The following is a 72,089-nucleotide window of genomic DNA, read 5'->3' as shown; positions in this document are numbered from 1 at the left end:
CACACACACTTTTGAAAAGTCACAGGTCATGTTTCAGAAAAGGTGTATGTATTTCCTTTTCTGAATATTAACCCTCTTGGATTTCTGTTCAGACATAGTGCGACCATAAGATTTTAAAAATAAAGTCTTGATTTTGTTTCAGAAACGTCTCTGGCTGCATAATAAGTAGCTATGGAAAAGAAAACTGTATTCTGTATCAGAAAAGTCCTGGTCTGGAATAATAAGCAGGTTTTGAAAATAAATCTCATCAGGGAGCACTGCACTGGAGCCATATAAACAATGTTATAAAATAAACTTTTTGTTCTGCATCACAAAAGCCCTGACTGCAGCACCTAAGTCGTTTTTGGAGAATAACCTCTTATATAGAGAAGTGTGCCATGCCTATACAACCCCTCTTCTCCTGATGACTTCCAGGGAAGAAAGTTCTTTCTCCATCTCTCACCGGAATGGCCAATCTAGAAAGGCAGGAGAGAAGTAGGAAATGTTGGCAAGATGTGGTACAATGGCTGTTGGTTGGACAAGGTCAAGAGTTAAGAGATGGAGATCAGACTGGTCTGTTACATTAACCCTCTCCAGGGGTCACTTGTTCCTCTGCCCCAAAGGAAGAGATTCTTAGCTAGTTATGGGACACAGGCGGGACACAGAGACGTAAGATAGAAACCTGGCTTCTGCTATAGAGATATATGCCTTAAATGTCAGAGTTCTTCATTAACAGCTTTTTTAATGTGTCATAGATTTGGGAAGATGTAAAAATCCAAGCAATACACAGCCAGTGCCCAATGAAGCTTTCTTCTTTTATCATTACAAAGATATGAATGAGGCTTTTAATTTTCAGTTTTCACTTTGAGCTAACTGGCTGGGAACTGTTCCAATGCTGCACCTGTCTATCTCTAGCTGGGTACCTTTAATTCTGGCTGCTTTCCCAGACTTTATTTCTTACTGAGAACCTGAACTTGATTCCTCTCCTGACTTCCACCAGGTCTTTGGGGTGGAAATAAGCTAACGGGCCATTTCAGGATATTCTTGCCCCTGGACCTTGGGATGAGAATTTTCTTGCTTCCCCTCTCATCTTGCTTCTGGCCTGGCAAGTTGCTTCTGCATCATTGCCACCAATGAACTGGACCTCAGCACTTGATGTGGAAGGAAATTAGCATTGTCTACCCTGTGCAGCTACAGAATTGCAGAGTCCTTGGTACTCTCTGAGCTTGATTGTTTGCTTGCAGACATTTCATTACCCGACTAATTAACATCATCAGTGCAAGTAATGAAATAAATTTACTTTCAATCTTTTTATGAGGCCTTGTCTCCTTTTAGCATTCAAAAACTGCTACAGACATCAGTTCAATGATAGCTGTGACTCCAAGTCTTTATACAGTATATTATAGTACTGTAGCTTGAATCAATTATTTTTAAAAAAGCATTTTTTAAAAAAAGCTTCATTCATTCAATCATCTTCTTCAGAATGAGAAACAAAAGCAGTAGAATAAACATGAGCCTTCTTCAGCCTCCCCAGAGGTAAGCCAATGTAGCTTCTTTACTGGCCAGAAACTGACCAGGAGAGTTTCTGCACTGGAGAAGACCTTGACCCAGGTTTTTTGTGCACTAGGACTTTGGGGTTGAAGAAAAAGGTAACCTGGAAAGCAGAGTGAAATGTCTGGCCTAATTGACCAAGAATGCATGTTTCAAGAGTCCATTTTTCTGAATAAGTTTGCAAATGTCAAGTATGCAGTCACTGATGATGATAAAATGTCTCAGAGAAAAGCAGATACTTTGGCATTCAGCAAGATTTGCCTTCCACAGAAACAGGCTGTAGAATTCAACTTCATTAATATTACTGCATAAAGAAACTAACAACATTAGCTACCTTATCTAAGTATTTAATATAAAGCAAATTATTTTGCCTAATATTTGCTTGTTTATTATCCCTTTGTTTTCCTGAAATAGCTGCTTAGCTGATAATTATCCCAGTTTAGCAGGGCCAGTTATGGTAAGGGTGGGATCATCCCATTCATAATACCATCCTAGAAAAATTCTTGAAAAATTCCAGAAAAATGAAACCATGACCACTATCTTCACACTATCTCACCCTGTTTGGCCATTGTTCAAGATATTTCATGTTGCGTGTCCCAGCTGATACTGGAACTAGAAATCTTGCAGACTTATCAAGGTCCCACTTTTATTATGGATGCTATGTGAGAAAGAGCTGGGTGACTGAAATCACCTGGGCTGCTCCTCTCATACATTCTGCTCAATCTCCACATCATTCATGGACACATTGTTTTCAAGAAGTGCGTGCAGATGGGTAGAGGGGTTTTACAAGGCAGGCAGGCTGGCTGTTTGGAAATAGCTGGTGGGGCTGGTGGCAGAGAGAAAGAAGACTGCTAAAGACAGCTGTGTTGGAAGACAGAGAAAAGGCTATTGAAGATTCTGGCATGCTCCTGATCTAGGTTACAGTTCCAGAGTTCCAGGAGAAGCAACTGAGGAAGCCAGAGGGCTGGAACTTGGCACAGGACAGTTCTAGGGCGAGGGTCTACTGGTAGGCTAGCCAGTGGTGATTGGTGAGGGATCTAAGCAGGAGGAATCCAGGCAGCTGTACTGTCAACATTGTGAGGTTTTACTTCTGGAAGCAGCTTCAGCCAACAGGACTAATTTGGGTGGAGAAATAAAGTTAAGCTAAATTCACTGAATATTTTATTGCCTTTAGTTATGTAACTGTTGCATTTTAACACATGCAATTACATTGTTGCCCATCTCTTCATTTCTGTTAATGGTTTCAAATAAATTAAGAAACATGTGAGCAAATCCCATTATCTCATAGGAGTAATAGCTAGAGGAGGTGACAGAACAAGGCCAAGAGAGGTGGCTGGGATATGAGAGCTTGTTGCTGACAGGCAACAGAAACTGGGGAATATAGACAACCACATGTGACCCCCTGATTGTGCACCTATAATTGAAATCCCTATCAATAATAAGTTCAGCCATGGCAATGGCCCTTCTGTTTAAGTAAAAGAACTTCTGTTTTCCATTTTTGCGGAATTTTTATTTCAGTTATAATTTTTGTTGCACTTGATTTCAAGTTCTACTTGGCATGTAAATAGTGTTTAATTTTTTTATGTTAGAGATTACAAAATACAGGTAGTCCTCATTTAGCAACCAAAATTGGGACTGGAAACTTGGTCATTAAGTGAAATGGTCACTAAGTGAAACTGCAAGTGTGCTTATGATCTTACTTCAGCTTTCCTTTGCTTTACAGACCTCCAAAGGTCGTAAATGTGAGGACTGGTTGCATGGTTACTTTTTCATCACTGTTGAAACTGCAAACAGTCACTAAATGAGTCAATCACAAAAGGAGGACTACCTGTATGTCAATAAATGCAGTATGTACACTGGACAATGATAACCTGATGGAATGCAATGACTGCATTCAAGGGTGGAGCTAATTGTGGCGCTGTGACCTCTCCAGAAAAGAGTATCCTCCTTTGTATCTGGAGGGAAGCAAATAGATGCTTCTTGTAGCTACCTATTGCTCCACCCGAACAGGTCTTGTAAACCCACCAGCACCTGAGGGAGTCCAATATGTCAGGAAGTGACAGGTTAGAAAAAAAATCCAGCAGTTTCTTCTCTATATGCATCAAAGTGACCAGAAGAAGCTATGGGAACTTTTTAGGTTAGCCCAGAATGCTTTATTGCTGGTTGCTAGTTTCGGACCAGTTGGCAACACAGAGAAGTTCCTTTTTTTTTTAACCATTTCATAAAATCCTAGCATATCTTTGTTTCCTGACTAGGTTGCCTATTCCAAGAGTCAAGTAAAATTCCCCCTCTCCCTGCCCCAACTTCTGCAATAGTTTAAACCTGATTGTTTCTCTCTGCAGTAGATGGCTAATTTCTCTAAAACAGGAATGTGGAGGAAAGTCTATAAAATAAAAAGAAAGTAGAAGATCTGTTGGGTTTTGTTTCTTTCAATTTTTCACTTTTTTCATCTGAAATTTGTCCTGCTTCTATGTAAGTTTGAGGGTGGTTTTAAGCTTACTTGAAAATATGTAAGAATTTTTGTGCACATTTTTCCAGCATGATAAGCCATTCCCCCTCATATGTATTTTACGTATTATTTTCACTACTATACATGGTTTGTGCTCCCCTTTCTTGCTAAACTTATATACTGATTGGAAAGCTGCTTTGCAAAACTCAGAGAAATGTGAATTCTGAAGGATAATGTCAATTCAGTTTATACTGCTGGAAAATGTGAAAACAGATTAAGTTCTAATTGAAATGCACTCCATCAAAATCTGAGATCATAAAACATGATCTATTTATTTATTAAATTTATCTGGCTAACAAGCAACTCTGGATGGCTAACAATAATAAAACAACTATATATACAGTAAAAATTTAACAAAACTGTAGATGCATATTGGATGAGCTGTTGGATGACTACCCAGATTCTTTTGGGTTATTGACTGTCAGTTCAGGAAATAATTTGGTTAAGAATTTAAACTGTCATTGGAGAATTAATGTGTGTTGTATTTGGGCTAGCCAAATTGTGATGGATCCATCTATCCCTGTGCATTAAGTTTAATCTTGTTTTAGATCTTGAGGATCTGTCCATTGTCTGGACATCTAGGAGACCTTCAGGATGAATGCTAAAAATGAGAGAAGCTTATGAAGTGCCTTATGGGTAGCTTTCTTCTGTTTTCCAAGCCAGTATAAGGCTTAGATAAGAAAAATGTCTTCACCAATGAAGGCATTTTCAGTCCACATTGCTGTGCTTCTGTAACTGAGCATTTCTCTATACTAAATCAAGCTTTTATGGCATGAAGACAAAGGATGCAATTCCTTGTTTAAAGTAATGCCTCTGTGTCAGTGAGATGGATTAGACTTTAGATATTTCTCTGAGTTGGAGTGTAATTTTTCTCTTTCTCCATTTCCTCCAGAGCTCTCACCAGCAGCCATCAAAATAATTCCCCTTCATCCTCAGCATTTATGTTTCTTAAGTATTTGTAGACTAGGTCCCATTCCCCTTAGTTGCTTTCCCAAGTGATACATTATTAACTCTTAAATCAATCCTTCTAGCCCACTAATTATGTGCCTGCTCTTTGCTGATCTCCCCTTCCGTTTGTCAATATGTGTCTGCTGGGACTGAACCCAGAATTCCAAATGCAAATTTACTATCGTAGCTTGCTATATTCCATGGTGTAAAGCTGGTCTCAGTTTCCCATGCAAAGAAAAAAAATGTGTTATTATATCACACTGTCAGCTCTTATATCGCATTTGGTGTCAGATTACAATTCTTCCTTCTAGCTGTCTCAAAATAGGAGTTGTATTTCCTTAGCTGCAATTATTTATGTGCTCTCCCTGTGTTTTACAAGCTGAATTCTTCTTCTGGGGAAAAGAGCCTGCTTATCTGAATCTTGAGAATATAGATTACCTTGATTATTTTTCCTATACCAGCTATGAGAGCTCCAAGATAATTGCCCAATGGATTGATGACTGTGGTGTTCCCCATCGAGAACTTAACTAATAGTATCTCCTGGTAGTTACTCGTAGATATATAAACTTCATAGCTTGCAGCCATACATTCTCTTGAATCTCAGCAGCTATTCCCACAATCTGATCCATAAATTAGGCAGTCACATACCTAGTCACCTAAGAAATGAAATTTAAACTTGATGGAGAGACAGAATTCAAAGCAAATTCAAAACATTTCTTAGGTAGAAGAATCATAATACACACCCACACATATGAAAAGCAGAAAAAGATATGTATTTTAAAATAATTTGTTGTGATTTAATTATTATAGGATAATCTAGAGAACTAAGGATAGCTTTTGGCACAGATGGCATTTGAGAAGTCTTGCTTGATGTACATAGTTCAGGGAGTTTGGTTATTTAGACTTATTGCCTTCAGAACAAAAATAAAATAAAATTGCACTGAGTGCAGCAGATATTTAGAAATACATAAAACCTAAGTTAAGAAGCAATAACTACAAAATTATGAATAGAGATCCAGTTGAACTTGAGCATGGAGAAGGGAAAGAGAAGGAAAAAAATTACTGTAGATTCAGTGTTTCCATTTGTGTTCCTGTTTATAGGCTGCTGGCTATAAAGACGCTGGGATTTTAGCAAAGCTATTGGATACTACCTATTAAAAGCTAAATTTCCATTGTGAAAACTGCACTAACCAAAATAAGTCATATTATTGTAATCAGCGGTTTTAAACCTCTCTGATTTAACAAAAAGCTATTACTGTACTTCCTGAGGAGCTTCTGAATGGATTATGCTACTTCTACATCTTTTCTCTTTTCATATCAAAGCTGAAGAGAAGTGGTAAGCTGCAGATTCATTGTTCACTACTCTCAGTAAGTTTGTGAAACAGAAATGCAACCGTTTCTCCCAAATTTATCTCTGTGAACTAAGTAGATTTCCATTACAAGGAATGATGTTTGATCCTTTTGGGAGATGACATTTTTAAAAGGGTGGCAGTATCCATATAACTCTTTAGTAATAGGTCTATGTGTGCACATCTGTAAGATCTAGATCACAAAAACATTAACTGCGGCATTCATCAGTGAAATAGAATGTCCTGCTTCAGTAACACCACATCTGAACTCTTTAATAATGGAAGTTCACTATGCAGAAAGCTGCCTTGCCATATCCTCACTACCAGCATCAGTGAGATTCCCCAAGAAGAAGCAGGAAAGGCAAACTCTGATCAATAAATGACGTTGCTCTGAATTAGTGAATGCAACTTCAGCATGCTGCGACCTCAGGCTGGGTTGGAGGCCACTCTTTGGGTACAGTTCACAACTGACACCCCTGTCACCTTGCAACATATTCCTCCAGTGACCCAGACAGTACCATACTTAATGGGATGGCATTTTAATTTTCCAGAATGTCCCAAATGTAGAGTCATTATATGAAAGTGGGATCATGCCTATTTATTAGAGCACCCATTGACCAAGACCTAGCAATGAGTTTTTTCATACTGGTAATCATATCATAAAAGAGCTGCACATATGTCTTCATGAATCAGAAATTTGGCTCATTCAGTGTTTGCAAATGCAGTGCATAACTATACACATACCAGCCATAGATCTATGGGCCCCTTCTCTTTAAAATCAGATTGCACAGTTGCTGAATCAGGAACAGCCCAAGCATAGATCCCCTCCTTCCCCATACATTGGCTAGAATTATTGAACAACACCTCAGTACTTGGCAGAGTGAATCTTTCTTCCTTTGCCTGTTTGGCAATTAAATAAGATCCTCTCCCCTGTATGCTACTTACCCTAAATTCAAAAATATACAGGTATCAAATAGTATAAAATATTTTGTTATATGAGGTGAATAGCTTTCTGAATGGGGTAAATATTTTAATTGGAAGGTTGCTATCATAATCCAAATGGTTTTTCTATAGAATCACTATACTATTGAAGTTAGTGGTGTTCCTGCTCATAGACTTTCCATTTATCTCTTGTTCTTTGTTTTTCAATCAGATGGAAATCAGAAAATAGCAAAACAGTTTGTAGCAACCAGGAATATTTATTATAATTACTGTGCTTTCTTCTGGTCCACCCCCAGTTTTCAGCATTTTTCTAAGAGGGGCTTGTTCTTTTCCCCAAGCAGTCTATACTTCTCCATTAGGGTGGATTTGCCTTCACCACTCATGATCTGATCATCAGAAACAGGGGGAATGTCTAGCCATATGCTTAGCCTATTAGAAGATATACAGAAAGCCATTTCCAGCGAGTGGTATAAAGTTAGAAATAGATTCCCTTGACTTCACCAAAGTTTGAGATGAAACACGTTTCTGAAACAGGCCTAAATTTCAGCTTGAACTCTATATGTGATATAAATTCTTCCTAAGTGTTTAAGCTATAGAGTGTGCAGCTACATCCAGATTGTGATTGATTCCATGTGTCAGGAAGGCTGCTCAGACAGTTGCATTCTCCTCCTCTTCTCAGTAGAGGTTGCTAAGACTACAGGACGATCTTTTATTTTATTTTACCATTCCGATTGATGCAAAGATCCATGCAAAAATAAAATTTTCCACATTTGTCTCATATTTTATTTTAGCTGGCAAATCTTAAGAAAGCATAATAACCGAAAGAAAAATGGAAAGCAATGTCTCTCCTTGTAAACACATTTCTGTATTAAAAGAGAAGCTGACTGTTTTTTCCAAGATACCATGATCATGTCCAATCTATTCTGTAACACTACTATTATTTCTGTATGCTGTGGGTTAGAAACATGCTGGTACATCTACCTCCTTAGCCTAATTTCAGAAGCACTCTGCAAATTGGGCAAAATTCCTAGAATTAGACTTCCTCAAACATCATGGCCACTGCAGAGAGTTCTGGGAGTTGGAATCTATATATCTGGCAATTGTCCAGCTTGAGAACAATGGTTTAGATCTATGGTCTATGTGTGCTACTTTGCCTCACTTTCCTGATATCTGATTTTCAGCATTATGTAGGCAGGAATGGTCATTCTAGCTGAAGAATTCATTTGTGCACCTGGTTTTTCTGTATGCATGGCCATTGGTGGAGAATATGCCTGTGTGTCCAATGTTAAGGTAGACATCTGGTTGGCACAGTTCTGCTTTTAATTCATGTGTTGACCCTACATGCCAGTGGATAGGCTATTTAGCTTGCACACCTATGCATCAACCTGTTCTGTGTTGCTGATTACACATATACAGCTAGCTACCTTCTGATAATGGACTTAAAGTATTTACTGAAGTCATAATTCTCTCAACAAAGTAACACAAAGCATGCTGCAAACTCAACCTTTTTATGTAGAAGACAGGCACAAAAGCTTAGTTCTACAAGAGTCCAGAGAAATGAATCTCACATTCAGGAAGATCTACGAATGGTCCATTCCTAACCCAACATTCAGGTAATCCAACAATAGCACACCGAGTCACAGCTAGGGAATTAGAATGTGATTTGTCATAAAGAACCAGTCACAATGAGCATCTGTTTTATGAAGTCCTGGCAATCAGCCTGACTAATTGGTTAAATCACGCTCCTTTCTTTCAGGTAGAGGGCTTGACTTCTCTTGGTCTTCACTTCATAATTTGCCCAGTGTTGCTGGGTTTGGGAGCTAGCTTGGCTCAGGCTCTGGGTCTGCTGACTCAGCTCGCACCTCTTCAGCTAATTCCTGTGATGCAGGCTGAGGCTCAATAAGGTCAAGCTCTTCAGCTTCTGACTTTGAAGTCTCAGACTGATTCCTAACACAATCTTACAGTGTATCATATAACTTCATTATCCCACTGGAAACCCAGAGATTTGAATGTGCTTTCCTTCCTGTAGGCTTACTTACATCTGTTTCAAAAGCTTCACAAAAATCTCTTTTTAATTTAGGTGGACAATCCAAGCGAACATTTTTAAAGCTTGGAACTTTCAAAAGTATGTGTTCTTATTCTGTGTTATTTGTATGCATGGTCATTTTAATTTATGGCTGGTCCTGTTGAAGTATGAATATTTAGATGTGTGTGTGTGTATGTATATAATTAATACTTCAAAATCCTTACTTTAAGAATCATCTGAATATTTAAGCATATTGATTTGCCCTAGCAATGCCTCCAATGAGGTGCTGTTGGTTGTAGAAAGATTAGCCAATTGATTAATTAGCAAAGATTGGCCACTGACAAGCCAATCATATATGGGTCTATTTAAAAATAAGTCCCACTGAGCTCAATACAATTTCTGCAGGACTTAGGATGAGCCTAAAGCTGTCAAGATCACCCTGATCAGCTCAACTAGATCTTAGCTCATTTACATGCACTACCAATAGCTGTACTTGAAGGAAATCCTCTGTTCTTCAAGACTGGTAATGAAGGGGTGGTAGAAGATACAACACACATATTTCTTTACTGTTCATTCTATAAAGATGCATGTTTATGATTTTAAAACCCCTTATTAACTAAATTTCCAAGTTGTATAGATTCATGTACAATTACTGTTAGTTGAGCAGTATGATTCACTTTCTTTGCATGTGGCCAAATTTTGCTTTATTGCCTGTAAACTGTGTTGCCACCAATTACACTGATCCTTTAGACATGGCTATCTTATCTTATCTTATCTTATCTTATCTTATCTTATCTTATCTTATCTTATCTTATCTTATCTTACCTTACCTTACCTTACCTTACCTTACCTTACCTTACCTTACCTTACCTTACCTTACCTTACCTTACCATCTTATTTTTTATTATTATTGCCAATGTTTTTTTTAAACTTTTTTTTAATTTTATCTGGTATGTTTTAAACTTTATGCTTTTTACATGGAATACTAGTCATTAACTGTAATAAATGACTAACTGGGCTCAACAAGATCTTATGGATCATTGTTCTCAAGCTCATAATAGTAACTAAAATTTTCAATTTGGAAGATAGATGTAGCCAGAAAAGTTGCATTTGAACAAAAGCCCACTTTGGCATCTACATTTCCTCTACAGAATGTAAAACTCGTTTATCAGAATAATGCAATTATTATCACTGATTTATGCCAAAGACAATATGCAAATGTTATAGATTAATCCTTTATCCAAACCTCAGCTATCTTCTGGTTAATTTCCTATGCTATTCCTCCACTTTCCCTCACGTTCCTCTCATATTATGCAAATATGACCTAACTTCAGTGAAACAACTAATTAACTGAGTAGTTTGGATGCTTTCCAGACATTTCAGATAAGATGGTTTCTCATATGGATCATTGTTCTCTCTTTGGTCCTATTATTTTCTATTTGGCAGTCTCCCTTTTGGGGTGCTTTTGTACTAACTGAACTCCATCACAGAAGACTTCTTGATGATCAAAAATATGGTGACCCCACAATTTCAATCAATATATGAGATATTGAAATAAAAGAGAACATGAATGTAACACTTAAAAAAAAGAAGTGATTTATGGCAAGAATAGAACTACAAATACAGATTCAACGGCAATCTTTCCATGTACAATATTTATTTAAATGGCATCTTTAGAACCAGCTTCATCTTTCTCCTTGAATTTGCATGTTTCATCAGTCTGTAAATTACTGGAATGGAAATTAGTTGAAAAATCTAAACTGCTTAGAATAGTGAATAATTTTAGAACCCATTGGGGGTGGGGGTAGGGGGATGGAAGATTTTGAAATAATCAATCTGAAAATAGCATGGGAATTGTTACTGATGAGGACAAGGAGCTTTTAATTAAAATTTAAGTTACCCACACTCATCCCACAGAGAGCTACTTATACTGGTATTATAACAACCTGGTTCTCATTTAGATGTAACAGTTGTGAAGAAAAGCTTTGGTTTAGTGCAATTTTCTCTACAACTCCAAACACTTTCTCATCTGTTCACATATTTTGTGGACAGCCTGTAATGGCAGTGCATAAGTGAATGCTAGCATTAATTAACACTAAGGCCAAACTTATGAAATATCACTGGCAGTGAAGTTGGGTTTTTTAAAAAATGTATTGATATAGATTTCTTTGTCCTAAAGGAGCACAGATTAGTTGTGGATGGAAAGTTCAGGAGTGCAAAGAAAAAGGAGCTTATGCTAATTTCGTCTAATTCTGTATCAAGTAAATGCAAAAAAAGTTTTTTTTCTCTCTCTGATGGGAAACACAAAAGATTACATTTTGAATCTCGATTTCCTGATTCAGCTGGCCACATCTGATCCATAAGGACAAGGGGTGACAACAGACTTAGAAGGATGGCTTCATATCCCTTTACTGTGACAGACTGGTAGGAGGACTCAGTTTTGCTTGAGGGCATTTTTGCCTTTAAAGAGAAAAAGCAGAAAAAAGCCGGTAGCGTAGAAGAAACCAGTGCCCAGAACAGGTAGAAAAGGGAAAGCTCAGGCAGGCAGGGCAATGAAGGGTAAGGAAGTGGGAAACAGGAACATGGAGGATCCAAAAGCTAAGAAGGAGATAAAGAAGGTGACAACAGAAGGAAGAAAAAGGAAATAGGAAGTCAGCCCAAAATGCAGTGACAGATGGTACATATAATGCTGGAATAAAAAAAATAAGCAGTTATATGGAGTTATATTGGAGATACAGTTTGTATCTTGATTTTACTTGCTTTACAGCCATATCCAACATAAACAGAAAGCAGTCAGTCTCCAATCCTCTGTACACAATGCTTGAACTCCCGTGCTTAGTAAGGAACCATGTGGATTGTCCAGTACATCTTACATAGTATATTCAAGCAACTTGGACTACTTGTTTCCTCAGTTCTCTTTTGCCTTTTATGATCTTCTTCATAAAGAATATTTGGAGAATCAAAATACTCATTTACTCTCTTCTTCCTTTTCCTCTTTCTCCTCCTCCTCTGCTTCTGCCTCTGCCTCTGCCTCTGCTTCTTCCCCTGGCCCTTCCTTAATACCTCAGTCCATTAGTGTCCTAGAGCAGAACTAGATTAGAGCTACTTGACAGCCAAGGGAAATTCTTCTGTTTTTCTCTGCTCCTCAGAGTTCCTGTGTCAGCACATAAACCTTCTAATAGCCTTAAGGATGAAAAGGCTAGCTTATTCTTTAAATGGGAATGCTGTTATTTGAGATGAGTATCCAAAATGATCTTCTGTTAACCATAAGTTTGTTAGCATTAGGTCTGGCCTTATTTCAAGTTCTTCCCAGTCATTTCTGAATTAGGCCTGCAGTGATGCTTTTGCATGAATTGAACTGGTTACCTTATTTTCTCTCTATTTTTCAGTCTGTTTCTTTGCTTTATCTCTGCTTAGTGCTGGAATGTAATATTCATTAATTGTCATTGTTGATACGTGCCAGGCTTGAACACTAATGTTTCCTTTGTACTTATATTTGAATAGCTGTTATTAAGTTGTTTAGTGAAAAAGAAGTAAGTTGTGTTAAAAACTGAATATTCTGTACTGTATATGTTCCTATGGCCTTCCTACATTACCTGTTACAGTAATAGGCTGGAACAGTACATCACAGGAGTGATAAGAAGCAAGAAGCTTGAGTAAAGTAGAAAAAGAGGGCTAATGGATTGGAGAGGGCACACCCTTGTACAGATTTATTGCTTTGAATTGTATGCCAAGTATTGAGAAGCAGGAAGACACAAAGTTGGAGCATTTCCTAAAGGAGCTCCTTACCATCTAAGCTGGGTGATAGATTTCCAACCCAAAACACCAGAATGGCAAAGGCAAGAACAATCTGGAGCCAATGAAAACCAATGGGGTTTGAATCAAGGATTCAGAGGGCTTAAAACTGCTGTTTTTCCACCTACCTGGTAGAGGGACTTTACCATCTGGCTCTTGGTACATGCCTTGCCTTCTCAATTGGAGGTTCAGCTGTTCTTCTTTTTTTTTTTCTGGCTGTAGCTTCTGCTGTCTTTCCAGCCAAGGCTGCAAAATTACAGTAAGTGGATACAGAGCAAGTTAGCCATCTGACTCCTGAATCTTCCTCTAGGCACATCTATGCTCTTCTACGCTCATAATACTTGTACCCTTTTTATTGCTTGTAACATTTATGTCAGTTTTATGCCTACTTTGTAATCTTGCAAAAATAATTTAAGTAAACTTAACTAAAAGGTATTTGAAAGACTTCTTTGTATCTTACTATATAAAACTGTATCAAAGTATTTATGAGAAAAAGCTCTGTTTGTGCTGTCTGCATGATGTGAGCAGTCCACAGAGAAGTGCTAAACCAGAGGTCCTTGGATATGAGCTCTGCAGCCTAGGAATACAAGATTTAGAAGACAGTTAAACATAATAAGCTGTTTTAGGTCCTACCTACAATTTCTCCTGTAAACAGGGGCTCATTGCTGTACTGAAATTTCAGGAGGATAATGTCCACCCTTGGCTCTATGAGTGATGATCCAAGATATTTACAGTGGAAAATTATGTTTTGCATAAGCATTGTTGGCAGTAGTATGGAATAAGGTTATCATTAATGCTTGCAAGCCTAACAAGGGACAAGGTTGAAATAATTGTTGATAGCAAACTCAGTAGGCCTCTCCTAATTTAATACTGGTAATACTAAGGGGTGGTAGGCAGAATTATTCTTAGTCACTTATCCTCCCCCTCAAAACCTAGACGATTGATGCTATCAAGAATGTCTGATCAGGTTGTTTATGCATCTAACACCCATATACAGGTTTTTTTTAAGTATACATTAGATTAGGTTTTAGTCTGAAAACTATATGAACTCAACATCTTGAAATTATAATTTTAGCAATTTAAAAAAATCAAGGTGAATGAAGCAACTTTTCTGGAGCATCTTTCTGTTTTTGACAAAGATGAGACTGAAGTCATCAATACTGCTGTGATTTAGCAATTCATTTACACCATTTTAGTGCTCTAGACATAACAGAATAGTTCTGAGCTTGATGAAATATTGTTATCGACATAATTCATTTTATGCCACTTCAACAAGACATTTGAATCTGTGACTGCTCCCATTAGAGGCTGAAAATTGAATTGAAAATTCATGTGCAAGCTGTATGGATGCAGCTAACATGAGACTATGAAAAGTGTCAATTAAATTCACCTTTCAGCTTTCAAGCAGAAAAATTGGAACCAAAAGCTTTACCGAAATGTAGCTTCCATTATTGTATCACCTGATGACTAGAGAACTTATTTCAGACAGAAATTTCTGACAATCTTCCCCTCTCTTTTCCTAAAGTGTACAAAACTTTGATTGGTAAACAGAAGAGAAATTATTTGCTTTTTCTTTCAAAAACCTGAAGTTATTAAAAATGTGACTAATTAACCATTGATATCATATGTCAGCTTTTCCTGAACATTTTAGTCATAAAAATATCATTGGTTACACATAGGCAGCTTGATCTCAGGTGTTGTATACAATCCACAAATGCAATATTGAGAACCCTTAAATTCCTCAAATTTCTGCTTTGCACACAGTATATTTTATGTTCAGTTCCTAAAATCTACATTTAAGAGAACAGATAAAAGATAATTAAAAAAAAAAAAACTCTACCCGATATCCTTGAAATCTTTGCTAATCATGTTAGAGAAGTAGGTTACAGTGCACAGATGACCTTAGCTGATCTTGAAAAAGCTAAAGAGGACCAATGTGGTTGTAGGACTGTAGACTGAACAGGGAAATAATATGGATAAATCTGTGTAGTCATTAGAATCAAACTTGCCTTGATGAAGACTTTGCCTTTTCAAGTTCTGCATACTAATGCCTGTTCTTATGTAATGGGGCAAGAGCCCTCCAAAACATTAATTTAAAAATACACCTATTTTCAGTTAAATCTCATGAAGGGGTTTTTTTTCCAGTTTCATCCATGAAAATTCATTGATTTTATCATTCTTGTGTGAGATTTCTCAAGAGTTCAGAATTCTCATGCAAGATCCCAACTTCTTATATGTGAGTGCTAAAATCTTGTCATATGTAGTTAATTAGCAGAATTTGGGGCATTAAATTTTTAAAAGAAATAATTTGGGGGAATGTGGTGATATGATTTGCCATGGATGCCCTAGCATCCTCTTGAATAGACTGTATTGAGAGAATTTTCCAGAATCAGAGTCTGAAATTGAAGCCACCCTCTCAAATACAGTGAGCCCAATTTCAGTAAAGTTTCTCATTGTCTGAAAATGATCTGACTTGAATTACACCTTAGACTGGATCTTTGCTATGACCTTGTCCCTTTCCTATTCAAAAATCTTTTCTGTAGTGAAGAGTAAAAGATGGTGGTACAGCACTCTCTCCTTATGGGGAACTTAGACAAACATGTAAATGTTTCCAGTTATATGCAGCATCATATGAAATTGGGTATCAGTGTCAGTCAATCAGCCTGACATTCACTGACCTCAACCCTACTTGTTAACAATCTTCATTTTCCCATATGTTTGGCCTAAAAAAAAGAGAGGCTGGCAGAGGAATGGGAATAAAAACTAGTGTTTCCACACCACCACAACCCAGCAAGATACCATAACTTTATTTTCTATATTCTGGACAGAACAGGCTACCTTAACCAGGCCATCAGCATTTTTAAGTTAATGTCAAGATTACTAGGAAGTAAGGGACTAGGCACAAGTTCACATACACCTTGAAATATATAATTAAATGCTTAAAAAAAGAAAAATATCAGAATAATTTCAATGTTTCAAATATCTGGAGAAGCGTAAGATCTATTGGATAGCTATGTTCCAATCTGAATTTTAAAAAAGGACTTTTTTCCTGGTGATGTGATTTCTTGTAACCTACTTAGAGATCCATGCTTCGAAGCTTTTTTCACTGTGATGTCCCCTGATTTGAAACTTAACTCCTTCCATTTTTTTAATGGTAGCCATGTAATTTGTTTCATCACTACCAAGAGAAGCAGGTAACACTGTTACGTTATTTGCAAACTTCTTCAACTTGGTATTTGCCATATATTAGCCATTAATGCCCAGAACTTTCACAGTTTTTCAGGGAAAGTCTAAGATACCTGGAAGGTATCAGACTAAACTATTTGCCTTAGGAACTCTCAAACTACTGTATACATACGCTATAGTAATGTATCATGGATTTCCTTTTTCTTTCCTTTTCTCTCCATTTCCAAAAAAACTGCAGTGAATTTTACTTTGAATATGCTACAGTAGTTTAGTCACAAGTGTAGAACTAGCTATAACTCAAATTTCCTTTGACTTCATACACAAATTTTATTTCCAGATATTTTACATTTTTCTCTTCTGAGAAGAATTAGATGTACTTAAGCAATATAGTATTTTATTTCTTCCATTTTTTCTGAATAACTCCTCTGTTGCCAACAGCATGTATGGTATATAATATAGGAAGTGGGATGGAGGGGGAGCTTTTAGGATTAGGAGGACATATGCTTAAAGAACTGTGCTAGAAGTATTGGAACTTCTGCCAAAAATTACTTTCAGGAAACCATCTATTTTTCCCCCAGAACTGCTTTTTGGGAAAGGTGCCTGTCTTGTCCTCAAATTCACTCAAGTTCCAAAAGCAGTTTAAAGATCCATTAAGAGTGTTTGCAAAGGTGAAGGAAAACCACTCCCATATTGGATGAAGTTCAGACTTAACTGTGAAGTGAATTACAATGAAGGCCAGTCCCTCTCTTCCAGTTTAATTTACCAAGGGTGTTGTTAGGATAAAATACAGAGGTGACACCCTAATACATTGCTGTTTGCTTCTGAAGGAATGACTGACTGAATGACTTTCCTCTAGATTCCCTTCTGAAAAGTTATCACACCAAATCATGCAACCACAAAAGCTTATGGAGCTTTCTAGAAAATCTCAAACTCTTTGCAAGATTACTCTTGAAAAACAAAAGAAAAAGTAAAAGTAAAATGAGCAAAAGTCATAGAATATTCTAGAGATGGAGACCTCTGTTAAAATTCTCCCTTTGGATCTTCCTTTTGTTTGCTCCCTCTGATTTCTGAGAGTCACTATAGCAACAAAAACAGAGGAAATGAAGAATTCAAGAACATGCCAGTATGATAAGTCCAGTTTGCAGCCAGCTGAGCTGTGGAACAACCATCTATGTCACATCTAATGACAATCTATGCCACAAATAACTGATTATCCTGAAGGGATGTGTGCTTACTGTAAGCCTCTTTTCCCCCCCATTGACAACAAAGGAAGGGGCAGCTTCATCAGGACAAGTAGAGTTCTGGCTTAAAAATGGTGAGTAACCATGAATGCCATATTTAATAGTTTCCTTTTCTCCCCAGGTTTTCTAAAGTTTCAGACATTTTGTAGGAACTGGAGAAAATGAAAAAGCTTCATAGATAGGTTAGGCTATGTCCATGGAAACCTTTGCCAGGGATTTATTTCTAAATTTCTTGTTCTGCATGGTGCTTCTCATATAGTCATTCAGGTGAGACAGAGCTTTTTTGTTTCCAGGTTCTGGATGGGGCAGGCTTGCCTCCTCTGAAGGAGCAGTTTGCAGCTTGGGGGACCTCTTGGATCTAGTGCTGATGCTGGCCAGGCCCTCAATGGCAATAAAGGCCTTTTGTTAGCTTTGGTGTGTCCCTGCTTGATGGAGGAACCCTTGGCTTCAGTGATTCATGTGCTGCAATCTTAAACCTGAACTAACGTCATACACCCTTCATAGGACAGTGCTTGAGGAGGTAGAAATTGCAGCTGATCTAGAATGTGGTCATATAAGTAGTCATTGGAAACCCCCTTGGGGTCCATATTTCATTGCCTGCCTTTAGAGGTCAAATCAAAGTATGTACAGCTTTAAATGGCTTGTCCCAACCTACTGATAGGACTGCCTGCTCCCATATGATCTTAGGTTATGGTATTTATTGTTGGGTCCCCCCACCTTTATTTTCAGCTTCTCATACATTTTTCTCAGTTTATTATGCTATGTGATGATAATGATGCTATGTTATAGGATTTATAAGCTACTCAGAGCCATTTGATTGTTTGTTCTGTTGCTTTTGTGCCAAATCAAACAAACTTTTAGCTTCTTTCATTATCATCTGCTCCTGGTGGAATCTGCCAGTCTGATATATACAGGCTAAGAGAGCATATGAAGGTTGGGCTTTGAAGAAGCAGGATAGAAAGAGTATTGATGCCTTTGAACTTTGGTGTTGGGCAGAATTGTTCATGGCTGGCCAGATAAAAAACAAATGGAACACATCTATCCAGAATTCTCACTCTAGGGATGAAGGACCTGGCTCAAATTATCATGTAACAGACACAAGCTCCCTTTAGAAATCTGTAATACTGGTAAAGGTCAAAGGAAAAAGAGAAGAAGAAGAGAAAAACAAGGTGGATGGATTCAGTTATAGCAGTGATGGGTGTATAGGAATACCTAAAGGGCCAGAATGAGGACAGAACATCCTGGAGAAGGTATATCTATGTGTTTGCTAAGAGCTTGATGGCACATAATCAATCAATCAATTAATCAATCAATCAATCAAAAGGAGAGCTTGATAAGGATTAGCTCCTTGGAGGTAAGAAGATGCGAGCCCAAAGGATGACATTCTTGGCTGTGGCCCTTTCATACTAGAATAGCTTTCCCCTGAGTTCAGGGTGATCCCTACCCTGCAATCATTGAGCTGTTGGTGAGGAAAGTGCTATAAAAGGAATCAGCACTTTGATGGTGGATTGGCTAACCTGAGTTGTTATGGTGCTGAGAACTGATTTTATAGATGTCTTAATGTTTTAGAATTGTCAGTTATCTAGAATTGATTGAGTAGGCAGCAAACTGCAAATAAATAACTGGAGCATCTGTGGGTTCTGCCACAGATTACATTTGATAACAGACAGGTCGGCTTTCTCTATGGTGGAGTATTATTGAATAGATTTCCCCAGAAAATCTAAAGCAATCCCCCTTCATACTACAGTTTAAGAGCAGGTTCATACTGTTTATATTTCTGTGCCTTTTAATACCACTGATTTAGCTTTTGCTGTTGTTTTGACATAGTGGAAGTTCTCATTGTTTTTATTGTACTTCTTAAGTCACCCAGAACCTTCAAAGGAGCATATACTGTACATTTTCTAAGGGTTATTATTATTGTTTTAGGGTTTTGTTTTTGTTTTGTTTTGCTTGTTATTTCTTTTAATAACAGTTTTAATACATTGCTATAAGCTGCCTGATCCCTAAAGGGAGTGGGTGGCATATAAAACTTTTAAATAAATAATGTAAAATTACATTTCAGCTGTAATGCTCTATAAGCAAGTTCCAGTGAATTCATTGCTACTTAATTCTGGGTAGACATGCATATTATAAAATTATTAGCAGATGATTGAATGGTAATGTGCATTCAGGGAAAACAGCATTAATGAGAAAAACCGGCATTCAAAGAGCAGACTTCGGTCTCTCTAGATTTCATTTCATTCTCTGGAATTGCTGGATGTCCTTCGATGTAGTAGAACCTGAAAAAATATATGTATTTCCAAAGTTGGATTTTAAAAAAATCAGAATTGATTATATTATTAATTGCACACAGCAGTTTTATGTTCAGTTCTTGGATTCTTTTGCGAAAAAATAGATCTGGCCATATGTTGATATGCTACAAAGCCTTCAGCTGATTGTAGACTCTGAAACTGTAGCACTGATTTTGGGGAACAAGCAGATAGTTATGCGGCATAAGCACCTTGGCACATGTGCGGAGCTAATCCTTGATGTACATTCCATGCACATCCTCCTCCTTTCAACATGGCAACATAATGGGAACATGAATCACAGGATGCAGAGGCTTTCAGAGATACTTTAAATTCCCTCCAGGAGTCACAGAAATGTTTCAAAGCCATTATGCCTACAGAGGCAGCTAACCTGATAAAGCATAAACCAGGGAATGTCATATAGTCTCCCATTAAAAACTAAGAGACAAAAGCTTTGGTTCCATGAGGAAATACATGCATTCAGATAAACTGGAAGGTATAAATTTAACCTGTTTACTTAATGCAGTTTAAGACCTCCAGAGGACAAGTTCACATTCAGAGCAAGATATGTGTTTCCAGATGCAATTCTAAGTTAGGTAAACCACAAGAAGAAAATTAACAAAGCATTATTTTTGTGGTATAGCTTCCATGTGTTTTTAAACTAAATGCTTCAGATTTTGTAAATAGTCCAGGAGAACATGTGAGATATAAGAACAAAGACTATGGTTGTAGCTCCTACTTTGCCCCCCCAAAAAGGGCCACTACAAAATGACATTTCAACATGGAGCTTGAAATGGTTCCCCACGACTTTTGTATATAAGTTGGATCTTGGTTGTAGCCATTAACACACTCTCACACACTCACACATACACCCCTCTCACTCTGTCCTAAAGAATTTGTTTACCAGTGTCATTTTTGTGGGAAAGTAAGCACATTTCCAAACAAAGCTTTGAGTGCACGCCTTTTCTATTTTAATTTCTCAGGAAGCTAATGGAACCCAAGCAAAGCAGAGGTATTACCAGAAATAATACTTTAATTTTCTTGTGTATAAGCTTCCCATATGATTTTAATAAAAAAATTTTTAATGTAGAATGTTAGAATTTTAACATAGCTAAATGTTAACAGCTTTAGGGACAGGGTAAATGCCTGGATGGTTTTAAGACTACTCATCCCCGCTCTAAAACTTCTTTGAAAAGTTTTGAAACTGGGACTTTTCCAAGCTGGTGATTCTCAACCATGAAGTTTGGGAGGGAAGTGGGTAGAGGAATTCAGTGTTGAAAAATAACATTAGCCTTTGAAATCTCACTCCAACCTTTGAAGAATGGGGTATATATTTTGTGATTGCCAAACAGGTTTCCGGGGATCTAGGAATGGAGCCTAAGACATATTTTGCATTTCCAATTTTTTAAAAAATGACCTAAATAATTTAAATAAATACAGGTAATCTTCAGTTAATGATGGTAATTGGGACTGGAATTTCTACTGCTAAGTGATGTAGTCATAAAATGTGATGTCATGTGATGTTCAGTCCCTGTTGCCATTGTTAAGCGAGGATCACAGGTTGTTAAGCAAGGACCTCCTCGCAACTTCCTGCCGGCTTCCAACAACCAAAGTCAGTTGGCAAGCCGGCAGGAAGATACAAGTCCCAGGCAGCTTGCAAGCAGGCCAGCAGGCAGATAAGTCACTGCTGCTGGGTGGGGGAAGGTGCATGGGTGGCCATTAAGGTGCAGTGGGCTGGGGTTGGCTGCTCTGGGTGGGGGAGGGTGCACAAGGGTGCCGGCAGCCCCAGAGCCGCAGCGTGGCAAGAAACCTCAGAGCCATGGCACAGCAAGAAGCCCCAGACCCACGGCTGGGATGGTATGCCTAGCGGAGGGGAAGGAGGAAAAGATGATGAAGGTCAGCTGGGGTGGCAGCGGGGGTCGTGGGGGGGCGGTCGTAAATGCAGGATGGCTAAAATTTTTATCACGTGACTGCAGAGGCACTGCAACAGTTGGAAGTTCAAGGACTGGTTGCAAGTCCTTTTTTCAGCTTCATCGTAACTTCAAATGGTCACTGAACAAATGGACATTAAGTGAGGACTACTTGTATAGGTATAACATGAATAAATAATAATGAAATATGTGATTATTTTTCTTTTTTTTATACTCATGAGCTAATTTAAATTACAGGTTCAGTGTCTCCTTCCATGGGATGTAGTTAGACATGTATTTTTCTTTTCTACTATGAAGAGTGAAATATAGTTAGAAGATCAGGTAGTACTAATTGTAAGAAAGAAACAAACTAAAAATGACTCCTAGAAAGTAAGCAATAAATAAATTTGGTAACACATTATTTATTTTAATAAAAACTGTTTATGACAAACAGTTAAAGTGCTTCACCGATATTGCTCATCACTGTGAAGAACTATTGTAGATGTATAATTAGATCCAGTGAAATGTAAATATGAAAACTGCACTTGTAGGATTTGGCTGATTGAAATGGGTTTAGTACTGATGAAAGTCTTTGGATCCATGTGATTTTTGTCAAGTTTTCATTAGCATGGCCTGAATGAACTAATCTTTAAATTACATAAAACAGTCACACAAGTTTATTGAAATTTGGAATATAATTGACAGATATTATCATACAGGGTCATTCTGCTTTATATCAAGAGCTAAATCAAGCCAAAATAAACTGAGGATTTTATATCCTGATACACCAATATATACATATGTGTAATTTTAACAGTTCAGGAAGTGCATAAACAGTCAATAATTTGTTATTCTCACAAATGTGCAATCAAATTAAAGAAGTCTGCATGCCAGAAATATTCTTAATTTATATTACTATCCAAGCTTGATTTCAATTCCCTATCTCTGAGCCCAATCCCTCATAGAGGTTTTTAGGGATGGAGCATAGAGCAGTTTTCCTCCATGAGTTTATTTAAATTCTATGGCTTCCTGGGATTAAACAGGAATTCTCTAATTCAAATTCAGAGAGGTCTGATTTCAGACAGATACATAAAATAATGGATCTCCCCTCCCCACCCCCTCAGGTTTTTCATTTACCTTGCCTCCCTCTGTTTGGAAGTTGGATTTTGCCATTGACAAAAAACCTTAGAACAGAGGCATGACCTTACTGACACCCTGTCATACCTCAAAATCAAGGAGAATTTGCATCTGCTTTTATCAGTTGTGGGCTGTGGGTTCCTTGGAACATTCTGGTCTTGGACATCACCAATGAAGCATTAAGCATTAAGCTTTGTTCTTTCTCTAAACTTGTCAACATAATTATGCATTATTTTAGGATTGGGATAGTTCACATACGCAGAAAATTAATATAATTATTTGGACAACAGTCTCAGGTTGTTCATCTCCATATTGTTCTGTCTCATTGTTTCTGAGGGAGAATTTCATTCCTCAGAGACAATGAATTCCACAAATAGAATTAAGAAGGAAGATAATTCTACTTCTGTTGCAAGAGGAAAGGAGGATAGGAAACAGTATTTAAAAGAACAAAAATGACACATATTATGTTGTGTCTCTTATTGTATTCAATATTATTGGGCTGAAAGAAATGGATTTCTATCTATTAGCATAGAATATCTGCTCTGATATCTAAACAAAAGGATGTGTCACACTGTATGAGGTTTCCTCACAATTTTGGAACCCATACAAAATTTAGGCCCAGAATATTTCATTTCTAACTTCAAATTACACATTAAAAGTGGTAATCATACACATATTTTCATATATCCCACTGCAATATATGATATAAAGTATGAATTTTTCAACTTTGCCTTCTCATATAAGATCACCTACTTACAAGAACAAATACACTAAACATTGTGTTTATTTATTTACAGTATTTACTTACATCATTTGTGTGATGTCCAATACTAAAGGCTCTAGGTAGCTAACAATCCCACCATACTTCCACAAAGGAAACAGAAAACATCCAGAATATACAAAAAACATATCAAAGTCAAAATAAAAATGAGAAAATACAAAAGTCATGTTTATTATTATGGTTGGTCACACAGTCAGCCAGTTGTTTAGGCTGGATTTGGCATTTTTGTCCATCTATCGAGTCCTTCCCAAGAACCTGGGATAGGCAGATGTTGTTGTTTGATGGCGTTAAAGGTATGTTGCAGGATGTAGGCTGTTCCATGTAAGTCTGCCTTTTGCAGTTAACTGATAGTGATTTTGTCAATGCCAATGGTCTTCAGATGGTGCCGCAGATATTTTGGGATTGTACCCAAGGCACTATTGGTTCTATCTTTGTTTTCTTTTGCCACAGTTGTCCTATTTCTGTTTGCAGGTCTTTATATTTTGTGATTTTCTCCAGTTCTTTCTCTTCTTCTTCTCTTCTTGTTTTCAACTAGATGCTGTTGGACTGCATCAGCTACCACACCAGTTAGCAATTTGAAAGTTGTTGGCAAGCAGGTAATTGGCCTGTAGTTGCCTGATACTGCCCTTTTTGTTGGTTCTTTCATTATTTTAGCGTGCTTGCATCTGATCTTATTTTCCAACCTGATCTTCCACTTTGGTGATGCACTGTTTGGCTTTTTTTCTTGTTTGTTGATTTTGCATCCAAGAACTTCAGTTATAACTGCAGCTGTGCTGTACATTAGTTGGTTTGTTTCTTGAAGTTAGCTGGTGCCTATATTTGATATTACAGTATTGGCATCTTTTAATACTTGTGCTAGCTGTTTTTTTTTTTTTCCTTTTGTAAAAATCTTCAATGAAGGAAACCTTATTTGGTTGTTTTTCTGCTGTTTTAAATGCTGTTATTCTTCAGTTCAGTTCTTGTTTTTCAGTTAGAGGACTTTGTTCTATCTAAGGAAAAGGTAGAGGAGAGGGTGCTTGGTTTGGGAATGAGAGCAGTTCAATAGCAATGCTGGCTTCCTGTACTACTGACTCCTTCTGGATTGTCTCTACTGCCTGAGCTATTTCTGGCAAGGCTTCAAATCACATTCAAAACCACAATTAACTGGGTGATTTTGAATTAATCCAGCCCCTCAGGGATCCTTCTCACTCTATTACCATTTTCAGTATGTATCCCACATTTAGCCCACTTCCCTATTTTATCCAAGCCCTGCTCTCACTAGAGATAGGAGGCACTTATAAAATTAAATGCTTTGGTTCCCAGCCCTGGTTTTCATCTAAGGTAAAAACCACCAGGCTCTCAACCAGGTACCACACCCAAAGACATCTCAGAGTTCTCACACAGACAGCAACTCCAAGGGGTTTCATGTTGATAAAATCCAGATTCCATGTTACCCTAGGTTGCATCCTCATTCCAAACTATATTGAAGCTTCCAAAATAAGAAAATTTGCTTCTCCAAGACCACATCCAGAGTCATCCCAACGGTATAGGGAGCCCTCCCCCAGCAAAGTCCAGCTGGGAAACTCAGGATTCAGAGCTAGCCCATACTGGCAGCCACTGGCCCAGACCTCCTACAGCTAGCATAGTAGCTTCTTTAGAGGTTTTGTCTGCTTGTACCTGGTAAATTCCAGTATTGCCTGGATAAACAAGGAAGCCCCCAAAATGGTAACCACCAGTCTGAGGCTACACATATCTCTAGTGCCAAGAGCTAACCAGCTCCAACAAAGCTGGAGAAAATGACTTTTAGTCCAGGTTGAGTTGGAAATTTAAGTCATGGTGCCATATTCCTCCCCCAGTTGCCAGGCTGTCAATGGCCTCTGGAGATCTCTCTTGATGCTTTACACACTTTTAATTTTTTAAACCAGGCTGCCCTCAAGATGTTTGGGGTCTCAAGACAAGGGACAAGATGGTGCCCCTGTTACCATGTTCCAGCACATATTCCACTAAGAGAAGAAAACATGACAGGCAGCTTAAGTTTACTTCAACACAAGTGTCAGAACAATGTCCTCCATGATATCTGAGGGAAACTGGCCACATAATGTAGGATAGGCCTGAGAAGAATGGGCCAGGGGTCTGCTACTGCTGATTTCCAATATTAATAGCTGTAGCCAGTCACCTCCTCTACTAAATGGTAGGGTGGCCCCTATTTTCAACCCTAATCCATCCTCTGGCAGATCTCAAGTAGTGCAAATCGCAACTTATTTACATTTCTATTGCACATTTCTTGCTCAAAAATCTCTACAGGCATGGACAGTACATCAAAAGTAGCACAGCAACAAAGCCACAAGAATATAAACCAGCACTAAAACTAAGAAATGTTAAAACAGTATGAGACTAATAGTAATTTTAAAACCTAGTTTAAAAGGGAGTTGTTTTTCTCAAAACCAAGAAAGAATAATGGGGCCGTTCTATGGGAAAGATGTAGAGCAATCTTTTCCCATAGGCCTAACAAGTGGGCCTTTGCTAGCCGGGGTGATTTCAAAAGGTCTTTCCTGCCATTTTAATAACTGGACAGACTCATAATACCAGCTTTGCCCAGTATGCACTTTCCTGTGGTTCACATGATTTGATGTAAAGATCTGATAAAATGATGTGACAGGATTTGATGTGATTTAGTGTAATACAATAGATATGAAGACAGAAATTTCTCTGAGTAGACAAAAATAAAGAAGGCGTTTTCAGCTGCCTGGCAAAGAACCTAATTCTGCAGCTAATAACACGAAAACAAGTGTTCGGCACCTGCAAAGCTACAGTAATAATTTCAAGTGAAGATGACAGCAGCTCCTCTATCATTCTCTTACAGCATGAGAAATGAGATGTGAGGGTTCTGTTCCATGCAGGGCATCAGTGAAGAATAGCCATGCGGAAGGCTTTATCAAAGGGACAGATCCTGATTTTGCTGCTTTAGGATTCATGGTTTGATTTCTTGGGCATCCCAAACCCAGTCATAGGTCTTGGGGGGCAATCATTGTCTATTAACATGCTGCGTTCATATTTTGTCCATGTGTTTGCCCTTACTCTGGTCCCCTCCTCCTTTTTATTGAATGCAAAATGGTGCCTGTCCTTTTAGGATTACAAAAGTGGCTGCTTGAATTTACTTATACATCTGTGAAATAAATACATGGTTGTGCTAGGAATATTAACGGTTTTCTGGAATTGTTTATTTATCCGTTTTACACTGAGTCATTTGAACCCTGGCTGCCTACTGCTAAGAGCAAGTGGGGAAGGGGCATTAAAAATACAGGCATTTGCTCTATAGTACATTGCTTTCTAGCCATGTTGTGCCTACAGTCCCCAGAATTCTCAGCCAACAGACCATCTGGGACTTGTAGTTCCAAGACATTTGGAGACTAGGTTAGGAAAAGCTGGTAGGACATTTTTTGATCATCTGTGTAGATAAATGGCCATGACAATTCAGTATGGTAATTAAACTGAAAAATGAATTTGAAAAATCAATAGTGAGAGGTTGGAAGAGAGACACTTTTAGATCTGCCAGGTTGGGCTTATATTCAGGGGACGCCTTGCAGACCTCTGCAGATGAATATTAGGCTGTTTTGGAATGAGTAGCATATGAGCTCTCTGGACTGTCAGAGCACCTTTCAGGGGACTGGGAAATTTTAATCTGCATATGTCCCCCACATTATATACAGCAGGGCCAGATACCGCATCTTGTGTACGTATCTGTTCGAATGACTTAAGCTAAAATTTCCTTGGAGGCTGGTTATTGCAAGAGTGAAATAATGTCATTAATCCTCTGCGAACATTCCCATGTATGTTATTCAGTCTGCCTGCTGACATTTAAGCATTAAACCTTTTTGACAGGTACAGCATTCGATTGCTTGGGTGCCATATGAATGCATCTCCTGTGATTTTGCATAAAGTTATTTCTGTTCTAGTTGGCAAGGATGAACTTTTTGTCACAGGCTCTGCACATAACATTCTGCCCTTCATGGCCTTCTGATTTTAGCACCATCAGGCACAACTTCCCAAGCAAATTTTGCATTCCATCTCTTGCCTCTGAGACAAGCTGTTCCTCTTCTGAGCTTTGACATGGCAATCCTTTCCAAAACTTGGGGGACTGGAACATACATTTCTGCTGTTTAGTTCTTAACAGAATTTGCCTTCACTCACCAATACTGCATCTCAGTAGTGTTCAAACATGCGTAAATTAGAAAAGGGGGAAAAAAGACTTTTGACTCCTTAGCCATATACTCCATATATGTCATGCCATGCTTGAATTGAATGCCTATGTGTAAAACCCAGTCTGAAAATATATGACAATATTTCCACCAAGTAATCTTGGAACTTCCTGCATAAATGGTACTTATTTGCACTGAATTTAGTTTTTTACTTCTGCTTGTGTTGCACCTGCAGGAGAGGCTAAGTACCCAAAATACATCCAATAGGGCTGTACAAATCTTTAAGGGAGTGTTTTGCTTCAGTGAAGATATGAGTGAAGCACCACCTTGAAGATGTTTCATGAATATGACCCTCTTGCTTCTAAGAGCTCATGCTGAGGGAGAAGATTAAGATGAGTGAAGTGGTTCCAGGTTGGGTGCCTTGGGCAAATAATGTGAGGGCCCTGTAGGGTGTGTCAAAACCATTCATCCTGGTGCCCCCCCCCCCCCCCCAGTGTGTGATGGTCTGTTCTGAAGGTCTGCCAGACGGGGTGGCTGCAATATACAATGAATCCCACAGCAAGTGCCCAAAATGCCCAGACTGGTAGCGCTTCTCCTATAGCACTGGCCCACAGAGGCTTAAGGGGATGCATTTTGCTTCACTGAGGCAAGTCACTTTTTCCACTTTGACAAAGACAACAGCATAATCTCCACAGATGGAATCTCTTTGCTGAAATACATCTAAGTCCCTTTGTACCCATTTTGTAAAGACAGAAATAAAACACTAAACCTATTCTTATTGGATGCATGAGGATCCTCTGGTCACTGGGTTTTGGGGAGATCAGGAGGATTGGCATACTTAGCTGCTTGTTGAACTTGGGCCTACCTGGAAAAGAAGCTTCAGCTGGTAAAAAGTGGTTGAAACTTTGCATATTGTATGTTAGAATCTCAGAAGCCCCTGAATCTCCAAAGCACTTCAGAATGCTTTAAAATGCTTCAGAAACACCTGATTTAATTAGAAGATCCCAACTGCAATTTGGGAAACTGTTCTGAAGGTGTGATTCAGTTGAAGCTTTTGGGACTCAAATCATTCATTTGAAGCTTCACAAAACCATACTCATCCTAACCCTACTGAATGTTAATCAGGGAAATAAAAATGCAGAGCAGACATCAAGGAAACCACCAGGAGAGAAAAAGCTACTTTTTAAGTGCTAGGTTAGGCAAGATAAGAGTGGTGGAAAGGGCTTGTAAATTAATTGACTAATTAATTAATTAATTAATACTTTATTTTATTTGAATTTTGCCTTTTTGTCAAATGCTTAAGCCATGAGTATTTGCTTTCCCTTTCTTCCTCCACTTCACTCGACTTTCTAATTCAAAGACTGACAAGACGAGAGAAAACATCCTCTGATCTGGCTCTGTTGTAAACAAGAAGCATGATGCAAGCACAGAAACCATACCCAAGTAGACCCAACTGATACATTCAGTAACAGGCTTGGAAGTCTTCCAGACAAAGTTGTGGCCCTAGTAGTGGGAGAGATGAGTCCCTGACATGTCATTGTGAACAAGGTCGACATATCCCTTTCTATTCCAGTTCTGTTGTATCAGTGCATGGGGAAATACTGTTTCAAGAGAGCAATTGTCACTTTGAAAACTGCATTGGGCTGTTGCCATATTCTTAAAGGCATATCTGTGCTTCGAGTGGAAGAAATTCTTGCCTCCCTATCCTTCCCATCTCCTGAAATTGTATCATAACAACCCTCAGGCTCTTGGAATCGCACCATAACGGCACACCAGTTTAGTGAAAGGAGCCCAAACGCAGAACTGCTGCCATATTCCATTAGTCATTTGGAGCGTATTGAAGAGCTGCCACTATGGCAAGAACAGAAATAGGGGAGAAACCTAGCTAGTTTTGTACTGTGTGTAGGCACAGATGAATGAAGCAGGACAAGGCAATCAGTTGCTGGTCAGCAAACAAGCACTGATTAGCTGTTAGTTTTCTGTGTTCAACTATTGGCTCTCGCTGAACATTAGATTCACAAATGCATCAGTATGTCCACAATCTGATTCTGAAGTCTGTACGGATCTGAAAATAGTCGAAACAAGTCTGGATCATATGTTGGGTGCAATTTAAACTGGATTCACAAGGATGTAAAATGGACAATCTTTAAAAAATCCAAATAATTTCCCAGACTGACTTGTGAAAATAGCTTTCAGAAGTTACGATATCATGACTCTAAAATTTATGTCAGGATGACACTACACAAAACCAGAAATTCATCATGAAAAAGAAATTGTAGGCTAGTGGTCCCAGATTCTTCACCATTTTCATCTAAAAAAAGGATCAAGGGAATAAATTGTTTGGGGAAAGCATGAGAGTCATTGTTCTTGACAAAATGATTTTCTCCATCCTTCCCATACACACGTTAATTCTCTTTCTGTAGATGCAAAACCATGGCAAACCAGATATAAACCCCAAAAGGGGTGGGGAAGAGAGACATCAAATGAGGCATTATACATTGTCTAACAGTGAATAATAGAGCATGCATTATTAGTAGAAATGCTGTACCATAACTTTAAATGCATCTCATATTGATGAAGAAAATCCACAGCAGTGGGCCATGATCTTTTGGACTCAACTCTCATCCCTATATTGCTTCCAGAAATCTGAGCCATGAGTTGAGCATGAAATTGTTGCCTAGAGAGTCTGCCAAACAGAAGAGAATTAAGCAGTAATCTCAAAGTCTCTGACTAGAGTCATACATCATCCTTTCCATGGTAGTAAATTTGTTTGTGTTCTTATAAAAGAACAGCACTTTCTGTAATCCCTTTTCAAAGCACTTCCCACATTACAGTTATAGACCATGGAAGTGTTATGTCTAAAGACACAAAGCAAAAGAACCATGTAAAGCACTTATTTTATCCAAGAAAGGACAAATGGACTGACATCCAATTTTCTTCTTGAAATTGTTTCCCTTGTATTCATTATTCCAAAATAAAGGGCGATTCTATGGAATTTCAAGATTGACTAGTGGTAAAGTTTGCTGTTGCTTCAAACATCTCAGTCAAAGACTTGGTGTCTGCATAAAATGATCAGCTGTCCAAGGCTATTGATCAGCTGGATTCTTAGCATCCTCTACCTGCACATGTTGAAGCAGGCTGACAGACAGTGAAAATGCCAGCAGCAGAAATCTAAAAGCAGATACAATGAAACACGGTTTAGAGTGCACTGGAGAGCCTTCACTGTGAAGGTGAGAGAGGAGAAAATGAAGTTTTTCTCTGCCACCATTTGATCTGTGAAAATTTGCTTAAGGGTGCAGGTGCTGATGCAGTTCATGAGGACTATGGAAGATCCTGAGACCTCATTAGTAAACTGTGAAGTCTCCAAATACTTCTTTTCTCAGATAAGGTTGCTCATATCTGCCAGCAGATTCATGAAGATAGAGAGCGAGGCATCTGCTTGTCCAGTTTTATTGAACCCATTTTTCTAGTGCATCTTGAGGATTTGGACAGGGTGTTTCAAAGGATATCTGGGGCACCACATGTCCTTTAAGTCCAGGTCTCTCTTTGCTGATACTAATCAGGAGGCATCCTTTGAGGGAGAATTAGATTATTAATGCTTCTCTCAACCAGGAGGAGGCTGAGGCTGGTTTCAAATTTCCCATATCTGGCCAAGGTGTTTGAGATACAGTGTGCAACCAAGCATTTCTGGATGAAATTGATTTTCTGGATAATTTCAGACTGGTTTCAGGCCAGTTCATGGCACAGAGAAGGTATAGAAAGCATAATGTTACTATTTACTCTTCTGGAACTTTTGTACTCCTAGACCACAGTATTCTTTTGGACTGCCTTAGGAGTTGCAGGCAAGCAGACTTGTAGGTGAGAACTACAGGCAATCGGGTGCTGTGGGAGGGTGCTAGGGAGTGCAGGAGGGTGCCGCTGCCCCACCAGGAAGGGAAGAGACTGGGGCTGCAAGTCCTCCATGCCATGCCATGTGCCACTGCTGGTTAGGGCAATCCTCCTGCCTGGCAGAAAGGTGGTGACATTTCCATGGCACCTCCCCTGGGTATGGCCAGGATGTCTGGAGGCAATTCCTGGTGGCTACTCAGCTGAGGGCTTCCCTCATGGCAAGGTGGCTGGAGGGGAAGGCAGTGGCAAGGAGTGGGGGCTCCTTGCACAGCATGGCTGAAAGAGCCCCCATGCTGTAGGGCTTCAGGCCACCCAGTGTCAGCAAGCCCAGCAGATGACAAAGGTCAGCTGGGAGCAGCAGTGGCAGGGGCTGGTGGGGACTGGCAGCAGCAGGGGGAGTGATCATAAATTTGGGCCAGTTACAGCACTCAGATCATGATCATGTGACCATGGGGACTCTGAGACAACCAGAACTTTGAGGTCATAAATCCATTTTTTCAGCACTGTTGTAATTTAGAACAGTTGCTGAATGAATGGACATAACCCAAGGACTACCTGTACTTCCCATCTTCATCAGCTATGGCAGGCTGTCTTATGATCTCTTGCCTGGGCTGGATAATGGACTGGAAGAGGTTTATCAAATTCCAGACATGAACAGATGATTCGGTGGGTGAGGAGACTTAATCCTGATACACGAGACTTTACTTGCATTAGATAACATTTCTTTTCCCTCAGAGGAACAAGTATATACTCTGGGGGAGCTTTCTGATCTTGTGCTGTCCTTGAGTTCTCAGGTTGGTATGGTGGCAAGAAACATCTTTTTGCATCTCCACATTATCTATCAACTGCATCACTTTTTGGAAAGGTCTTACCTGGTCACTTATGCTCTGGTTATCTCTCAGTTAGTAAAATGTTCTAAGTGGGGATGCTCTTAAAAGAAACTCAGAAATCATAGTGGATTCAGAATGTGGCTGCTAAGCTTCTGTTGGGCATTTCTAGGCAGGAGCAAACGAAACCTGCTTTGACAAACTTGAACTGGTTACCTGGAGATTTCTGGATTAAATTCAAGCTGCTTATCTTGATGTATAAGCTAGCTATATGGTGTTGGCCCTGGTTGTCTGAAGAGTGGCTTCTCATGTATCTTAGGAACCAGGTGTCATGCAGAGTGATAATCACAAACACTCCTGTTTGTGCAGAGCGCAGCAAAAACTCCAGGAAAATATTAGCCATGAAAGCAAACACATCAACAACTATTCACAATGCAATGTCCATTTCTTGTTTCCCAAAGAAATCCAGTCAAAAAATATATACTAACTGGTGTTTATTGATAAAAATGCAAAATTCCATAAAATGCAAATATCATACAAAATATAAAGAAAAACACATCTTCTCATTATATTATAGCATCCAAGACTTATTAGCAATACAAGCTTAACAAAATCTCTAGCTACAAACTCTTAGAGAAGAGGTACACTACTTGGTAATTTGTTACAACTACGTAGCCCATAAAACCTACATAGTGGCTAACACTAAAACAACTAACAACTACTCTGAGAGGCTGAACATTTTCCTCTCCTTGTATTATAGCTCTATGCCACCCCCACTGGGTACCTAGCATACACACGCCAATAGGTGGCAGTAAATAGCACAATACACAACACACAATAACAGGTGTTTTTCACATGATCTCTGTAGCCAAAATATTATTTGTTATTGTTGTAAAGATAACGGGATGACTCCTTTCCCATGAGAAAGAAAATCCTGACATCAGGAGCACCAATTGTCCTTGAAGAGTTTATTCCAGATGCCAACTTGGAAGGAGGGTCAGTTGGAATTGACTAGGACAAGACCTTTCTGTCTCAGGCATCAGCTGAAAAGAATTTTTAGCCTATAGAAGTTTGGATTACTTTGCCCCTCCCCTTTCTTTTTGTTGTTCTGAAGTGGCTGAAGACACATTTCTGGACTCAATCCTATCTCCCCTAGGAGTTTGTTTTTAACATTATATTTTTATGTTTGAAGTTGTGCATCATTTCTTCTGGGGACATTGTTGCTATTTCAATATTTTATTTTGCATTCTGCAGCTTTATTACTGTATCTAAAGCTTGTTGGAGTTTATCAGTGATGTTTTTGATTTATATTGTTAACTGCAACACATCAACTTGATCAGGAAAAAGGGGGTTATAAATAAGATTAAGCAGACAAACAAACACAGCAGGTTTTCCTGACCCAGTCCCTTCAAATATTTTGAACTACTGCTTCCATTTTAGTGAACCAAGTTGACCAAAGACTGTGCTGCCTGAAGAAGATGGATGTTGTAGTCTGTCATATCTGCAGAATACCAGCCAGAGAAGACTGTGATAAGGCACTTCAAAGTCCCTAAATATGAAATTGTTGAGCCAATGTGATGTAGCTTTAATTCTACTGGTATTCTGTTCATGTGACAGTACTATGACCTGGCTTGAGCTCATGAAAATGATCTTGATATTTTAGTTAATCATAAAGTGAATGAGTGGGATGTGGCTTCAAAAAGTATCATTCCAGGCTACATCTGCAGAAGTATAGTTTTCACATTATAGGAAGCAATAGTTCCATTTCATTCTGGAGGTCATACCTCCATCTCAGCTGTTGAATTTAAATTTCAACACTGCACTTTAAGAAGTTATGGTGGTAACTTAGCTTTGTGAGGGGAAGACTGGGGAGAGGTGATATGATACCATTCTTCATTTTTTAAAAATTGCTTTAATAGAAAAAAAAAACAAAAACAAGAAAAAAAGGGGGGGAGGAAAAAAACATAAAAGCAAACAATAAAAACATATTATGCTACATATAGGAAATCATTCAGTCTAATTTTAAAACATATCATTAAATCTTGACCACTCTGAATAATATTGATCAGCCTTTCTATTACATAGCTAGGCAGCTAGCTCATAAGCAGTAAGAAAACACATTTTGGTGATCCAAGGCTGTAAATCTATGGCCTTTCCTAAACTGAAGAATAAATCTTTTTTGCTGGCCCTCATGCTTGATATAGCCATGGTTCTTCATAAAATGATAAGCTCAGTTTTTTGGCATATAGTTCAAAAGTTTATTTGCATTTTTAAAACTTATTGATATTTATAACACCTTATTAACAAACTTTAACAAATCTATCTGACAAGACCTGGGACAAAATCCAGGTCTTCGGGACTTTCTGGAATGCTTTCAGGGTGGGAACCACATGGATATCATGGGCAACCTCATTCCAGAGGGCAGATGGTGTGACAGGGAAGGCGTGCTTCCTTGGTCCCAATAAATGACCCTGTTTAGTTGAAGGGACCTGGAGCACGCCAACACTATCAGCTCATACCAGACACCACAGAGATGGGGTCAGAGATAGGCAGCCCCTCAAGTAACCAGGCCCTGTGCCATGTAGGGTTTTATAGTTCATAACCAACACCTTAAATCTCACCCAGAAGTATACCAATAACCAGTGCTGCTCACAAAGCAGAGGTGTCGTACAGGCATATTGAAGCATGCCCATCACTGCCCACGCCACTGTAGACTGGTCCAGTTGAAGCTTCCAAGTTGCCTTCAAAGGTAGTTCCAAGTAGTGCACTGTAATAGTTGAGCTTACTATCAATTCATTATTAACTGATGGTCTTTTATTGTATTTGATGATTTGTAGATAAATGAATTATCTCACCTATATCTGATATACTACTACCTCTGGTATCTGATCTGTGATGAAGTATAATGGGAATTAGCCCATGATGTTCACTGTAGCTTCCATTCTCAGATAACTCACTATTCACAACTTTGATCCAACTGCACAAGAGTAGCCTGTGGCAGCCCTGAACCATTTTTATGGCTCCCAGAGTCCACTTTGGCCACTATTTACTATTGTAAAAAATTAGTTTTTCCAAAGAAATCCAAGAAGCATATAAATAACAGGCTTAAAATTGTTTTTTAAAAAAAACAAAAACACTTCACTCCCACCAAATCCAGGATAACCACCAAAAATCCCAGTTTTGCCAGTCTGTAACATCTAGTGTACAGGCATACTTGGCATCATCAGTTTTACCACTGCAGGCTTCAGCCTTTCAAAATGTTAAGAATGGACTAAGCTTCCTAAACACTGTCCATAAGTTTACAGGAAGACCTCTTGGTGCATTTTCTCTCTTTTATTAGGATATCATATAGCATCTCGTTATAGTTTTTATAAGTTTTTCTGGCAAGAATTATATTACAACTAAATAATACTCCATTCTCCAACTGGCTGATAAAGCATTACAGCTTGACTTTTAAATGCCTTAGAAAGTAGATTTCCCCCCCTACAGTATATGTGTTCTCTACCTGTATATATAGGCATTCTATAATGTTGGCTTAACATACATAGTTGCTATTTAGCAATAAGAAAAGGCTAAAGACACTGACTGGCATTCCCTCTCTCTCATACTGGTAGCTATAGGTTTTCTTGGGCTTGAAAATTCTGTCACTTCAGCTCCACTCAAAAGGCCTTTTGTCAAGGGTAGATGTTGCCCCACACTGGTCCTCAGTTCTTCAGCCCTTTTCCCAGGTTTTGCCTTGCTCCACTTCTAAAAGTCTGGCCCCAGCCTTTCCTCAAACATGCCACTGAGCAGAAGTGCAGCACTGCCCAGTTAATCTCAGGCTCCTCAGTCAACTTCTTCAACAACCAATTCTGTCTAGATCCAGCTTGAGTTGCTAGCTATCCCAAGCTCCTCTCTTCTTCCAAACAGTCCTCCTCTCCTTTCCCACGAGCCCCTTTTCCAGGACTTCCCTTCCATCAGCTCAGCAGTTGCTTCTCCCTTCTCCTATGAGTACATCCATGGGAGCCTGAGGTATTGCCTACTCTTAGGTTCTACTTATTAACCAAGTAGAATAAATCAGTTTGGGTGTCTGGGCTACCTTTGCGCCTTGGAGATTGATTCACAGAGAGTCATGGCATCCTATAGTCCATCTCATTTCTTTATATACTCCTTGAATACTACCATCTACTGCATATTACTGATGGAGTGGCATCAAAATAGTTGCCCACTGTAGCAATAGCAGAATTGGAATAGGTTTTCTGGTGGAACACAGAAGGAAAGGAATTAATACTCTGTTGCACATTAAAATTTCAATCCTAAACTTATTTCTCATTGATTTTGATAAAAATCAACTTTCCAGTGAGCATCATTGCAATTATAGCCTTAGTTTAATTTCCATGTTATGATTCAGTTATAATTTCCAGGTGCTGGAAAAAGTGAGTGTAGGTGGTTTTTCTGGCTAACTTATAATAATGAAAAACTGATTTCCCTTTCTATTGAACTTGAATTCCCCCATCTCCTATAGATAACAGTAGTAGAGCAATACAAGCTATTACAGAAGACTCAATCTGCAGCCTTCCAGAAATTCTAGTGGTCCAGCAAAATATAGAGAATTATTTTTTCAGGGGGGACCTTTTACTCTCCTTGCTTCCTTTATAGTACCACCCATAATACAATTCTTGCCTTTGGGATCTAGTAAACAAAATTGGCTTCATATTTGCACAAAGTCAGTAAGCTTCAGAAATTGCAGCAAGTTGCTATTTCCCTTGCTGGGACTCACGTGAGTATAAGCTACTTAATACTCTCTGAAACCCAGTTGTTGCAAGCTGCAGATGACATGATAAACCTGTGTTTGGGTTGCACCACTTTACAAGGTCTGTTTCATAGAAACATCCCGTCTGCGTACAAAAGTAAGTAGGAAATAGATACAGCTAGACTAAGGCCCATTTTTTCCCCCCTTACAGGTAGTTTTATATGCCAAGATTTATTATTGTTTTGGTGGTAGTTATATTGGTTGTGCTATTATTTTCATTGGGGAAGAATTTGCAACCTGAAGTAGTATTGTCCAGATGAAGGTCAATAGCTTATCTGCTGCCCTTGAGAATTAGATCTAAGCCTTAATTGCCACACATATCCCCACCCCACTCATGTTATCCTTGATGACAAGCTATAATGCATGCTAATGTTGAAATATTGGAGTGGAGTTTAAATAGCTCAGTCGACATTTTAGGGACCTGAGATGATCAGAATAACAAAAGCAATATAATAATAGAGCTGCACTGTTTATTTGCAGTCACACTGAAAGTTGAATTTTATAAAGGTTTGGAGACAATCAGAAACGAGGAAATAGGAAATGTATTAAAACAGGATTAGAATAGTAAGTCTATCAAGCTTGGAAGCTCAGCGGGTGTTGAAGCTGAATGCAACTAATCCCTCACATCATACTGACAGTCTCAGATCATCTCCTGTACAGTATGTGATACTATCACCACAAATCTAACACAGAACCTGCTTGACTCCCTAACTTTCTTGTTCGAAGTCCTCCAGAACCTGTGGTTCTGCACTCCCTTGCAGTTCCTTATTATGGTCAAGATCCTTTTTTTCCCCCACAGGGATCTTCTTGTGAAACATAATACCTTCCACAACAGTTACATACAGTATCTGGTCTAGATCATAGATGAGAAATGTTTAACAATATTTTTAGGAGATCTTTCTATCACATCACCCTCTGAGGGCCCTTAATCAGTTCTCTACTGAAGTCCTTTCACACCCTGAAAAACAATAATGGCGGGTTGGCACAACTCACCAGGCAAAAAAATGTGGTTGACTATTTGTGAGGCTATGTATTGTGTTGCAAATCCAGGCTATTGACTTAATTGAATGAATCATAGTTTAGTCAACCATAGGTTTTCTTATTGTATAACCACAGACTATATTTTCATGAAGGAAATACTTATCAACAGTTAGAAACTGTTAAACTGGGAGAGGAATGAGAGGAATGGATGTAATTCCAGTCTTAAGGTCCCTAAACATGCCTATACTGGTTCAGGTTTTCACTATACAGTAAGTATTCTTGATTTTGACATGAACAAGTTTCCATAACTATCTATCTATCTATCTATCTATCTATCTATCTATCTATCTATCTATCTATCTATCTATCTATCTATCTATCTATCTATCTATCTAAATTTGAAATGATTCCAGATCAGTTCTCTCCACTGGTAAAACCCCATACATCAGCCATGTTCCTAACGAGCTATAATTTTGCATATGGACTTGTACCACATCCCAGTTCTGGTTTTCTCTTAACATACAGCTTTAAAATATTAGATCTGGTCTGCTTTTTTAAGATTAGATAGAGACTTTTACTAATTGTTGTTCTGATGGATGATTCTTATTATATTTGCTGCCTTTTTAAATGATTGAATGATTTGATTTTAATGTTTTTGAAGTGCCAAATTTATATAATTTTTAGATATAATGCTAATTTAATGTTATTAATGTTTTTCAAAGGTGCTGTTTTGCATATAATCAGACACTAATGGTGAAGTTCTAGGAATCAGATGGAATTGCTACTACTATACAGGTTCCCTGCTCTGTAGCAATTTCCCTACCTGAGCTGCTTAATGCTGTGGCTGTGTTGATGGAAACATTTCCCAGAATTACTTCAATCTGCCTTCCCAGTGTGAGGAACCGGAGGTGGTTTCAGAGCCCATGGTCACCATGGTAAGCATGGGACTGACCTATATAAGCAAAGGCCCAAGACATAATGGAGTTGACAAATTAGATCTGGTTTTTGTTTGTTTGTTTGTTTGTTTTTTGTCTCAGGGCAGTGGTGACATGAGCTGGAGATAGGGGATGTTAACCTAGCTTGTTATGGTCAGATCACTCTTTGATTGCCTTGGAGCTTTCTGCAACTGCTCCGTGCCTTAGGGGGATAGGATGTGTTAGATTGGTCTGCCCAAAGTACCTGATGGACCTGTTGGGTTTCAGAGAGAGCTTTGGTTTGTTTCTGAGGTGCTGTTCAAATGAGGCCTTAGTCACTGCTTTGGAATTAGAGGTGACAACAACTGCTTTGGCTTGGTTTGTGTCAAAGCAGCCCCTCCCTGCAGCTTGTGGATCCCAGAGAGTTAACTGGTTTTCAGAGGAACTCTGAAGATGAAACAGCTGATGAAACAGCAGAAGAGACACCTGGAGTGCTGCTTGAGAAAGACAAAGAATGAATCTGACTGAACATGGATGAAAACCTTTATGAATGATTACCTTGTGGCAATAAAAGTGGCACAACATAACTCTTTTTCTGCTCTTCTTACTCTGTTTAATCTCTCCTGATAAGGAAGAAACCAGAAGAACACCTGCAGGCCCTCTATTCAAGGCATCTGTCTTATGGAGTTGACTGAGGCATTGTCTGGTTTGGTTATCTGGGAAGAGTTTGAGCTTGTTGGTCCTGAGGAAATGGACAGGCTCCTTGGGGCTATAAACACAGCCACCTGTGTATTAGATCCATGTCGCTCTTGGTTGGTCAAGGCCTCCCATCATGACATGTGATTGGATCCAGGCAGTGGTAAATTCATCCTAAACTCAGTGAAGCAGTGCTCTATCCTCTCCTCAAGAAGATGTTGTTGAACCTAACAGTATTATACAGCTTTTGTTCTGTCTCCAATCTTCCCTCTTTAAGAAAGGTTGTTGAAAAGATAGTTGACCTGCAACTTTAGAGGGCCCTGGAGAAAACAGATTATCCACATGCTATTCAGTTGGATTTCATAGTTGATTATACAGTAGTATGAAAACAGCCTTGATCACTTTTGTGGATGATCTCTGACAGGATCAGGATTGGTGCCATATTCATCCTGGCCTTCATTGTTCTCTCAGTGGCTTTTGATACCATTGATCATGGTATCCTTCTGGATCACCTTGGGGATTTGGGAGTGGGGACCATGTTGTTATTCTTCTCCTTCTTCCAAGTCTAGTTCCAGTTAGTGCTGAGAAGGGGGAGAATTCAAGCCCTTGCTTTGAGGGGTTCAACAGGGCTCACTCTCTCCTCACTCTCATTTAACATTTATATGAAGCCACTGTCAGGTTCGGTCAGCACGAGGTTTCAGGGAAGCATGGGGCTGCAGGGAAGCTCGCAACCAGACCACGCGGAATCCACCGGCGGTAGCTAGCGGGGAAAAGAGGAACCGAAAGCGCCGCTAATTAACGAGCCACCTGCGGCCAGCTAAACAGGAAAACCGCAGCGGAAGCTTTTAATTATGAACTGATAACGGCGCGAGCAAGCAAGGAACGGGGCCGCAGGGCAGCGAAACAAGATCGCAACGCAGCACAGAACCCGCGGGTCTGCACGTAGCAGGGAGGAGCCAACCCAGCCGGAGGGGGACTGGCAATCAAGGACAATGGACTCTGACCGACCCTGCCATCATGAACGATCGGGGGGACATTGGGGGGCCTAATAGCCCACAGCCGCAACGCGATCACGAGGCGGGAAAAAGCGCGGGAAGGGGGGAATATAACAAGTGATGCAATTGTACCAAGCCAGTCCTGGCTTTGCTTGTGACTACTACGTTACGCATGAGTAAACCTTCTTTGTGAACCACACGTGTCACGAGAGTTTCTCTGTCGAACGGGGCAAATCTCACATAAAGCCAGGACTCACCGTCAGCGCTACCCGGTACCACCGAGGAGCGTTTTCTTTCTCAATACAGGCATGACCAGCGACGAGGAATCCGTGGGTCAGCTGGAGCGCGAGGGATCCAGGCTCGCGGAAGGGCGGTCGGAGCCGCCCGGGAGCGACGGGGCAGCAGCCAGGGCCGGGCGCACTCCATCCGAGCGGTGGTCGATGGGCGTGAACCAAGGACCAGACGATTCGGGCGTTACGATGACCCGGGGTTCGGGGTTCCGGAACCGTGAGTGGAGCGAGAAATTCGCCCGACTAGAGGAGAGAGTCGAGCGACGCCTAGACGCCGTGGAGGCGATGCTCCAGACCCTACTACAGAGAGTGGGGCCACCGGCGGTGAACGAGGAGGCGAGCGACAGGGGGGGCGGTCCGACACCCCCGCCGGCACCACCCACGGCGCCCCGGTCGGAGGACCAACGGGCGGCAGACGCCCTGAGACTTCGAGGTATCACTGGGAAGTTCTCAGGGGACCCCGAGCAGCTGCCGCACTTTCTGACACACGTCAGGGGGTTCATGCAGAGGGGTGGTCACCTATTCGCTAGAGACGAGGACAGGGTATCCTACGTGGCCGAGCTGCTAGATGGCCAAGCCGCCAGCTGGGTGATCGGGCTGTACGATGCCAACGCGGCGGAACTACGGAGTTTCCCGGACTTCATGCAGGCGCTCCGGGACAGATTCGAGGACACATTGAGCGCCAAGCGGGCGGAGGACGACATCCTACAATTCAGACAGCGGGGCAAATCGGTATCGGAATATGCCCTGGAGTTCCGGAGGTTGGCCGAGAAGCTCGCGGACTGGCCGGAGTCCCTGAAGGTGAAGTATTTTAAGAGGGGACTCAACCCAGAGATCCTGGAACGGGCACTGGGGCGGGACGACCCGTCCACAGTGAAGGATTGGATCTGGCTGGCCGGAACGGCGGAATCGGCGTGGCGGCAGATCCAACAGAGCACAAGACGACGGGACCAGACGAGGGACCGGCCGAGGGAGAGGACCCCGAGGAGAGACGGAGCGGTCGACGGCAGTCCACCGGGAGGCGAGAGGCGACCAGAGCCCCGAATCTGTGCTTCCGATGCGGAGGCAGAGGCCACCGAGCGGCGCAGTGCCCGACGGAGCGGGAAGGCGCCCCACCACGGCCCGAAGTCAAACCCCCGCGTGCGAACGGGAAAAGGACCGGTGACCGACCGCGGAAGGGGGCAGTGGCGGCGGTGACCGAGAAAGGACGCGGGGGGTGGTCGACCCCGGAGACAGCATCCTCCGGAGAGGACTCGGAGCCGGCGGGAAACGAGGCGCGCTCGCACTGAACGGCGTCCCAGTGCGAGCAGGGGAGTCGAGGCGCGCGGACCCAATAGGAGACGAGGACTGCCCACCGTTCCGGGTGAGGATACACGTCCGGGGGTGAGATCCGGAGGGGAGGCGCAGCTACGGGCGCTACTGGACTCGGGCTGCACCCACTGCTTGATGCACCCAGCGGTGGTCTCGGGGCTCGGGCTACAGCTGAGGCGCCTCCGGGAGCCCATTTCATTCAGCCAGTTAGATGGCACGCTGGCAGGGGGGGGGCCAGCTCAGTATTACACCGAGCTGGTCCAGATGACGATCGGGAGTCACCGGGAAGAACTGAGGTTCGTGGTGGTCCCGGTGGCCGACTACGCGGTGGTACTCGGCTTGGCGTGGCTGCGGCGGCGGAACCCACGAGTCGACTGGACGGCGGAGGCAGTGCGGTTCGGGGTCGACAGACCGGCGAGGGGCGAGAGCAGAGGGGACCGAGCCGTGGAGACGGAGGCAGCCGCAACCACCGGCGGACAAGCGGAGGGTCCGGGACACCGGGAGACGGGGCGAGAGCAGATGGGGCCCGAGACCCGGGCGGCAACAGCAACAGCAGCAGCAGCAGCGCCGGGACCCCGGAGACCCGCCACGATCCCGAGGCGAGCGGAGGCAGCGGCGACTGGCGAGGCGACCGCAAAGCGAGGGGCCGGACCCGGGGAACCCCCGACGGGCGGCGGAATCCCGAGGCAGTACCGAGACCTGGCGGCAGCGTTCGGGGAGAAGGAGTCTGACCAGCTCCCACCACACCGGCCCAGTGATTGCGCCATCGAGCTAGAGCCAGGAGCGACCCTGCCTAAGTCAAAAATGTACTCCCTGTCGAGGAGGGAGATGGGAGCCCTGCGCGAGTTGATAGACAAGAACCTAGCACGGGGATTCATCCAACCCGCGAAGTCACCATTAGCGGCCCCGGTGTTATTCCGGGAGAAGAAGGACGGCTCGCTCCGTATGTGCGTAGACTACCGGGGGCTGAACGCAATCAGCACGGAGTACAAATACCCCCTCCCCCTGATGAAGGACTTGATGTCGCATCTGTCGAAGGGGAGGGTGTTCACAAAACTGGACTTGCGCGAAGCCTACTTCAGAGTTAGGATTCGCGCAAAAGATGAGTGGAAGACGGCGTTCAACACCCCGCTCGGAAGCTACCAGTTTTCCGTGATGCCGTTCGGATTAAAAGGGGCCCCGGGGGTATTTATGCAGCTAATTAATGAGGTGCTGCACGACCTACTCTACCGGGGTGTCCTGGTCTACCTGGACGACATCCTCATCTACACCGAGACCCTGGCGGAGCACGTGAGCCTGGTGCGCACGGTGCTCCAGAGACTGCTGAAGGCACAGCTGTACGCAAAGCTCTCGAAATGCGAGTTCCATCGAGAGCAACTAGACTACCTCGGCTACCGAATATCCAGCCGGGGAATTGAGATGGACCCGGCGAAAGTAAGGGATGTCCTGGGCTGGGAAGCGCCGCGAACCCGGAGGCAACTCCAAAGCTTCCTAGGGTTTGCGAACTTCTATCGTCAGTTCATCCCGAACTTCGCCCAAATCGCCCTTCCCCTAACCGACCTGCTAAAAACCAAGGGCACTGGGAAACCCCCAAGCCCAGCATGGCACTCGCGTGGACTGCAGAATGCCAGGGGGCGTTTGAGGAACTAAAACAGCGGTTCACCGCGGAGCCGATCCTGCGCCATCCCGACCCAGACCGGCGGTTTATAATCCAAGTGGATGCATCAGACGTGGCAACGGGAGCAGTCCTGCTCCAACCCAGCCCGGAGGGGGCCATCCACCCGTGCGCCTACGCCTCCCGCAAATTCACCGAGACGGAGAGGAGGTGGATGGTGTGGGAGAAAGAGGCGTACGCGGTCAAGTGGGCGCTGGCCACGTGGAGGCATCTACTGGAGGGGGCAACTGAACCGTTCGAGGTGTGGACGGACCATAAGAACCTCGAGGACCTGAAGACCCCGCGTAAGCTATCCCCCAAACAGGCACGGTGGTCCCAATACTTCGGGAGGTTCAGGTTCACACTGAAACACATCCCCGGGAAGCGCAACTTCTTAGCGGATGGACTGTCTCGCATGCCCCAACACACCAGCCTACGGGAGGAGATCGTGGACTCCGTCATCCCCGCCAGCAGGCTGGCTGCAAAGGCGGTGACCCGAAGCCAGACCAAGGGGGAGCGACGGGACGCGGCGTCTGAAGTAAGGCAAGGGTTCGCGGAGGCAGCGGAGCGGGACGGTTGGCTCAAGCAGAACCGAGAGGCGCTAACCGGCCAAGAGGGGTTGTGGTGGCACGAAGGAAAGCTGTACGTGCCCGAGGGTTGCCGACGGGAGGTCATGGAGAGAGCCCACGACAGCCGGAGCGCAGGGCATTACGGCTTCGTAAAGACACTCCACTTAATCCGGCGGCAGTTTTGGTGGCCCACGCTCCGGAAGGACGTGGAGGAGTACTCGGGGGGTTGCCCGGTGTGCGCAACAGCGAAAGGAGCCAAAGGCAAACCTAGAGGCCTACTCCAGCCGGTAGCGGAACCCGACGGCCCTTGGCAAGAGGTCGCCATGGACTTCATAGTGGAGCTCCCGGAGAGTAAGGGGAAGACCGCCATTTGGGTGGTCACGGACTTATTCTCCAAACAAGCGCACTTTGTAGCGTGCTGGCGAGTCCCCACGGCCGAGGGGCTGGCAAAACTGTTCGTGCAACATGTCTACCGACTCCACGGCGCACCTCGACGTATCGTCAGCGATCGGGGCGGCAACTTCATCGTGCGGTTCTGGCGGGAGTTCCTGAAGCGGGTGGGGACGAAACAAGCCCTATCCTCCGCGGCGCACCCGCAGACGGACGGAGCCACGGAACGCCTGAAGGGGGGCTCGAACAGTACCTGCGCTGCTACGTGGGGCACCAACAGGACGATTGGGCGGAGCTACTACCATTCGCGGAGGTGGCATACAACAACGCCGTCCACAAGAGCACCGGGTTCTCTCCGTTCAAAGTAGCCACCGGGAGAGATTTCGTCCCCATGCCGGAGCTGCCTCAGCCGGAATCCCAGATCAACTCCCTGGACGCCTGGTTCGCCCAAATCGACGAGACCCGGCGAGCGGCGCACGCGGCATTGCAAAGAGCCAAAGCCGACTACAAGAAGCACGCGGACCGCAAGAGGCTCCCCGAGGAAAAGTGGAAAGTGGGGGACCAGGTGTATCTGTCAACCAAAAACCTAAAGACGCACCAGGCATCGAAAAAACTCAGCCCGAGGTTTGTGGGGCCGTTCCCCATTTCGGAGGTCATCAATCCGGTGACCGTCAGGCTGACGCTCCCGAAAAGCCTCGGGAAGATCCACCCGGTGTTCCATTGCAGCCTGCTAAAGTTGCACCAGCCGGGGAACGCCTGGCACAAGGCGGAGGGAGTACCACCACCCATCATGGTCGGGGGAGCAGCATTTCGAAATCAACCGGATACTGGACGCCCGGAGGCACAAGGGGCAGACCCAGCTCCTAGTGCAATGGAAACATTTCCCCAAGTCCCACAGCGAATGGGTGAGTAAAACCCACATAAGGGCGCCGGACCTAGTGCGGGACTTTTACAGTAAATACCCCGGGAAGCCGAAATAGGACCGAGGGGGGGGAGTTGTCGTCAGGGGGGCGGCATGTCAGGTTCGGTCAGCACGAGGTTTCAGGGAAGCACGGGGCTGCAGGGAAGCTCGCAACCAGACCACGCGGAATCCACCGGCGGTAGCTAGCGGGGAAAAGAGGAACCGAAAGCGCCGCTAATTAACGAGCCACCTGCGGCCAGCTAAACAGGAAAACCGCAGCGGAAGCTTTTAATTATGAACTGATAACGGCGCGAGCAAGCAAGGAACGGGGCCGCAGGGCAGCGAAACAAGATCGCAACGCAGCACAGAACCCGCGGGTCTGCACGTAGCAGGGAGGAGCCAACCCAGCCGGAGGGGGACTGGCAATCAAGGACAATGGACTCTGACCGACCCTGCCATCATGAACGATCAGGGGGGACATTGGGGGGCCTAATAGCCCACAGCCGCAACGCGATCACGAGGCGGGAAAAAGCGCGGGAAGGGGGGAATATAACAAGTGATGCAATTGTACCAAGCCAGTCCTGGCTTTGCTTGTGACTACTACGTTACGCATGAGTAAACCTTCTTTGTGAACCACACGTGTCACGAGAGTTTCTCTGTCGAACGGGGCAAATCTCACAGCCACTAGGTGAGGTTGTTTGCTAGCACAGGGTTTGGTATCATCAATATGCTGATGATACTCAGTTATACATTTCTACCTTAGCTAACCAAGTGATGCTGTCAAGGTTCTTCCTCAATGTCTGGAATGTGTAGTGGCCTAGATGGGAAAGAACAGTTTTAGGCTTAACTCCAGCAAGACAAATTGTTTGTGGTTTCCCTTGGTCACCTCCCAGTAGGATCATAACATACTGCCCTTGAATGGTCATCTGGAAAGTGCAACTGGTTCAAAATTCAGTGACACAAGTTGATATGGATGGACAATGACTGGATGAGTACCACCACTGTTTTGCAAATTTCATTGCCTACCAGTAGGCTTCTAGATGCAATTATAATTGTTGAATGTCACTCACAAACCCCTTATAGCACAGGCTCATATTAATTCTGGAACTTCCTGTCTTCTCTTATATCAGTTTGTCTCACACAATACGATAGGGTGGGTGTGCTGTCAGTCCCTTCTATTTATCCCAGGAAACATTAGTTCTCTGTCATGGTGCCTACCCTGCCACCACCATCACCATCACCACACTTAAGACTTGGATAGTCCCAACCTTGACAGCTTTTCATAAGGCATTGAAGGGCTAGTTCTTCTCTCAGACATTATGCCAAGGTGTTAGGTGAGCCTGTCTTTAAGAGGTTTACTAGGTAGATATTTAAGTATCTTCAGATGACATGTGCTTTTATTTTATTTTATTTTGCTTTGATATTTTTGTATTTGCTTTTGACCCTATGTTAGTCATCCAGAGTCACATTTATGAGTTGGGCAGCCATATCAATTGAATGAATGAATGAACTAGTCTCTCATTCAGAAATTATAGCTGAGATTACATAATTAGGTTTTAGTTATTTGGGTTACCAGCATTAATTGCTCCAATATCTGTTGTTAAATAATTTAGTGTCTTTTACCAGCTGAAGTTCTTGTTTACCACATTTGCCTTTTCTTTCCAGCATGGACAGTGTATTGCTAGATGTAGATTCAATCCATGACATATTTTCTCTCCCCATTCTTTGGTTTCTGTTTTAAGCAGGCAAGATCTCAGGTGTAGCTTGCTTATGCGCATTTGTAATCTAGGAGATTATACATTGATTCTTATCAAGCTGTCAATTTACATACAGCTATTGCTTCCTTAAAAGTAGACACATATTTTTCAGGAGCTTTTGTTAGAATGTAAAAAGGTGTAACAAATGTTATGAATCAATGGAGTCATTCCAGGATTGCACAGAATAAAAATGACTTTTCATTTAACTTAAATTCATATTTAATTACATTTAAATATAGTTAATAGGTTTACTCTTTAGTCATGTATTTAATAATTTTCTCTTCTCTCATATTTAAAATTAAAACTTAGTGACAACTTTCATAGGTCTTTGGAGGCCACACATAAAACTTTGGGGAGCCCCATATGATCCTGGGTCCTCAGGTTGCAAACCTCTGATCTATCCCAGTCCAGCATTGATTAATTGATTGATTCTTGCGATAGAACTATTGATGCCATAGGGTACATCGGTCCTATACAGAAATATACATAAACCTTCCTCTATGAAGTGAATGGGTAATCTGTTTGCAAAGTACATTGTTCTACGTGTATTTAGGGTTGGATTATTGACAGTAATTATAAGGTGCATTTTCCATTATCAGAAGGGTACACCCTCCAGAATTTCAATCCAAGGGTCACTCATACATTTCTTTTTGTCAAATGAGTAACAGAACATGTGATTTCTTGCCACACCAGCTAACCATGGTTTAAGGGCTTAGATCATAGACTGATGAAGCTATTTCATGATTGATTCTCATTATTTCCTTTGAAAAATAAGAAGAAAGATGTTTAGAATTAGTGTTGAAATGAAAGCATATCCTCCAGTGACAAAAGTGGCCTGATCAGACTAAATTAATTTAAAGAATAAATTTATTCTTCTTTTAAGCCATATTCCAGCTCTGTTATGCTATTTCAACATTTAAAGCAACTGAAGTTAGCCAACTTCATTGTCATTCTCATCAAAAACCATTTCAAATTCTGTAGAGTGTGAGATTTGCCCCGTTCGACAGAGAAACTCTCGTGACATGTGTGGTTCACAAAGAAGGTTTACTCATGCGTAACGTAGTAGTCACAAGCAAAGCCAGGACTGGCTTGGTACAATTGCATCACTTGTTATATTCCCCCCTTCCCGCGCTTTTTCCCGCCTCGTGATCGCGTTGCAGCTGTGGACTATTGGGCCCCCCAATGTCCCCCTTGATTGTTCATGATGGCAGGGTCGGTCAGAGTCCATTGTCCTTGATTGCCAGTCCCCCTCTGGCCGGGTTGGTCCCTCCCTGCTACGTGCAGACCCGCGGGTTCTGTGCTGCGTTGCGATCTTGTTTCGCTGCCCTGCGGCCCCGTTCCTTGCATGCTCGCGCCGTTATCAGTTCATAGTTAAAAGCTTCCGCTGCGGTTTTCCTGTTTAGCTGGCCGCAGGTGGCTCGTTAATTAGCGGCGCTTTCGGTTCCTCTTTTCCCCGCTAGCTACCGCCGGTGGATTCCGCGTGGTCTGGTTGCGAGCTTCCCTGCAGCCCCGTGCTTCCCTGAAGCCTCGTGCTGACCGAACCTGACATAGAGGGTGGGCCTGTGAATGCTAGTTTTATTATTCTGAGAACATTTGCATATCTTCGCATCTTTAGTTGGATTAAGCTCCACTGTCATTGGAGTTTACTTCTATGTAAGTATTCATAGGCTTGTAAAATGAACATACAACATATTTATAATTCTTTTCTTATTTACTGCAAAATAACATATTCATTTATTTAGCCTTTATATTTCTTTCTTTTTTTATTTTTTGTAAGAAGCTTACAGCAATAAACACTCAAATCCAAATTACAGTAAAACTTCAGTCTATGCAAATATATATGAATATAGATCCTATGGAAATCAGTAGAAGACAGGAACAGCTCAATTTCTCCTATAATCGTTCCTGAGAGGGTAAGCACTAGTGAACTCAAGGGTCCTTATGTCTGAGTAACCATGTTTAGAATGTAGTGTCACTAGACTAACAAGCACACTTATGCCTTGTTGAGACGCCATAATGAACTATGGGGTCATGCTGAAAAGTAACTATGTGCCAGTTTGTTTCTTCTTTGTCTCTTCTCCTCTTGGATTAGCTTTAGCTTTCAGCATTTTCTTTAATATCTAAACCAGAACCTTGTAGTTTAAGGGACTCTCTAGAAACCGGGATCTGCTTATTGACTCATTTAGGTGAGCAGGCCTGAAGCATTAACATTTCTCAAGCTTGCTAACTGATGGTTGTGCCTTTTCAAGAGAAAGCCCAATCTAAGCTGCTGTGCCCTCCTTCCTTTCCATTGCCAGCTTCAGAGGTTAGCTACCATCTATACCTGGGCTTTGCCTTGCCTTGCCTTTCCCTACCCTGCCATACTATTTGAATAATACAAAAGGGGTCTCAGGAAAATGGCCTTTTCAAACAACTAGCTACATATTTTGGTTCAAAATGGAAGAACATTCCCAATTAACAAGGAGGAAGGAAGGAAGGAAGGAAGGAAGGAAGGAAGGAAGGAAGGAAGGAAGGAAGGAAGGAAGGAAGGAAGGAAGGAAGGAAGGAGAGGAAGTTTCGAATCTTTGAGGAAATGAAATGCCCTCCTTCAAAATGCCCTATTTTTCAAAGTGAGGTAGCCAATGCAGAATAATTGGTCTGCCTCAGTCTTTCTCAGAGACCTGTGGGTCATTTGCATGGCATATTAGGGAGGAAGTTGCTCACATTTGTGCTGATCTGATCCAAGTTGAAATTAGATGACTAAATGGTCCAGTTTTATGGAATTAATTTTGGTAGATACTCATGTAGATAAAGTGTTAGTAACTATTCCCAAATATTATCCTTCTTAATCTCTGTCCTTCATGGCTGATTTGTTCTAACCAGAATGAACTGCCTACTTAAGTAAATGTGTCTATCTATCGGTGCATCCATCCATCGACAGACACACACAAACACACACACGCAGGTGCTGGAGTTAATAGTGCATCATTTCCTCAAAACATTCACTTAGAAGACATTTGATGAGTTTGTTATACGGCATCTTAGTTACTATACTATGTTTAATTTTAGTTCTGTTTGGTTTGTAGAGGTTTTATTATATTGTTTTTGAAAATTTTGGTTAGCCTTCCAGACTTCATAGTAAGATGGGCAGTCATATAAATTTTCTAAGATAGATAGATGATAGATAGATGATAAAAAAGCAGATAGGTAGATAGATAGATAGATAGATAGATAGATAGATAGATAGATAGATAGATAGATAGATAGATAGATAGATAGATACAGTCGTGTGAAAAAGAAAGTACACCCTCTTTGAGTTCTATGGTTTTACTTATCAGGACATAATAAAAATCATCTGGTCTTTAGCAGTTCTCAAAAGTAGGTAAATACAACCTCAGATGAACAACAACACATGACATATTACACCATGTCATCATTTATTTTACAAAAAAAAAGCCAAAATGGAGAAGCCATGTGTGAAAAAATTAAGTACACACTTACTGCTTCCATAGGTATGAAGAGGCTAAGTAGCAGCCAGATGCTGCTAATCAAATGCCCTTGATCAACTGATCATCAGCAAGTGTGACTACCTCTATAAAACCCAAAGTTTTAGGAGTTTGCTGGTCTTGAGTATTGAGGTGTGTGTTAACACAATGCCAAAGAGTAAAGACATCAGCAATGATCTTAGAGAAGCAATTGTTGCTGCCCATCAATCTGGGAAGGGTTATAAGGCCATTTCCAAACAATTTAAAGTCCATTATTCTACAGTGAGGAAGATTATTCACAAGTGGAAAACATTCAAGACAGTTGCCAATCTTCCCAGGAGTGGATGTCCCAGCAAATTCACCCCAAGGTCAGACCGTGCAATGCTCAGAGAAATGGCAAAAAATCCAAGAGTCACATCTCGGATTCTACAGGCCTCAGTTAGCATGTTAAATGTTAAAGTTCAAGACAGTACAATTAGAAAAAGACTGATCAATTATGGTTTGTTTGGAAGGGTTGCTACGAGAAAGCCTCTTCTCTGTAAAAAGAACATGGCAGCATGGCTTAGGTTTGCAAAGTTGCATCTGAACAAATCACAAGATTTATAGAACACTGTCCTTTAGACAGAGGAGACCAAAGTGGAAAAGTTTGGCCATAATGCACAGTCCCATGTTTGGTGAAAACCAAACACAGCATATCAGCACAAACCTCTCATACCAACCGTCAAGCACGGTGGTGGAGGGGTGATGATTTGGGCTTGTTTTGCAGCCACAGGACCTGGGCACCTTGCAGTCATTGAGTCGACCATGAACTCCTCTGTATACCAAAGTATTCTAGAGTCAAATGTGAGACCATCTGTCCTACAGCTAAAGCTTGGCTGACATTGGATCATGCAACAGGACAATGATCCCAAGCACACCAGCAAATCTACAACAGAATGGCTGAAAAAGAAAAGAATCAAGGTATTGCAATGGCCCAGTCAAAGTCCAGACCTCAACCCGATTGAAATGCTGTGGTGGGACCTCAAGAGAGCTGTGCATAAACAAATGCCCACAAACCTCAATGAACTGAAGGAATGTTTTAAAGAAGAGTGGGCCAAAATTCCTCCACAACTATGTGAGAGACTGATAAAGTCATACAGAAGATGATTACTTCAAGTTTATTGCTGCTAAAGGTGGTTGTACAAGCTACTGAATCATAAGGCGTGTTGTTCATCTGAGGTTGTATTTACCTACTTTTGAGAACTGCTAAGGACCAGATGATTTTTATTATGTCCTGATACATAAAACCATAGAACTAAAGAGGGTGTACTTTCTTTTTCACTAGATAGATAGATAGATAGATAGATAGATAGATAGATAGATAGATAGATAGATAGATAGATAGATAGATCTCTAAGAAAGGAGCTTGAGGTAGTGGTAACTGTATTGCTGAAGATACTTTTGGAAGAAACAGGTAATGTGAATCTATTCTGATCTGAGTTCCAGACTGATTATGGAATGAAATTAGTTTCTGCTGCTGTTTAACCCACTTTGAAGGGGTGGGAGAAGATTATTAGGAGATATGGTATAATAGCTGGTGGTAGATAATTCTGTTTTCCTATATTATATGAGTCATGAGAGCTTTGCAAGCTTTAGACCAATGATGGACTGAAGAGTCAGTAAGCTGAGGCAAAATCCCATTAAGATGAAGACACTATTGTGATGGAAAAATAATAAAATAAACCTGAAAAGTCTCCCCCTTCCCCCGTGCCTCTCCTGGAATCTCTTTCCTCCACTTCCTCCAACCATTCTTTGCTCATGCAAAAGAGGATCAGCTCCAAGCTATTGCATGACCCAAGAGTGACCATGTTCCAAAGAGTGACCATGTTCCACTGCCAAAAATAGCCCTCTTAACACTATCCTACTGAAACAATGGGAGGGCCATTGCCTGTCTGCTTAAGGGTTTGCTGTGGTTCTTATCTCAAAATAGAAAAACCATTTATCCCCCATTTAACACCTATCCAAACCTCAGATTTCCCCCATCTCAACCTCAAAAGTGTATAAATTCTATGTTTTTGTATTGTTCAGGGTCCCTCTTTCTTGGAAAGCAGGCACCTAATGATCATTGCAGTAAACCTGGTCTTCTCCTCAGCATTGTGCTCCTGTCTTTGGCAAAAATTCCACGACACTATGTATAGGTGGTTCCCTTATCTGTAAATTGGCTGGGATTGCAATTCCTCCCAAGGTAGTCATCTGGGAAGGTTCCTACAGCCAGCACTCTCAGTGGAGGCACAGATTGCCTCCTTGACAAGAAGTGTCTTTCAGCTCTGGCTGGTTCACCAGCTATGATCATTCTGTTCACAACTGTTCTGAACATTCACAACTGTTCTGAAGCATCACTGAAGCTGCAGTTTTCTACCAAGATAAAATCTAGGTTCTCATAATGTCATACAAATCCAATATGACTTCATACCTGAATAGTCAGTTCTGTTTAGCAACCTGCAAGAAGCTAGTGCTTCAGATGTAAATTTCCCTCACTGTTCAGCTATGGTTGGCACCAAGCCTTGTAAGCTTTCGGGAACATCTTCAGCTGTATCTCTCCTCCCAGGCATTTGGTTAAACAGCTGTGTCTATGCCTTCTGTTCTGGCTTGCTATTAGCATTTTAAGGTGCTTAAGACTTTCAAGACACTATCTAATTTATAAAATATTTTTATAGAGTTACTTATTATTTAAAATTTAACTTTTAAAAAACATGCTGTAAACCAACCACTTTTGAATGAATTGAATCCCTGCTTTGGGATTGTTCTGAACAATAAAAACAAGATATTAAAAACATAATAAATACAAACCTGTGCACGCCCATGTGCAGTCATGCAGGTATGGGAGTAAAGCCCACTCCCATGCATTCCATCTGCTGGAATCTGAGTGCTGTAATGCATATGGGGCAAAGAACCAGCCAGACTAACTTGGGGTCAGGTTTTCCACAGACATTTTTCTCAGATGTTTCCAAGAATGATAACAATTTCCAAAGTGCTATACACTGAAAAGTACTCTTTTCCCCCTTTAAATGTCTTCTTCTTTCTTCCCTCTTCCCTTTCCTCTTCCTAGCATAGCATATGGCACAAATACATATTAAATGGATCCCACCGATGATTCATAACAGAAGGTACTCCGCCCCAGCCTGTTAGAAGCCTTGAACTAATCGCTATTATACCCAGATCAAAAAAGCAACCATCCTTGCATTGGTCTAATGAGAATGATAAGAAACACGCTGACACACAGGAGACAAATTGGTGCCAGGAATCTAAAAATATGCCTTATTAAGTAGACGTTCTCAGATAGGGAGATGGCCTGGTGGCTCATTTTCCATACTTACAAAGCTTCTAAAGCAGACAAAGAAAGGGAAGATGGAAATAGTACAAGGAAACAAAGCTGTGGGTCAATGATATGCCAGTTTGTATCTGCCATCAACTGTGGTGCTGGAGAAGACTCTTGAGAGTCCCCTGGACTGCTCAGAGGTCAAACCAGTCAATCTTAAAGGAAAGCAACCCTGATTGCTCATTGGAAGGATCGGTAATGAAGCTCAAGCTCAGATACTTTGGTCACCTAATGCGAAGAGAGGACTCCTTGGAAAAGACCCTGATGCTGGGAAAGATTGAAGGCAAAAGGAGAAGAGGACGGCAGAGGATGAGATGGTTAGATAGCATCCCTGAAGCAATGAGCATGAAACTGAGCAAACTCAGGGAGGCAGTGAAGGACAGGAAGGCCTGGCGCAATATGGTTCATGGGGTCACGAAGAGTCGGACACGACTTAACGACTGAACAACAACAACAATCTGCCATCACTGTTCTCCCTAACCTTCCAAATAAGGTTTTGGAAGTGATGACAGAAAACAGGAGAATATCCAACTGTCTACTGATAGTATTTGCTAGCAACTTCAGATGTACCAGCACTGGGTGACTTTTTTTTTTTCTTTTTCTTTTTCTTGTAGTCTGACAGGGCAGCCCTTCACTGAAAGGTTGAGGACATGCTCAGGGCACCAGTGGGGAAAGCATGTATGAAACCACAATAATGTTTGAAGTCTTCTCACTCACAACAAAGTTTGAGCTTGCAGTTTTAGAACTGGGAACTCAGAGCATTGAGAGCCATGGAGTCCAACTCAGTATAGGAAATAAACTTAAAACATCCTTAATAAATGTCTATCCAGCCTTCAGTTGAACCCAGTCAGTAAAGGAGCTCTGTAAGTAATTGGGTCTACTTTTGAACTGCTTTTAAACACAGTTCCTGAACTCCATGGGACTACAGATAGGAAGAATTACATTTTTGAAAAGGGAGGAAGAGAAAAGACATCTACACTTTATCTCCAGGGGGCCAAACAATTACCAAGGTAATTGTTAGACTGGCATTTCAGACTGTTGAAGGAAGCCCTGCTGGAGATGCTGCCAATGGGCAAATCCAGGACATTTATCCTAGCTATGGCTATTTTGACGGGCAGGGGGTGGGCCCTTGCTGTCTAATGTCCCTCTTGCTTGCTTAGGAAGTACATCTTGTACTTTTGCTGTTGAAATTTCGACAACTGTTTCAGACATTTGTTTTCACCTGTGCCCTTACTTCTCAAGTACATGGCATTCTGGAACTCGTTTGTTTGCAGTTTTTCTTGTATAGGTTTTATTTTTGAATTGTCTTTGTGATAATTTTGTGCTAGTTTTGTGCATGACCCTGCCATTTATGAATCCCAACCTAAATTATTATGATTATATTATGATATTATTACTTGTGCTTTTGCTGTTGCTATTGTTCAGTGGTTATGCAAGTGCTCTAGAGGAGGAAAACAGTTCCTATATTATATGAATGGTCTGGCACAGGATGTTACACTGCTCCCATATCGTGTACCAGTCTTCCACTATCCAAGGTCTGGTATGTCAGGCACCAAGCAGTCATTCACAAGCAAGAAGGGTAGATTCCTACAGAATCTTATCAACCAGATTTATGCAAAGGAAGAAAGAGATGAAGTTATAAAGTCTTGGAAACTGGATATGCGTACTTTAGGACAGCACTTATCAGTAAGCTTGTTAGGGCAGGGATTCTCTGATTCTTTTGCTGAACACCTCTAGATGTGGGGGGGGGGGGCAGGTTGCAACCCTGATATGGGAGGACTGTGCAGATATTCTGGCTGTTTAATGATTTGCAAACTGCCACTCTCTTTCCCAGTTTCTGAGAAGTCTATTACACAATGGTCTTAATGTAAAGAGAAGTGGGGTAGCTCCTTGGCTTACAGAGGTGACATTAGCCATCCTTACAAGTAAAAAAACAAAATGCCACCATTGTTTGTATCCTTTTAAAACAATTTAAACAAAACAAAAACTTATTTGATAATGCTGCAGCATCTGATTTTTCTGCACATTAAGTGATTCAGAAAGAGAGAGGGGAAATTAATTTTCCAGCTTGAAATGGGGAGGTCCAAGCCTAAGTATAGTGGTACCTCGGGATACGAACTTAATGCGTTCCGTGACTCTGGGCGTATCCTGAGTTGGTCGTAACCCGACGCAAATTTCCCCATAGGGTTCAATGTAAATCCAGTTAATCCGTTCCGCCCTCCAAATTTGGTCGCACCCCGAAGCAAATTTTCCCATAAGGTTCAATGTAATTACCATTAATCCATTCTGGCATCCACGGACCACGCGTCAGGGGCGGGAGAACGGCTGGGCGCGGCGCGAGAATGGCCGGGCGCGGCGTGGGGCGGTGCGGCAGGAGAATGTCCAGGCGCGGTGCGGCGCGGGGCAGCGCGGTGGGAGAACGGCTGGGCACCGGGCAAGAATGGCCGGGCACGGCGCGGCAGAACGGCTGCGGACCACGTGTCAGGGGCGGAAAAATGGCCGCAGACCACGTGTCAGGGTGGAAAAATGACCATACCCCGAGGCGGAGTTCGCACATCGAGGTAAATTTTTGCGGCCGGAGCTGGTTGTAACCCGAAAAGTTCGTTAGTAGAGGTGTTCGTATCCCAAGGTACCACTGTATAATGCACAGAAGTGAGGTTTAACTCTCAAATGGATTGTTGTGGTTGTTTTAGTTTCTTCAAAACTAAGCATTGGTAAAAGGCAAGGTGACTGCTTGGGAATGAAACAGGCAGTTAAAACATTTTGCAACTATTAGAAGGAAGTGGGTTAGCAAGGTGGCAGAGAGGGCAAAAACACTGGTCAAGATTTTTCATTCGGTTGGGATGCTTGCTCCTTGGGAGGACAGCCATGGCAAATCTAGACAGCATATTAAAAAGCAGAGACATCACCTTGCTGACAAAGATCCGCATAATCAAAGCTATGGTTTTTAAAGTAGCAATGTATGGCTGTGAGAGCTGGACCATAAGGAAGGCTGAGCACCGAAGAATTGATGCCTTTGAACTGTGGTGCTGGAGAAGACTCTTAAGAGTCCCCTGGACTGCTAGGAGGTCAAACCAGTCAATCCTAAAGGAAATCAACCCTGATTGCTCATTGGAAGGATTGATAATGAAGCTCAAGCTCAGATACTTTGGTCACCTAATGCGAAGAGAGGACTCTTTGGAGAAGACCCTGATGCTGGGAAAGATTGAAGGCAAAAGGAGAAGAGGACGGCAGAGGATGAGATGATTAGATAGCATCACTGAAGCAATGAGCATGAGACTGAGCAAACTGAGGGAGGCAGTGAAGGACAGGAAGGCCTGGTGCGATATGGTTCACGGGGTCACAAAGAGTTGGACACGACTTAACGACCGAACAACAACAACAATGGGATGCTTTCTTCATGAACCTTCTGCATTCTTTTCTTTCCATGTCCATTTCTTTCTTTTTTTATTTTTCAAGCTAAGGTCAATGTGATTCTACTGGTACTTATTTCCTGTTGATTTTTAAGTTAGAATTTAACTATGAATGTCAGTTAGTAAGACGGGGCCTTAGAATCCAGAGATTTTGCCTTTTGCCCCTCTTTGCCCCTCCTGAGGACAACCATGCACTCATCAGAAGGAACCATTTAGGCCATCAAGATCAACCCCCTGCTCAATGTAGGAATTCAAATTAAAGCATCCCCAACAGAGGGCTATCTAGCCTCTGCTTCAAAGGTACCCTCAGGGTACGATTAAAAAAAGTCAAGATGGTAGTCATGACAGTGTAACAAAAGCTCCACCCATTTTTTAATGTGCATGGCACAGCTGCATTGCAACTTTGATTGGATTCTCATGGCCGCCATCTTGACTATTTTTTATTATACCCTGTGAATACCCCTGTTTTGCCTGAAGTCAGCCCCTGAAGAGAAGCCTTCCACATATACTCTCACTATTAAAATCTGCCCCACAAACATCCAACAGGAATCTGGTTTCCTATAACTGAATCTATTATTTTGTGTCCTATTTCCTGGAATAGGTAGATCTTTTTCAGGGTAACCATCTTTTCAGGTAATTGAAGAGGGCTATCATATACAGCCTCTCCACCCCACCCCTTTTCAGGCTGAACATTCCTGTTTTGTTTTTTGTTTTTTCAATCTTTCTACATAGGAATTTGATGAACATATAACTTGTTCGTGCATTTATTTTATGTATGTTTGAATCCTAATCTACCTTTTATCCACAAGGGATTTGGGCAGTGTAAATATTTCTTGTTTAAAAAAAAATGACAAAGTGGGAGGCATACCAGTGTTTTAAAATGGCTCCATGAAAAAGAACACACACAAAAAAACCCAGTTTGGTCTAGTGGTTAAGGCACCAGCCTAGAAAGCAAGAGACTGTGAGTGCTAGTCCCGCCTTGGGCATGAAAGCCGGCTGGGTGACTTTGGGCCAGTCCTCTCTTTCAGCCCAACTCACCTCACAGGGTGGTTGTTGTGGGGAAAATAGGAGGAGGAAGGAGCATAAGGTATTTTGCTGCCTTGAGTTATTTATAAAAAATAATAAAAGCAGGATTTTAAAGAATCTAAAAAAAAAACTTTAAAAAAATTGGCCCCAATTTCCATTGAGAAGACATGTTGGAGACAGGGAGCCTCAGCAGAGAAAATCTTCTCCTTTATAAATAGGTACTTTTCACAACACTGGAGCTTTGGGAAAGGCTTTCCTTCTTAAAATAATATGGGAATGGCCCTCTTTCCTCTGTAAATCTAAACACAGAATTAAGCTCAAGATCAAATAGGCATCACTTTGGATGATATTATTTCTACAGCAAAATGATGTTGTTTTGGAAAAGAATTCAAGGACTCCTCATGTTTGAGGCATTACATCAAACATTGCAGTTACTAGACCAGGAATCGCTATAGCCAGGTTATCCCTGTCTGTGGCAGACTGCACCTAATGAACAGCCAAAGCTGGAGATAGGAGCCTGAGAGACCAATGCTACTTGCGGCTATAAGGACACCGTGGGTCAGAGAATGTTGCAAGCAGTACACTGCTACTTCAGAGGGACTGCAGATAGAGCAACTTTGCGGAAATGCATGAAAAAAGATGGATGGGTAGATAGATGGATAAATATAGGAAGGAAGGAAGGAAGGAAGGAAGGAAGGAAGGAAGGAAGGAAGGAAGGAAGGAAGGAAGGAAGGAAGGAAGGAAGGAAGGAAGGAAGGAAGGAAGGAAGGAAGGAAGGAAGGTTATTAGCAATGCTACCCTACCTATTTATTTGCAGGCACAGGCATAACATCTTGTGTTATCTCTTAAGGGATATAGAGACGTGTCAAGCTCTGCAAAAAGTACCTTATAGAACTGAATGATGGAGAGTAACCAGCCATTTTGCTACTAGAGTCTTATTTAGACCTCCTACTCCATATTCTTCTTCTTCCACTTTCTAAAATGAATACTTCAGAGAGAGAGAGAGAGAGAGAGAGAGAGAGAGAGCTTTAGAGCTGTCATTTTTCAATCAGTGGTGTAATCTGCAGAGGAGGAATCTGCAGAGAGCTCTGACATAAACATTGGAACTGATGTATTACTGACAAAACACAGCAGAGCTCAGAGCCTGTGAGTATTAACACTAAACAGCAATTTGGCTGAAAGATTTTCATTTAGTTCTTCCTCTCCCTACTTTACCTTGTTTATTCACCCTTCCAAAATGTCAGAAACAGTGGAGCTTCTAAACAGAAATGATTTTGTCTAACAAACAAGGATTCCACAGACAACTAAAAGCAAAAGCTCTCACAGGGACAAATGAACACACTTCATCACTAATGCTTGTCAGATGCACCATGTGGTTCCAGCTTTAATTTCTTAATGTTCTGTTAAAATTGTGTTTTAGCATCTATTTTAATGCAGCATAAACATTTGAATGTTTTTACTGCGCCCCCCTCCCCCAGCTCACTTCAGTTAACTCTTCACTGTTTCTCCCATTAGACACAGATGAGGAAAACAGAAACGCAATATGAACTAGATGGACATTGTTTTATACAACTTTGTGGGAAGAAATCTGATCCAGACCAAGTGAGGTTTGCATTTCTCCCCATCTCACCTAGCAAGCTGGAAGAAAATATCCTACAGCCTGTCAATGCACATTCAGAATTCAAGAAGCGTCTGGATAAGAAATTCACTCCATTAAAATTTTAGGCACATATGCTGGTTTTGGATCTGCTGCATTGATCTATAGGAGAACTGAGAACACATAATTCATCCTTTTCAGAATTTTTCAACTCCTCTCCCCTCAAAAAAGCACAAAGTTGCACACATTAGGGTAAAATATGCACAACATTGCAAACATTAGAGAGACATATGCAAAAACACATTTTCCTATAAGCAAAGTACATACAAAAATGTGTACAAAAACTGTATAAATATTAAAAGCACACAAAATTGTATGAATAGTCAGGCTAATTTTTTTTCTGTGAAATTAACAGAAAACAGCAGGGACAGTTAAAACTTATTTAATCATTTATTTTATTTATTTGTTAGATTTATATGGCCACCCAATTAGCAAAAAGAGACTCTGAGTGACTTATAATTTCTGGAAGCATAATGACAAAGAACTGGAAAATGAAATACAATAAATATCCAGAACAGAAAAGAACATAACAGAATAACAGAATCACAAATATAACAGAATTCACTTATGCCAACCCACACATACATTGTTCAAGATCTTTCATTCTAGATGTGCTCAACTTGCATTCTGGCCCAATGCCCAGGGAAAGAACAAGGTTTTCAGGGCCTTATGGAAGGATAGAAGACATAACAGATAGAAAATAAGAGATTCAGCAAAAACAAAATTGACAAATGGGGTAGATGGATGTTCTTAACTAATTAAATCCTGATGTATTCCCCCACCCCCCCATTTGTGTGTGTGTGTGTGTGTGTGTGTGTGTGTGTGTTCCTTTGAAGATGTATTGACTCCTCATGACTGCCTGGACTAGTCCCTGCAGTTTTCTTGGCAAGATTTTCAGAAGTGTTTGCCACTACCTTTTCCCTGGCACTGAGAGAGGACTAGAACTCGCAGACCTCTGGTTCTAGTCTGGTGTCTTAACCACTACACCAAATTGGCTCTCCCCTTTCCTTTAGGATACAAAAAAAAAAAAAAAAATGTGCTGCTGCAGAATTTCTGAATAAAGGAACTGAATGTGGACCTACTGTGAACATTCAAACCCTGAAATACAAATGCATTCTACAATGTGTACCTGTGATTTCTTTTTTCCTGGAGCAGAGCCTGAATCACTTGGACATTGATTCACATGATACAGTTCAGTGCAGTTAAAAGATGAGAATTATATATTAAAATAGGAATATTTTAATGTCAAGAACTATAGATTTACTGAGAAAGGGGTGCAACAAACATAATACTTTTCCATGTTGGAAAAACAGGTGACCCACAGATATGCAGCCTTAGATCAGCCATATGTGTTTGCTTTCTGTAAATGAATTGGATCTCTAACTTGACTAAAAAAAAATACCAGACAACCTCTAGATGATAGCAAAGGATTAACATTTTCTGTATCTCCTTACTCCATTTAGTGGTCATCCAGAATGTTTCAGCCCAGATCTGATAGTCCCTTGTTGTTGTTGTTTAGCTATTCAGTCACTTCCAACTCTTCATTACCTAAAGGCATCATTTAGCTCTCTGAAGTACTAAATATGGAGTTAGTTCTATAAATTCCTGTTGCAAAGCAGGAGCACTGGAAAAGTAGTTCAGACTGTTGTGAAGCACAAGATATCACATCATATTCAGATAATAGACCAAGTTTCTTGAAGCCAAGTGAGCACAGGAGGTTGAGGACTGAATACCAGAGAGTTAGCACATGATTAATAAATAGAAGTATTTATTTATTTACATAATGTAGTGTCATACCCTCAGCTGTGCACAGTGACCTCTATGCCAACGTTTCTTTGGTGATCTTCCATCACCCAGGAATCTGCATACCTTTGGCAGCCTGAAACTGCTGAAATCCGATTTTGTTTGTTCGTCATCTTTAACTTCTCCTTCTCTAAATGCAGCACCGTCCCTCTTCCTGCCAGCAACTTGGCCCATTTCAATTTTCTTTCTTTCCCCATATGAGAAACTCTGTTTGGGTATGAAAAACTTTTCTCAGCTTTTTTGCAGCCTCAGATAATCAGTAGCAAGTACAGCTTCTATGGCCACAAGATCATGAGACAGGTTGGCAGACAGTGTTTCCTGCTCCAGTCTGTCATGCAGCCAAATTACTCATTTTCGGTACTGGAGACAGGACAATACTTTTGAGAACTGTCATGTAATTTACAATTCGAAAGAATGTGCAGGGAAAAAAACTTTCTCAGGCAGGGTCAATTGCAGGGGGAAAGGATGAAAAAAAAAATCAAGATGGCATCCACGATCAAGCAATCAAAATCATGCCCCTTTTGGACAGGGCCTTGTTGGTGCAGTCACAGCTGCAATCTTAACTTTTTGCTGCCACCCCGCCCCCTTGCTATGGATGTCCCTTGCTCAGGTAATGGAAAATTTTCACAGAAATGCATTCAGTAAAGTATGTATGATACTGGAGTTTTCAGAAAAAAATATATTTTCCAAAAAGTGGGCTCACACAAGAAAAAGTGCATACAACACAAATATTTATTCTTTTATTTCATATTAATAATATATAGTAGAGTCACTGAATAACCATCACTTCCCCTTCAAGAAGGCTCTTAGCAAGCAGGAGAACGACAAAGCCCTTTTCTTCTTCTTCACTTTGCTGAAGTAGAATTCTTTTAAAAGAAGAACACTCTTAACTTCCCAATAAAATCAAGACTCAAAAGTGGTCACAGAGGGTAAGTGTTTTATTTCAAAAAAGCAGTACCTGTACAGAGAAAATAAATGACAGCTGTTAGAGAAACATGCTTCATCAAAAACTGTATAATTAACTTGACAGTTGGCACATTCATTGGGCTGAGGAGTACATGCCAGTACATGAAATGTTTTAGGGGGAAAAAAATGCCAGTAGCTGTTTTTATGTTGAATAAATGTAATATCGCTATGTTTCGAGACAGGACTGATGAAAATAAACCCTATATAGCTCAAATCTGTGAATTTTCTGGTTGGGCTTTCCTGGAAACAAAGCAGCAAGATGCATTATTGATATGATCCACCAAGATACATCATATATTTAAAGACCTCTCTTCTCTTGCTTCTCTCTGCCCCGATCTTTGTTTTTATCCTTAAGTTAGGCTTGATCCCAAGCGTACTTCCACATCATTTTCCTAGTAAGTATATGGAAGTGGTTTCACACTGGATTCTTCTGGAATGACGTCTCAACATCCCAGTCTCATCCAGAGCCCTGAGTTTTTCTGGTGACTTCCCATCCAAGTACTAATCAGGTCTGTCCCAGCTTGGTTTTACCCAAATCACTCAAGATCAGTTCCATGTTAATGAGAAAAAGAACATTGCAGATATAAATAAGACATGAGAAGAGGGCTACTTCTCCTCTGATTATACAGCCAAAGTATAATCTGTAGGGGCCCAATCTTATTCCATTTGTTGCACCCTTGCTTCTTATGATGTCAGGGAGAAGGGAATGTGGCATGTGGTTCCTGGCTATGAATTGTGGGGACAGGGATATCCAGAGGAGGGGATCAAAGAAATCAAGATGGTAGTCACCACACAATCAGCGCCTTGCCCCAACTTCACATTTTTGATCAACACTGCAGGCACCTCTAGTTGGGGGAGCGGTCATTACAGTTGGCCTCTCTATGTAGAACAAGCTCCACACCTCAGTTATTTCTTCTCTAGAACAAGAGAAAAGGACACAACAGAGATAAAGCCTGAAATGGAAGGGAATCTTTGATGAATTCAACTGACTAACCTTGACTTTAAATTCTCTTTTTCATTTGTGCTTTGTTCATTTTGTAGATGAATCACCTATTCAAAACCAATATTGCAACAATTCAGAATGCTTCCAAAAAGAAAAGGCACAAAGATTAACTTTAAAGCTAAAACCTTGCCTTTGACATTCTGTTAAAATAGGTTCTTGCTTCCAAAGGCTTCTGCCACAATAAATATTTCATTTTATTTATTTATCAATTAATACAATGGCCAGCCCACGTATTCATTATTAAAAATATTCCCAAAGATGCTGATATAAAGCTGCACCATAACAACAACGACGATAGTAATAATAATCTTTTTTTTTTAATCCACAGATACGAATTTTGAAATGTATTACTCTGGTAGCCTAGGGAATAAGTACATCTTTTTGTTAAAAAAAAATGCTCCAAGACAAATCCCTGGAGGTTTCCAATAGGAAGAAAGTACCAGAATATAGGACATTTTACAAAACATCTACTGTGGAGTCCTTGGGGTTCTCTGAGCTTGGTTGTTTTCTTGCAGACATTTCGTTACCTGCATTTTACCACTTATTCCTCCTTGCCCCTTCTATAGGCATCCATGAGGATATAAAGAAATGCACTAAAAAATGTGAGTTTGGATAAGAATTTATAAAATGAATTTTAAATGAATTTGGATAAGAATTTATAACAACTAAGGACAGACTGCTGCAGTATATTAATCATGGAATAACTGAATAGTAAATTGCAAGAACTAGAAAAGTCTTTATTAGTATACAATATTGTGCATGTTTTTATGAAAATACACATAGAAACAGCTACTTCTTATACACTGAGAATCCCTGAGTAATCCGAGTGTAAATGAAAGACTTTTACTGATCAAGTGATACAAAGAATTTGGTTTGGCATTCATAATCCTGTATATATTTACAGAAAAAAAAAGAAAAGTCTGAGAAGGTAAGATGGTAAACTTGGTAATGCCATATGTTGAGAGAAACAAATCTTCAGTTTTAGAAAGCTAAAGACTGTTTGAAAAGCAGATTGAATTTTGCCCGTTGTACGGAAGATGGTGTTCAGTTTGGAGGAGGTAAAGAGGAGGAGAACAAAATTGCAATTATAATCACATTGCAGGAAATGTACATTAGCTATCCATGCACAAATCAGCAATTTTGTTATTATTCATTTATTATTATCTTTCTGTATTTTGTCTGAAGGAATCCTGAGTGTCATGTCATCTTGTGTCGTGTCATGTCTGTTCCATTCCATTCCATTCTGTTCCGTTCCATTCTGTTCCATTCCATTCCATTCCTGCCACAATTTTTGAATGCCATTCAAAAAGCCATCAGTGGTGAATCTGAAGATAACAGCCAGCAGTGGTGAGTCTGAAGTAGCCCAAGAAGAAAAAACAGGAGTCATCTACAACATACAGTGTAAGGACTGTAACAGCCACTATGTAGGACAGACAGTTCACTTCCACACATACAACCTTCCACACATACAACCTAAAGTAAGGATCCGGTATGTAGATGACATCTTTGTCATAATAAAAAAGGAACAACTAGAGAAGACGCATGAAACTATCAACATCTTCAGAGGAATAAAATTCACCAGAGAAGAAGAAAACAACAACGTGCTACTCTTCCTCATCAGCAGAGGAAGCAACAGCAAATTAGAAACCCAAGTCTATCAGAAGACAACCCACACCAATCAAGTACTCCATTACCAAAGTAACAACCCAACCTCCCACAAGAGGAGCTGTGTAAGAACATTATTCAAGCAAGCACAAACACACTGCAGCAACCCAGAACAGCAGAAAAAGGAAAAAGACCACCTATACAACATCTTCCAACAAAATGGATATCTACACAACTTTATCAAAAAGTGCTTGACCACTCAACCTATTACAACACAACCAACACAAGCTATGAAAAGGATAACACTGCCATGCATCAGAAACGTCTCAGAAACTACCAACAAACTATTACAGCCACATGGCATCTCCGTAGCACACAAACCAACTAAAGCCCTTCAAAACATCTTAAGCAAACCAAAAGACCCAGTAGCCCAAGAAGAAAAAACAGGAGTCATCTACAACATACAGTGTAAGGACTGTAACAACCACTGTGTAGGACAGACAGGCAGAAGGCGAGCAGAACGCATCTGTGAACGCCAACCAGCAGTCAGGCTGAAAACTCCTTAATCTCACAGCACATGGGCAGACTTAATCATAGTTTCAACTGGAAAACTGTCAGCATCTTAGATCAAGCTAAATCCAGAAATGCGAGGGAACTCCTGGAAGCTTGGTATTCAGACAAGGCAGCCATCAACAGGCACATAGAGATAAACAACATCTACACACTATTCAAAAGAGACAATAAAAAGGAAAACAAAAGCCCCAAACATCTCCTCACCAGCAATCATCACCCAGATAAGCAGAGATTAACACCAAGATTGTCACCAGACATACAATCAGGCAGTAAACAATACCCTATTCAAGGAACTACTAGAGGAAAAAACAAAACAAAACAAAACCCACACTCCCACCAACACTGGCAGGGCAGGCCACTGTATATAAACAGAAAGCAAACCCCATTCCATTCTAGCACTGAAGATGTTACCTAGCCAGGTAATGAAACGTTTGCAAGAAAACAACCAAGCTCAGAGAACTCCAAGGACTCCACAGTTCAACCCTGAACTGCACATATTCTCTTCTATTGGTACCAGACAAACAAGCAGTAAACAACAGCTTAATTAAGGGACTACCAGGAGAAACCCCCCACCCAACCCTATTCAAGGAACTACTAGAGGAAAAAACAAAACAAAACAAAACCCACACTCCCACCAACACTGACAGGGCAAGCTACTGTATATAAACAGAGAGCAAATCCCACTCCCTTCTAGAACTGAAGATGTTATCTAGTCAGGTAACAAAATGCCTGCAAGCAACAAAGCTCAGAGAACCTCAAGGACTCTACAGTTCAACCCTGAGCTACAGATATTCTCTTCTGAAGATAAGTCAGGCAACAGATAATAGTAATAGAGGCGAATATATGTAGCTCCTTGGGTCTCAAGCACTCTATAGATCATAGTGGCTGCTGTTTGACTTCTTCCCTATCTGTGCATATACTTTGAATGTTTTTTATTGGATGATTAAAACCTCCCTAACAGATCTCTGCTTCCAAGGATGTCCCAGCAAAACATATGATAGACTTTATGATAGACTTCTACCAGTTGGACTGACATTCCTGACAGGCCTAATCTATTGAGCTGGGAGGTTTTGGGCTGTTCTGTCAAAAGACTTTTATCTTCAACTAGTCCTTGGAAAAATAGAAGGAAAAGGTGTTTTGAATCTTCCTGCCCCAGTCCCAGAAATATAGTACATACCCAATCATCTGTGTAAAACACAAGGGCTAATTGTGCAACCCCCACTATATGTTATTGTAGAAACAGAAGCATATTATTGTGCTCAGCTTGGCAGATGCGATTATTCAAAATAAGCATTTCTTCTGCATTAAATGTGCCTTAGAGTATATATGACCATCTCTGGATTGGGGTAGCAATCTACAGAAGCATTTTCAGAAGAATCACATGCACAATGACTCTTTCTTTAATCAGCCACCATGGTCCCAACCTATCATTTGCTCCATTCAGCAGAAGGACAACAATTCTCAAAATTCAGAGGCAGTTTGAAAGCTTCACTGTAGTGTGAAATGGAAGAAAACCTCACTCTTTGAACACAATGCACCTCCAAATGGGCATTCTAGACTTCAGTCTCCCTCACCAAAGAAACACAAATAGCCTTGGCAGGCTCTTTAGAAGAGCAGAAGTCAATTTTCTCTAGTGAAGAGTCATGAATCTTCAATATAGTAAATAGAAGAGTGAAAGAAATAACAGAGAAATTCACTCAGCTCTTACTTGCTGAAATACTATGCACAGCACACATCAGAAAAATGTCACAGAATACTGCAGAAGAAATATAGGAACAACAAAGGTACAAAGCATACAATTAACATTCCAGGGCTCCTTATTAAACAGACTATCTGGATCCTTTATCACTAACATCATATCCAATCTGAAAGCTCATGGGTTAAATTTGAGGAAGGGACAGAATAGATAGGTGAACTATATAGCTGGAGCTCTTGAGTAAGGACTCAATACTTAATATGCAGTTAATACTCAGTACTTAATATGCAGTTATTCAACAGTGGAAATATTTTTATAGACTGGCTGTTGCAGTTTGACAAAATGAAATGATAAGAGGCTCAACATTTTCTCATAATATACTAGGATGCTTTTATTCCTTTCTCTACTGCTTTAACGGTAAACCCCAACAAACAGACTTTTCAAGTCATCTTTTCTACAATATGTATGCTCCCATTGTGATTCTTTTCAGATTTTTTCCGTGTTATTTTTTTATTTTCCAAAATAATGTAATATGCTGTTAGGTTTGTAGATTAGATTTGAAAAAATATGTTCCATCTTATTTTGCAAATATCCTTTCTATAAGTCTATAACCTTTTTTAAAAAGTTTTCAGATGAACTAATCCTGGACATTCCTAATCTATGTCTTATTAAATGTGGTTTTATCTTTAAGACTGTTTCTGGCTTGTCCTTCTATCTTTTATGGTAAGTGGACATGAAATTTACCACAACTGTAAAAACAGTTTAAACACAACAGTTGAATAATACTAATAATTGAATTTACTTTGTAGAATGAATGGGTATGTAGATTCCCCAAAACAACAATAAATACTAGATACTTCTTTTTCTCTCTATCCTTTCAACAAAACAAAGGTTGGTCTCTCAAGCCTGGGCAAACTGCCATTCCCCACTGGCTACTATGTTTAGAGAAAGATGAAGTAAGAAGGGGTGAATTAGATCATCAGATCCAACCTTCTGTTCCACTAAAGAGGAGCCCACTACTTCCTTGAGTAATTGTTTCTACTATCAAACTGTTAGGAAGTGTTTTTCTAACATTTAACTGGAATCTATCTTTGTATAGATTCCATAGAATCGCCGAGAATCAGACATGATTGAACAGGTATCATCATCATCATCATCATCACCTTTGTGTAACATAAGATAATTATTCCATGTCTTGCATTCTAGGACAACAGAGGACAGGTCATGGCTGCCTTTTGTGTGACATCTCTCAATCATCTTTCAAATCTAAACATTCATAGTTTCCTTCATCTATCCTCATTGCACTTAGTTTCTAATTCCCTGATCATCCTCATCATATTACTCTGTACCCTGTCTGAGTTTTTCTGATTTTTTTTTTTTTTAAATATGCTGCTTGGATCAGTACTTGAGATATTTGTTGGACCATTCAACTACCAGGTCCAGGTCAGGAAATGTCAATAGAACATAGCCAGCAGTTATTAATTACATGGTAGTGATTCCAAGTTACAGAACACACTCCTCAATTCTAGCACAAACTGCCAAGAGATATCCACAGCTAATCAGTGATGGTTTCTTATTAGGGTAAACAGGTAGGTTTCTGTATCCTGATTGAAGCTGCTAGGAATATGTGTTACTGTCTTCCTTTTCTAAGGAGGCTGTGTGCTTGGGTTAATGTTTGTTAATGCAGAACAGGGAGAGCACAGGAGGTCAGCTGAAATAGAACATAATTATTTAATCATTCATAGCTCCCCTCCACAAAGTGTTCCTATTCCTCATAGTGCTTGAGTGAATGCAATTTGCCTCTGAAAGGATGGGCCACAAGTTTACTCCTGTCATTGGATCATTACACTGAAGAGCCAGGTCAGAGAAACCACCACAGGTGTTTGAGCCAAACTATAATAGGTTGTTGGGTACAAAACATATTCTGTCCAATAAAACATAGGTTGTTATGGCCAATCTTGATTTGAATCCAGAGTTTATGTATATCTCCTGGTTCATTCACCTTGATGCAGACCCACTTCGTTCTGACTTCAACTTCTCTAGCCTTCAATCATACATCACTCATCCTATCCAGGCATATTTGTATGTTCTGCTTGTAACTTTCTGGTGAGAGATATCAGGAAAACAAATCCCTACTCCAAAATAGTAAAATAAAGTAAACATCTCTAAAGTAATTCACTCCAGGGGTAGATGTAAGAAGAGCTGATGGCAGGTTAACTACTCCCCCTCCCCCAGTCCTCTAATATGAGAGTTGATTGGAAGATGTTAGAAGCTAGAACATTTGTTGATTTATTTTGATTTATAAGGCCACCTAATTGGAACTGACCTAAGGTGCTATACATCAGGAATACACACACACACACTCACACACACACACACAAAACAAAGCAAAGCAAAGCAAAACAAAACAAAACAAAACAAAACAAAACAAAACAAAACAAAACAAAACAAAACAAAACAAAACAAAACTGAAACCAGCAATGATAACAACAACAGTGCAGCAGGGAATACAGAAAATTAAAATATCAAAAAATATCATATATTGTTGGAAAAAGCATTGAAGTGTGCCATGAGAAAAAGTATCTGTCAGGATTCTTCTTTGTTGGCATCTTTTTATTTCACCAAAATCTAGGCTGCTAGTCAGAGATCCCACCTTCCCTTCTTTGCTGGCTTCTCTTTCAGGCCTAGATCTCCAGGTCAGCCATCCAGCTTCAGGCCAGAGATGGCAAGAATCCCATATTTGGTTTGTAGCTTTCTTCAGCTTTCAGCTATGATATATTCTTCGGGTTCCTAGCATTATCTTTTCCCTCCTTTGCACAATAGTTATCAATGCTTATGCTACAGAGAGAAAGTAAACCCAAGTCTGATGTTCTGGCATGTCCTGATGTCCTGCTACCGAAGGAACAGCAAAGGTAATTGCAGAACCACTCATGGTAATCTCTGAGGATGCCTAGAAGACTGTTGAGGTCCCAGAAGATTGGAGGAGAGCAAATGCATTGCTTGTCTTCAAAAAGGGATTTGTCACAAACAAACCATGCCAGACTAACCTTAAACTCCTTTGCTGAAATTACTAGCTTAATAGATCAGGGGAATGTTGTGGACATAGTGTACACAGCCTTCAAGAGAGTGTCTCATGTTATTCTTAATAAAATGATAAACTATGGGCTAGCTGATACCGTTATCAGATGGACTCACAGTTTGGCTGAATGACCTTACCAAAGGAGAGCTCATAAATAACTCCACTTTAGCTTGGTGGGAAGTATTGAGTGGAGTGCCAGAGGGTCTTATCCTTGGCCCTGGCAGTTTAATATTTTATTCATGATTTGGATATGAGAGTTGAGGGGATAATTCTGAAGTTTGAGGATGAACAAAACTGGCAGGGATGCTAATTCTTTAGATGAAAGAGAGCAGATTCAAAAGGATCTTCTTCAAACACTCCATTTCCCATTTTGCCAATTTTAACCCTGCCTCCCACAAACACCTCTTCCTCCCTCTTCTCTTTTCACTCAGCTAGCTTTGCTAATATTATAGTCCATGAACCACCACTGATTCTTGCCTATATTATTCAATGTTATTCAATGTTTGCCTTTGATGCTTAAAAATTGTCACTGCAAATGTTAACTTCAAAGGAAATGATAACTGATCATATTTGCATTTTGAAAGGAAATGAATTGTTTGAAGGGCCAATCTTGGAAGAAGCATCAGATATTGCCTCTGTAATTATCTATTTCTATTCTGGT

This window comes from Python bivittatus, unplaced genomic scaffold, assembly GCF_059951505.1.
Source record: "Python bivittatus isolate LINGU-HERP-01145 unplaced genomic scaffold, Pbiv_v1 ctg000080_np1212, whole genome shotgun sequence".
In the NCBI taxonomy this organism is placed as follows: Eukaryota; Metazoa; Chordata; class Lepidosauria; order Squamata; family Pythonidae; genus Python; species Python bivittatus.
The sequence above is the reverse complement of the archived record's forward strand: the minus strand, read 5'-3'. Positions refer to the sequence as shown.